We start from the raw sequence: 60,948 nt of genomic DNA, 5'->3' as shown, positions 1-60,948 counted from the left end.
ACCTTAGTGTTTAAAAGTTCGAGCAAGCCAATTTGGAGTTCAGTCAACATGACCTCTTGCCTTGGGAAAACACACTGGCAGGCCAGATCTGGGGATATCACATCCACTGAGGATGCAATTCCTCCTTGTGCAGAGCTTGTTAATCACATTATTGCTGCACTGACTGAGATTGCAATCCTGTTGCAGCAGAAGCCGAGCAAAGAACATGCAGAAAACCATTTTCTGCCCTAGAGAGCTACAGATTACAATAACATGGTTTGTAAATGGGTAAAACAAGCAAAGCAAGACTTGAAATGTGAACGAACAAGTAGAGAGAGAACCCCCCCTGCTCAGTGGCCTTGGGCCAGCCTGTGGTGTTCAAGTCATTGGTGCCCAACGCAAGCAGACCACCAGCGAGTCTTGACATCAAAAAAGTAGCCATCCAGCACAGATGCAAGAGCATCCACAAGGGCACGCAGCAGGCTGTTCCAAATGCCCAAGGCATGATCAGTCCTGGCACTGTGGACCACACCACAGCAGAACCTGTTTGGCTCGCTCTGGAGGTGGTGCAGGGCCCCAGAGCCAGGAAGTTGCTTGGCTGGTCTGGTGGTGATGTGGGAGTTCCTGAAACTGGCATGACTCTTCCCAAATTTTGTCTGCCACAGTGAACCGTCCGACTGCATGCTGTGGAGCACCAATCAAAGAGACCTCCCACGGTGTAGTCAGCAGCAGTGCTGGATAGCAGGCATATGGCATTAGCTGCTCATTGTTGGTAATTTGTTGGCTGCATCTTGATTTGTTCCATGTTAGGTGGAGGGTTCTTGTCTCCAACTGGTAAATCCACCGCTTAACCCATGAGCTATTCCAAACAGAGGATGTAAATGGGTGATCGAGCATGATTCCTAGATGTGCTGTGTGCCTGTCACTGACCGCTCCTAAGGATGTATGGCTCCAGCTGGATGTGGATGTGGTATAAGCACAAGCACACCAACAGAGCCTTTGCACTTGGTTTCAGGCTCCTTTCTTGCGCAGTCACCTCTAGCAGTCAGTCAGACAAGGTCTGTACTAATAAATTAACCAGTGCCTGGACTGCTGCTGGAGTATTGCACTGCAGCACTGGCCCAGTCCAACTGCATTTCAGAAGACAGCACGGGCCAGGGACTGTTCTTTATGGGCTGTCTGGATGTGACCATGCAGCTTTGGAGGGTAAGAATTTAATATGAAAACACTGGCCGTTCTGTGCCAGCTGTCTTCTTGATACAGAGGAAAATCTCAGGCACGTTTAATTTACTGGCATAGACTCAGCCACAGTACACGGGAGCCCCTTAGTCTTTTGGAAGCTGAGGTTCACTGAGGCCAAGCAGCTATTGTTATCATATACGGCTTGCCCAGAGAATGGAGTTCAGTAAGTCATTGGTGAATAGGTTAAATAAAGTAGATGCCGGCACTGAGTTTAGCAGAAGTCTATTATCTAGAATCTATTGGTGTTGATTTTCTGGCCTGAAGCCACCTGAAAACATCTATCTCGGGGCATTAGCTCAGTTACCATAACAACTCATCTAGGAACAACTCCTGACAGCTCAAAGAACAGACCAAGGTCCCACGTGGTATATAAGCCACTCTTAGGTCAAGATAAGCACGCTCAGGATCCTCCCTCTTCTGCAATCCAGCCTCAGTGTCCCTGATGAGTGCCAGTGCTTATACATGCTTTATTATGCTTGGGACCCTGTTTTATCCTTCAGAGGCTGTTCAGCCTAGTTTTCCAGAGGTCCACCCACTCAAGGGGCTACCTCCTGGCAGAATTACAAAACCATCCATCTTTGGGGAACCTGGCTAACTCCTTTATTGGCATTCCATTTACAGTCTCTAATTTTTGGCCTCATAAATGAAAACTATGACTGAGCTACTTGCATAAGGTCCAGTTTAGCTGATACTAAGAAACTACTGCCTACATTTGACTCCTGTGATGACGTAAGGATTGGTGTTTGACATAGACATGTGGTAGTGGCTCACTGCAGGCTTATATTACTCCACTATCCTGTCACCCTTTCTCACTCCCACTGGAATTGCCCCATAAGAAGCAGTAACGAAGCACAGCAGATGATGTTGACTCTCTAGAAAGAAAAACCAGAAAAATAATGGGATCTATGGTTTGACCCTGAAAGCTGACATTACAGCCCAGACATGAATTAAGTCCCTTACACTGGGTTTCAGTGTGATTTTGTGATGCCTGCTCCTTGTGCTGACCCTCCAACTCCTGGGGTTGCTCAGCAATTACTCCTCAGCATGGGCAGGAGACTTTTCGCTCCCATCCAACTACTACAGACTTGCCCTGTTAAGCTTAGGCCTAGCAGCAGGCTCCAAGGCATCTCACAGTAGGATAACGATCCTTTAAATAGCACTGGGAGTCTCTCTTCTCAGGGAGAACTAATTAAGTTCTTCAGTACATGCTTAGACATATGTTGACCTGGTATGGCCTTAACAGGCCTGCTTCCATCTACCGGATAAATAACACTGGCTTAAAAAATATTCTCCTAGAGATGTGTTACTTAGGCAACAGCCAGGTGGGAGACTGACTTCATCTCTGCAGCTGAAGGTAGTATTTCTGTGTATTAATCATGGGCCAAGCTCTCTGCTGGTGTAAACTCCTTGAAATCAGTTAAGTGATTTTTAAGTTCCGAAAGCACCAGTGCAGTTCTCTCTGCTGACCTCTTGCAGTGTACAGGCCAGAAAATCACATCCATATTTAGCTCAGTTACTTACTGTTAAGTCCAAGAAGCTCATTTAACAAAATCAGAGGGCTGCATCAGTGGAGAACATGGTCCATAGGTTCTGAATTCTTCCCCTGTGCAGTTGCATGGGATTGCAGGAGATGAAACTGAGCTAATATATCCCATGGGGAGTCTGTCTTGGCTCTAGGCAAAGAATTAATGAATGGAAAGCATATCCTAAAACTAGGTTCTTTTCTGGTGTGATATGACACAGCTTCCTGGACTTATTTGTAGCTGTGCTGATTTATACCAGGTGAGGATTTTGCCCAGTTGGGATAAAGACCCTCTCCTGTGTCCTGGTGTTTTATGGGGCAGATGTGCTACAGGGTGGGCTCACAGCAAATCCTTGGCTATTACAGTCCCCTGAAATTTCCAGTGAGGAAGCATGTGCTGGAACATGAATCCTGTTCTGGGTTCTGCAGAAAACCCAACCAGTGATTGATAATCAGCCTAAGTACACTTGCAGTGTCCTTTGCTAGGACCCAAGGGAAGACCCCATAAAGTCTAAACTTCTCTAAAGTCCTGATGAAATGTTTGCAGCACAGGCTCAGTTTCTTGTCTGCATAATTGCAAAGAGCAATTCACAGGAGTCAAAAGACCCAGCTTGGCTGGGTGGGGTGGCTGCCTGGTAAGGCGGCTGCCTACGGGCCATGAGTATTTTGGTTGCAGTCCAAGCCGTGATAATGAGCTCTCTAAGCAAATGCTAGCCCTGAAGAGGTACCCCTAGAAACTTGCAAGAGCTTCAGCCTCTGTTCTGGAGACTCCAGGGGGCAGCCCTAGATGATTTCTAAGGGTCTTCAGAGGAGTAACTGAGAAAGTAATCATACTTTTTGCTAAGTTTAAGTCTTCTATACAGGATCTGTACCCCCATCAGAAAATATTTATGGAGCTGTAACCCCAGAAAACCACTGTTTAGTGCTAATGCATGGGAGTGAGAGTGTTTATAGCAATTCAAGCTCTGTCTTACTGTAAACATCCTCAAAGTGCTCCTAAAGCTACAGGCTGCCCTTGTCCTAAGATGAAAAACGCATTTCCAGGAGCATGCACTAAAGAGGCAGAGCCTTGCTTATGGAAAAAGGCTTCCAGACAGTTGCAGATTATCTGAAGAAGGGTGAAAGCATCTTTTGCGGAAGGATAAACAGGTCTGAAATCCTGCAAGTGGCTTATCCTCAGCTATACAGCATGACTGAAAAAACAAAACAGAGGACCAGGTGTATATTCTCCCCATGTCAGGGTCAGTTGCCTCCCTGGTCAAATGCCATTTTTGATTGCATGTCTACAGTGCTCCAAGTATATGCCTCTTTCTTATTTAGGTAATGCCAAAGAGCACAGCCAAAGCCATGAGGGATGGGGAGTGTGACAAGGGCTGAAGGGAAGCAGATGGAAGAGAGCTTGGCTGTGGAAAGGCAGCCCAGCCACCAGTGTTTGGTAAGTCCCTCCCTGCATGCCAGCTCAAGGACTGTTCAGAAAGCAGCTCCTAGTGTTTTCAGCACAGTGCTCATGAATAATTAACCCAAACAAAACAACAAATAACGTTGCCTCATCAGCATGCCATGCGGTCTCAACTGCCAAAGGAGAAGTATGGGTAAGACTGATTCAGCTCCTGAGGGCAGCGAATCAGAGTGAAATGCCCATGAAAGGGTGACTTCTGCCTGGGTGATGAAGCAAGAAGGAGCTGAGGTCGACTTTGCTTAGGGCCCTAGATGGGGACATTGGACATTTGAGCCTCCTTCCAATTCTCACAGGATTCCTCAGTAAATCGGTGATCTTGGCCTACATTTAAGTCTGAGATAATTTATTCTTCCCTTTCTTCTACTCTTTGTCAATCCAGCTATAAGTGACCCCGGTTAGGGACTGTCTGGGCTTCTGAGCAGCTTCTATAAAATGGGGCCCTGATTTCTAAGTTGAAGGCTCTGTACAGCAAGGAAGCGGTAAGTGCACTATGGACAGTCCTGGAGCTTGACAGCCTTTATATATCCAAAGGACAGAGACTGGTTGGTCGCTGCTACAGCGACTATCTCACCTGACATTAGAGACCCACTGTTACATCAAAACTGCCTTATATTTGAGCCTGGGTTTATGATGCAATGAGCCTTCTTGTGTTGTTCTTTCACCTGTGTACCAGTACCCCCCCAGCTCCAATAACTTCTGAATCAGCTGTCCTGATTCAACCCAGCTCAATGGAAAGAAAAGGTCTTACAGACCCAAGATTCCTGCAGTTTTCATGAAAAAAAGCAGCTGGAAAGAAGGCAGACATTTCAAGTTAATATCCTACTGAAGGAAAGGTAATTACACCTCTTGCTCCCTACCTGTTTTAAGATGCAGTGGCCAGGTGACCAGCTGGCATTTAGATACCGGCAGGTCAATCAGCACTTGCCTAGCTTCAAGCCAGCTCCTGCACTTGCTGCCCCTTGCCTGTAAAGTGAGAAGCTGTTAGAAGAGATGAGGACTTTGCCGGGGAGGTCTGGAGGGGATAAGGGTGCCCTGGGGATATTACAGTGTGCTGGGAGCACCAAGAAAGGGAGAAAGAAAAAGCGGTTGTAATACACAAATCAGAAGGAGAATTGGTTTTGGCACTTTCCTGTTCACAGAACAACTTGATTTTTATGTTCAAACTTATTTTCAGGACAAAATGGATGTTTCTCTAACCATTACAGTACTTTTCCCAGAAAATCTCAGTGACTGGAAACTGTCTCACCAAACCTCCCAAACCTGCATTTTCTGTTTCTCAACTGAAAAACTCACCTTTCTGGACTTGTTTGGCAATGAGAAAACATTTGATTCTTTTTTTTCAGCAGAAGTGTTTGAAGAAATTCTATTGAAAATGGAGCTTCTTATTTTCCAGTTTTCCTTTTTTTTCCTCCTAGGAATAAAAATACTTCCCCAAGTGCTTCCTTGGACTTTGGACAGAAAAAAAGTCTAAGACAGACAAAGACGTGAACATAGTCACAGCTGAAGATCTTCCAGTCCAAGAAACTGAGACGGACAAAGAGTGGGATGGGATTAAGCGTGGGGAGAAGGAATGTGACTTTTCCCAAGGTCAACCAACCAGCCAGGCACACAGTGGAGAGTGTGCTGGTGCTGTTGGGTCAGCATTTCTGCCACTTGACCATGCGGCGCCTCTGCGTGTCTGTCTGTCCTGAAATAATGAGTTTCTTGGAGCAGAGCCAGTACTTCCCTGAGTGCTTGGAAAGTGCCTCGCACAGCCCTAGGTGCAGTCATAAATAATATTTTAAATGATAATAATAATATTCAAGTGGAGACATGCCACTGAAGATGGGACACACTCAGCAACAGAGTCCTAAATCTATGCCCCTCTTCTGGTAAAAGGTACAGTTTGGCTCACAAAGCCTGGGAGACCAGTATTTGCTTCTCTGGACCCGATAATCACAGTCTTTTGCTCTGCAGAAGGCAAAGTGACCTGAGTTGAATTAGGTCTAATATCTACTCTAACACCTCATGTCTGTAGCTGGCAGCTCTGGTCAGCTCTGGAAGGCTTTTTGCAGCTCAGGGGGATAGCTGGAAAGAGTAAATTAACTGTGATGGTGTGGGGAGCTGCCTGGACTAATGTTTTTTTCAGAGATAGGCTCTGATTGACACTTCAGATCTGCCTGACAATCTTTTATTCTAAGTGCAGTTGCTGCCCTTCTTCAGAGCAGGAAGAGCTGGTTTGGTTGCTGTCCTTCAAATGATGGATCTTATCACATGGGAAAAGGAAAACAAAACCCACCAAACCACCTGGAAACAGCCACAGGTACAGCATAAAAAGAGGTAAAACTAACTGGATCTATTTGAGGTATTTCTGTTTTTTCCCTCTATGCCATAATCCAATGCAAGATATGTGAGAATAGAGGCTATTCTCTGAGGAACAAGAGCTGACTGCTTGCTTGCTTTCTTTGACCGTTCATTATGTTGTTTTCCTTCAATAGATTTTTTTAATGCTTTGCATAGGACTGTGCAACCCTCCAGTGACAACAGCACTGGGAAGTCAGTGGGACAATCTCTTTTACTCACTTGTTTTACACTGCCTCTTCTACCACCTGTCCTCTCCACTCTGGTCTTACTCCTTAGTTTCAGGTATTCTTAATGCTTGCTAAATGCTGGGATCACTCTACTCAGCTGCTCTCAGAAGAGGTGACAGCCACTTTACCATGTAATTTAGACATTTGGGGTTTACCTGAGTCTGGCCAAGAAGAAGGTCGGGTCTCCCAATGGCCAGAGGCATGCTTCGAATCCTCTTCTGGATATGCACTTAGGTGGCAAAATAGGTCTCTTGCTTGAGATGTCCTGTCTCTCCTCACTCATATATATATAGGTCCATCAAAAGACAGACAGCCTCTTTAGACTGCAGAGTACAGGGCTATTGTTGTATGTCTAAATACCAGGAAAGATGCTGATAGTAAGAACTGCTCTGAAGTGGATGTTTCCCTTGCTCTCTGTGAACACAGGTGTGGACAAGACCAAGGACCAAAGCTGAAAGGTGTACCAGCTCCTGTCTGCGTGCCAGCCTGGGTATATTGCAAGACGGGTATGTCTACAGCCTTGCATGCTGCACCATGGATGGGATTTCTTCTTGTCAGGAGTGTTTGTCTTTGTGATCCTGCTATTGATGGGGCATCACAGCCTGATCACCAAAAGCACTGCTGTTTGCTGCTGATTCACCTCCACCTTGGAGCTGCAGTCAAGCCTTCCCAGCCAGTTCCTTCTCTTGAGCTTCGTGAGCAGACGACAAGCCCAGGCAGGCCATCTCCACAGCTGCTGCGCTGCAGCAAGGCAGCTCAGGCTGAGGCATGTTTCAGCAGCTCTTCTGTGCTTCTCCTGTACCCAAGTTGTGGATGCATCAAGTGTTTCAGTTTACAGGGCCATCAGCCTGGCAGCTTTCCTCAGCGCTAAATTTACTTTTTAAAGTTACATCAGTGTTGTACCCAAGGGAATGGAGGAACAGATGCAGCCTGTGAAGTCTGGCTTTAATTCACCTGCCTCATTTAATTTCCTGCCCTGCCTTCTAATCAATGACTCTACACTAGTGGCCCTGGGAATACAGAGGTTTTTCCATATACAGAATTCAACGCAGTGGTTGCGCTAGCTGAGCTCTCAGGGTCTCAAGGAGGCTGTGTCATGTCTCCTTTGAGGCTGCTTCATTATGGCTTTCTCTCCCTCAGAAGCACTTGCACACAGTCTCCAATCCATGGCAGCTGTACCACATTTCCTTACAGGGGCCCGTTGGCACAGGGCAGCTGTGCCACGGTAGCCTCTCTTAGTCTGGCCGGCTGTGTGGCATTCCCTCCTGGAAGTGTTCTCCTTCCAGGTGTTCCTGGTTTTCAGCCACATGGCTTTCTTTTCAGGGCCACATGTCTCCATGGCGGCTCTGCCATGCTACCTCAGACAGACTGCTGGGGCCAAATGTGTCTCATTACCTCTCAGGGGCTCCCAGCATCACTGCGGGACCAGTGGTGCTTCGCAGGGGCTCCTTTCCCAAGGCAGCTGTGCTGACGTTCCCTCGCAGGGCCTTCAGGCCAGGCCATCATGCCACACTGGTCCTGTGGTGTGTCCCTTCAGTGAAGACAGCAGCACCATGTCACCTCAAAGGTGCTTTCAAGACTACGTTGCCTCAGACACTCAGGGCTGTCAGAAAGCCTTGATGAAAGGGTTTCTGGCACTTTTGCTTTGGTTAAGCAGGCTCCCACCGTCCTACTTTTTTTTGAGCTCATGTTAATTCCAGACAGTGCTGCCCAGTTGCTTAATCAGCTGGTGTCAAAACCCCGGGGAGACAGGAAGGCTGTCTTTGGCTGGTAGCACCTATTTTGTGACACTGCTGCTTTACCTTGTGTATTATAATCTGTATCAGATTGCTCTTTGCCTGCTAAAATGGACAATTAGGATCCAGTTGTAATGCAAATTGCATGGTGGAATAAAAAACGTGGGGAACAAAATCACAAATAAGTATTTATGTCAGCCTTTGTTACCACATGATGGGTCCTGCTCAGTTACTGCTTGCTGTGAAGCATCAGACAGAAGAGAACCTGGTGTGCCTTTGTGTTTTATAGGCATGAGCTGCCGAGCTGCTCTGTGTAAGACTGCCTTTAGGCACTCGCATGCCCTGATAATGTGTATGTGTGCAAACCTAACAGACAGATTGCCGCCTACACTGGAAATTTGATGACTGCCTTGTTTTTTCAAGGCTCTGTTTTATATACTGCAGGCCAAACCTGTGGGGTAATTTCCAGTCTCTCTGCATAGGGCTGAGATGACGTGGTGAGAGAAGCATAGAGATGCTGAAATTTCAATCTGCCACATAATGTGCTCCTAATACTGATAGCCTTGCAAGTGTAGTGTTGTCATTGGTGTTCATTGTTGTTACTCTTGTCATTGTTGTCTTCCCATGTTTGGTGCTGAATTGTAAATTGAGAGAAATATTTAAATTTGTGAAGGAATCTAAAGTTACTGTGGAATTAAACACACAGGAGTTCTGCAAATGCAAATGGAAGAGGTATGTCTTCATTTAAAATGGCAAGTCATACCAATGTAAAATAATATGATGGTGATGGAGCTTTTTTTACTGCGTATCAGCTTTGCACTTCCCCAGGCCTTGGGTAACAAAGAATCAAACTGCATGTTTTCACAGCAAAACTTATCGTTGAGAACTGGGGTGGAATATCCATGTTTATAAAGTGTTACAGCTGGCAGTTAGGAGGCCAGTGTTTTAAGGGTTGGCTGAGCTTGTACAGTACCTTGTAAGATCCAGAGTCAGCAACGTCTGTTCATATCCCATCGCAATGGTGGCTTCTAGAAGACAGTAAGAAATAAGAGTGAGAAGTTGTGAAGCCAGATGGATGAGGTGAGTTCAAAGTCCTCCTAGAAGCTATGGCAACATAGCTTGTGTATCTACTCAGAAAAACCTTTGCAACTACCACACATGACTCTAAATAGCCTTATTTTCCTGCTAGCAGTGAAATAAGCAGCTTCAATGGGGAGGAGTAAATCCATTTGATTGCACATGTTGCTGTGAATAACCCTCTTATTACTTATTAGTAATAACCCAATCTATTCCTAGCAGCATGAACACCAAAACAGACAGCCTCATGTGCCAGAGAACCATTGTATTGCTCCTAATGTTTCCAGTTACAACTGAACAAGGCGAGTTGGAAGGGCCTCAAGGGAGGAAGCTCTGTAGGAAGGAAAAGGCAACATGGAGAACTTGGGTTTATACACAATGTATGTGACAAATGAAATGTATCAGGGCCAATGTATCTTTTGAGGAAGACTTCTGCCAGGCAGGGCTAAGCTCATTCTGTTCCTGACTTTCTTCTAAGCTAACGCATGGTATTCATATGTTAGGTCATGAGATGGTGCAAGTGTTGGCTTGTTAGATCATCTTCTGAAGGGAAGAGGGGCTTCTATACCTTTGGTGTGGGTGAAGCAGCAGCTGTCAAGCTTAGGGCTCCAGTCCAGAACTTAGATGAAAATTCTCCATTAAAATCGATGGCAAAGCACCTGATCACTTCACCATGGCAGGGGTGTTCTCACACGGCAACACCCTGGGAAATCCTCCCTTGGAATAGATCAGATTCTGCTCTCATTTATGCAATTATAAATCCAGCATAGCTCCATTTGAAACAATTGTTTTCATCCAATGCAAATGAGATCAAGATCTGGCCGAGGCTGGTTTTGTACACAATGGAAACTGCCTGAATTATGGAAAACAGGAAACAAATCTAATGTAAACGTGAATGGAAATATCATACTCTCTGTTACATCAGAATAAATTGGAAGCAAGTCTGTTGATTCTAATGGAATTCATCTGGATTTACACCAGACTGTGGCTCAGCATTTGTCAGCTGGCTGCACACCGACATCAAAACGCAAACCTCATCTGAATAGCTTTGAACAGTTTCTTCCTTTTCCTTTACATTTAAGCAATTGCCTCTGCATCCTGGTAGCTGATTAGCCTTTTCAAACAAATAAACCCCATCAAACAGACATCAACAAATGAGCCTTGCTCTCGCTAGCATTTTCAGAATCAAAATGATGAATATGAAGTACTAAGCCTGGTTTTGGAGTCACTTAAACTTGCTCCTGTTTCTCTGTGTTCACAACGTACAGCAGCAGGATTGAGCGCATGGGAGGACAGACCTTAGCAACAACTATTCTGATTTCCCTGATGTATGTCAAATTTGTTGCCTTCTCACCAGCAGTGGTCAGGGCCAGATATTTCCTAGGATGCACAGAAGACCTTTCAGTAGATAAGGAAAATACTGTCATACTTCCACTCTTGGTGTGTTCAGTCAGATGGTCAGAACGAAGCCATAACCCTTCCCAACGGATCTAATAGGAAACTGTGCCATGCTCTGTTCCTGCAGGCAGGTTTCTGAGCTGCTCTGTGCCATTGTGCAGCTGGCCAAGGGAGCCTGTTGCTCATGGGAAACTCTTCATGGGGAAAGTGAGAGGGTTAGTTAATGTCTGAGCAGCAAATTTGACTCCCTGGATGAAAGTCACTGGAAAAGTGCAATGTCTGAATAAGAGCACAGCCACATCAGCCCCTTCCCTTAAATCTCAGTTACCCCTGCTTCTTACATAATTCAGTTTTTAATCTGTTGTTCATGTTTCCCTTTGGATAATTAGCAAAATGCATCTTAATTAAAACAAAGAGGAGGAGGAGAAGACACAAACTAAACCCTTAAGTCAATGGGATTTGGGGGCAGGGGGGCAAAGCCATTATTCAAGTACAAATCTTGCTGGCAACCAGGCAAACATGGTAATAACATGTACGGAGAGCATTTCAAAGGTGAGAGTTTTCTCAAAGCTGGATAATTGTTTGTCTCTACTCCTTTCTTTCAAGGGACTCGCTAGAGTCTGACATCTGAATACCACAGAGCTTGGCCTGCAATCAGTCTCCTGGGGAGAAGAGCTAGGGGAGCAGTGTGGTCAGCAACCCTGGTTTCTATTTCTCTGCCACTGATTTTCTGTGGGATCCTCAGGAAGTTAATTGGGCAAGACTTTCACAAGTGGCCCCCGTCTATGGTTGCTTTAACTTGTAGATGTTCAGCCTGAGACATGCACAATCACCCTTTGCTGGATTATTAGCAACAAAGCATGCGCGGATCTCAACCAGCATCTGAATGTGCCAGCCACTACCCATCAGAGTCTTTATGTTCCCATCTGTAAACTGTTAAAATACTTTCCTGATTTTATAAAGCTATTAAAGTCTCTCTAATGAAACAGAAGCTTTCAAAGAGCTGTAATTATTATGGCCTATTCTTGCTTAGGCTTATTCCGGCAGGTCAGCTGTGCTTAATTTGTGAGAGCTTTCTCATCACTGGCACTGCAGACCCTATGTGGCATGCAACGTCTTGCTGTCTTGTTTCTGTTCTTTACAGCATCACCTGGAATAAATGCCTGCAGCCAGGATGCACTTGACAGTTGTGCTGTTGATACACAAACAAAAGCTCCGGCTTACTCATTGCTCACAGCCTCCGTAACTGTGTCTGCCATGTACCGCAGGCTTATTTCATCCATGTCAATGAATTTGGCATGGGTGAGCTTGGAAGCAAAGAGAAAGCAGAAATGAGAAGTAACTGGGTCCCAGCCCAACCCCAGCTCTCTGCAAGAATGCACTATATGCAGTCATGAGCAGCACTGGACTGCAAAGTATATGTAATCCTAGGGAACCAGCTAAAGTTAATTTGTCAAGCTCCTTGGAGAGTCTCAGCAGCATCACTGCTCTTTACTCACTGCCTGCAAATGATCCCAATGCACCCGAGAATAAAGCCTGTGTTGAGGTGGGTGTAACAGGGCCACCAAATACAGAGTCAAGAGAGAATCACAACTGCAGAGACATTTTCTGCTCTAGCAATACAAGAAGATGGGGGGCAGTTATTTGTTTTTAGAAGAATAAAATTCTTTAGGCAAGAGCCTTATCAGTGGGAATAATTGTCATTTACCATTCACACTATGCAGTGGGGCATCAGGCCCAAGCTTGTAGCTACAACCTTTAGCTATAACTGCTGTGGACTGGACTGTGCAGAGCTTTACTGAGCGAGTAGTCACACTGATTTCAGAACAGCTTTCCCCAGGGTTTGGCACTGCTTTATGTGAGTATAGATGTGAGACCCTACACTTGATTCTGATCTTCCAGAAAATTGAGCCATTTTCAGTGGATATATGTCTGACTTACTTGAATATGCATGTGACGTGGCTTCAAAAGCTGATACAACCTTGATAAGATTGTCATTAAGTTATTCTTCTAATTAAACCCTACCTATATTGGGCAGAATCCTATCCATTTCAGCTTGGAGACTCTTAGGAACACAGAGCTGGGTTTTATGTCAGAAATCAGGTTTGGCCATGATAGCAATAGAACGGGTTAGCCTATAAGCTCAAAGTAAATTTGCAAACTCCATCTGTTTAAAAAGAAATGCATTAATAGATTCTATGACTGATCTCCTGAAATGTCATTTGAATAGTTTTGACTGTGCATTTGTTTTATTTCTGGGAAATTTCAGAGTACAAAAAGACTTATTTTCCTTCTTCATTTGCCAAGAATCTCTTTGAAACTTGTTTGTAATACAGACCAAGACTTGGACCAGATCTTTAGCTCACATAAGCACGTGTATCTCTATTGACTCCTGTAAAGAGATGAAAATATATGTGAGCTGATGATCAGGGACAAGAAAATGAAAGCAAGAAACTACTAGGTATGAAGCTTTTTGACCAGGGAAGCAGTTACTCCAGGAAATGTATTATTTCCTAAAAGACTGATTCTTCCAAATTGACAGCCTTACCTGTTTGGGATATGAATGCCTAGGACATGTCTTACTGACCCAGTGCTGTCCTTCAATCAATCCCTTTTTATGCTAATAGTTTGAGGACTTTCCCACTGTCTACTCTGCCCCTCAGGGTATGTGCAGGTAATGCTGGATGGTTTGAGGTTAAAATATTTCATTGTGAAAAAAGGCACAACAGATTTTTAAAATATAAAGCCTTTGGCAATACTTCCTGATTGCAAACTGGAGAACGTGGTGGTATGGGAGAGGGTCTGGATTATTTTAGTGCTGCTAAAACCAAGTGCTTGAAAGCCAAATGCTGAGGATGCAACAGGTAACGTACCTGGATTGATGCATACAGAGATGCTTGCGTGAAAACAAAGAGACAGGGATATAATGTAGATGTGGGCTAGAGCTCTGAGCAAGCAGAAACACCCATAGACTAATGAGACATTAATATTAGGAACAAAAGAAGAAAAAAAGGAAGAATGTGGGGCATCCTTCCAGATCGCTGCATGTCGCGACGGAGGGAAGACACAGTCGCTCAATATGAGTGATCAGCAGACTTCGTTTATTGTACCTTACAGTCACCTTTTATGCCTTGTTATAATTAGCTCATACATATTACAAAAGTTAAGCTCATTATTGGTTAGTTGCCTAAATACCAAGCCCGCCCCTAGTTTCTCTTCTGTAGTTATCTGTTCCCACCTGCAACATTCTTTTTCCACCACAATCTTCCTGTTACTGTGTAACAAGAACAGCCAGGGATAGTGTATTTTTGCTTTACTTCAGATAAGCTGAGAGCGATGTGCATTTTTGTCCAGCCAGCTGGCTATGTCTATGTGAACTTTTTCAGCTAGCCAGTTATCCACAGCTGCAGCGTGGTAGAAAGGCCTGGATGCCTCAGTACCAAGTGCTCAGAGAGATGTTCAGAAAGGAGTCTGGACATAACGTTATGAGGCAAGACTGTATGACAATTAAGAGGGTAAAAAAAGCGACAATTCAGGGTTTAAGCCAGGGCTAGTTTAAGCTCTGGGTGCATGAGGCTAGACCTGCCCAGTTCTGGTTTCTTGTAACTTCCCCTGAAGCTTTTAGCACAGCAAAAGGATGCTGAAAGAGTCTCCTGCTGCTAAGCCTCCATCATCACTGGGGTGGTGACTTTTTTTGTAGTTTAATAGTAAGTTGTCAGTTTTAAAGTCTGTCAGTGCAGTGCCTTTCTCCCCATAGTGAGTAGCTTATTTCAGCAAGGAGTTATTCCTGGTATATATGAAAGAAAAAAGGGGTTCTTTTTTTCCTTTAAGGAGAGAAGAAATAGTCTTCCTGACAAAATCCCAGTGAAAGCATTGGGTTATCAAATGCTGGGAGAACTCCCTAAAAACATGAATTACAGTAATGCCAAAAGCAGCAAAAGCTATGCTGAGGTGTGACATAAGAAGGGAGTCTTTGGCGAGACACAGGGCCAGTCCACCAGTCCAGCAGGAATGTGTTCCAGCCACCAACGGCAGTTGCTTGAGGGAGGAAAACAAGACCGGGGATGCTTGGAGGTGTCTGTTCTCTCTTATTCCAGCGTCTGGAGGCTCACACTCTGCCCAGCACCTCTTCTGCTTTCTCTCGCTGTTGGCTGAATTTTGTTTCTATTTTCTTTCACACTGAACATGGGGAAAGGAGAGGAAGCAGGTCTACAAAACAGTTTCCAGTGTCCTTCCCTATCTGTCTGTCTGCTCCATACAAACAGTTGCTTTTCTTAGGGATGAAGGCAGAAGATAATTCCTTTAAGTGGCAATTAAGCTCCAGGTGGCTGCAGAAAGCTGCAGCTTTTGCCAGCTCCTGCAAAGACGCAGCTTGAGCCAAAGGTTTCCCTACTTCCCTAAACCAGGAGATTTTTCTCCTGTCTTTGTTTTGTGTGTGGCGGTGGTTACAGCCCTACTCCTCCACGGTAGCCCAAAGTGATTGCAGCAGCAGGGAAAATGTCAAACCAAGGATGCTCCATAAACTGGCTGTGCCCTTTTTCTGAGATGCACTAATTTCACAGAGTAGGGAATAGTTTCCTCGCAATCCTGACTTGAACTCACTGTGCCTCAACTGCAACACCTCTCTCTTGCAAGCACTGAACCCAGTTCAATCCCTTTTTACCCCTGCTGTGCTGGCAAATGTTGGAAAGAGACTTTTGATCATGTTGGATGGAATACTGTGGGCTGATGGAGCAATACACACACTCCAAGACTCAAAGTGAATCTCATCAGCAGACATGTGTGATCCTTTTGGCTCAGTAGTTAACGAGGTTAATGAGGACACCTGTATGAGCCATCTGATATGGAAGGGGATGTGTCTAGCCATAGTGACTGCTCAAGATGACACAGCATATCACTGGCAGAGCTGGGAGCAAGCAGAGCACAGCAGGGCAGGGCTTTATCTTCAGGTCTCCTCCAGGTCTGAAGTCATCCCATCCACCCTTTGGAGCAAGTGGATGGACAGAGCCATGAGCTTGAGGAGATGGCTCAAATTCAGCCTGGTGTTATGCCTGTGCGATGGAGTAATACAAGATGTCAACATACAGTCTGGATTGGACATGCCCTCTGCTATCAGTGAGGCTTGTGAACCTTAGGAGAGCTTCAAAGCCTACCTGTGCCTTCATTTGCAAATAAATGTGAGCCCCTAAACTCAGAGGATCTCCCTTTCCCAGACAGGTTTATTATCAATGGCATCAAACGGTGGGACGTTACCATTTCTACTTGGTTTTAATGATTTATCATCCCTGATTTATGCACCACTGGTGACAGCAATTTTCTCTGATTTGGACAGGTGGATGGAATTACGTGTCTCTCTGTTTGGTGTGCTAACAGAATCAGAATTAATATTTTGTCTTGCCTGGCTTATCTTAGCTAGACACTAGCTATTATTTCACCTACTCTGTTTCTCTTCCCCCTCCCTGCCACAACTAAAATAATTTGATTTTTGAGCTATACCTGAAGCAGGACTCACCTCAAATCAGATTTCAAATTCCTTGACCAGAGTCCGATCTCAATGCTATCAATCTCCACCATGTCCGAGCACCGTCAGTCATGTAATAGGATGGATCAAGCAGGGAGAACACATTTTGTGGGTCTCCACAGACACCTGCGCACAAACACACACATATTGGACTTTGTGTGCAAGCAGGCCAGCATGGGGCAGAGTAAGTGAGAAACTGCTTCCATCAGCCAACCTGGTGCGCGCTCCTGTGCCCCTTGCCATGGTCTCGGCCATGCAATCCCTCACACAGATCATGGCTATGGCTCTGCAAGTGTGAGTGCACACGCAGAGGAGCATTCCTGTGTGCTCCTACCCTAAGCGTGTCTGTGCACACCTCGCTCTGTGTGTGTGTATGCTGAGAGGCAAGTGGGTGAAAGCAAGTTGTTGATTACTCACAACATGCTTTTCCTCTGCCCTTTTTCTACTTTGTTCCCACTCGTGCTGAATTACAGTCACCATCACTGGTCTTTGCCTCCCAGTGTGGAATGCTGTGTTGTGTTAGATTCTACACATATTGCATTGTTTGCCTTCTTTTTTTCCCCCTTTCCCCTCCCTGCTCATGGTTGTTTATTTTCTCTTCATGTGTGGTGTTCAAAAGCCTGTTTGAACAGCAACTATCCAAGCTGAATGAAAAGGGATGTTGCTTTTGGAAGATCCAAGAGAAGCCTGAACAGAACTGATACAAAACTATGAATTAGCTTGAGCTTTTCCTCACCTCTTTTCTTTTTCTTTATTTTTCTCCTGCTTTTTTTCCCTCCCTGTCTGTTTTCCTAATCCTAATTAAAATGTGCTGGGCACAAAGCTGTAATGAAGGGCTGGACTCATCATTTTTGTTTATGGCAAAACCCAAGCAGAACAGAACTCTAAAAGGACTCTGGTTGAGTCCCATCTACCTTCATAAAGAGTGTAATAAATATCAGCCACATTGATTTTCCTTCCCCGTGAACCCTTTGCTATTTGTTCTGGTCTAAGTGCACTGTGTTTTCCACTGAGGTTTCTTTTGCTCTAACTGTTGTTGTTGTTAATCTGTGTTGAGTGTGTAATTGAGATCCTAAGAGGGAGGTTAAGAGAAACCCCCTCGGGAAGACATCTGACCTACATGAAGAAAAAAAAAAAAATAACCCAAGCCATTGAGGCCAACTGCTCCATTTACCTGGTGAAGCCATTTCCTTTATCAAGGGCTCTCATCCACCCTGGGCTTAGCTCTCTTTCTGTAATTAGTTCTATGTATATGTTTTTAACCTCTGCTTGATTTTCCCATTACCTGCAGTTGTCTGCTGAACTGGTGTTACAGTCAGGGACGTCACAGGCAGAGATAGGACGTGGCCCCTTTTCTCTTCCCATTTGCATGGTGTGATTTAACCTGGCTCAAGCGATACAGTACATGTTGGGGGGTGATGCAGAAAATGTCTCAAAGCACAGATGACAACTACTTCATTCCCCTTGGGCTTCCCAGGGAGTGAGGCACGGGTACAGGTGAAAGCCTCCTGAAAGACTGTCTGGGAAAGGCGTGTTCACCCAGCCTCAGACACTGCTCATCTGCTTTCTACCCACAGCTGGCCAGCTGATTGGGCAGCCTCTGTCCTGAGCACTTGAACTTCCCGTCTCCCTTGTTTAGTTGCTGCCGCAGGGACATATTACAAATACACGGAATCCATTATTGCCTGCTCACTGTACCAGTTCCCGAATCTCAGCAGATGAAGAGTTCTTAGTGTTTTCTTAATGTCTCTTTGTAGTTTATTAGAGGCCTAGGAGGCATGAGGGGGAAATGGGAATGTGACTCAGAAATCCCTGTTCTGAGTCACGTGCTTCCTTTGTAATCTCATTTGTAACTAGACTATTAAAAGTAAATTATCTGAGCCAAGTGGCAATGCTGAAGCATAAGGGCTGGGGGGAGGGAAGTAACACTTCCCTCTGGTGTCTTCAGATACAAGCAGCTTAGTTCAGCCAGTTTAATCTGCCCTTTTCCGCCCATACTGGGATTTTTCCCGTTACTACGGGAGGATTGTTGGCGCTGACACTTGTGGACATGGCTGGCTTGATTTTGTTTCCAGACCTGATCAAGAAGTGCCCCTCTTGGCTGCAGCATGGGGATGCCTCCATTCTCTTGACATGAAGCTGGGAAGAGGAGAGGGAGGTGCCAGCTTTGTTCTCCATGAAGAATCCATTGATGGAGAGGCCATGAATTGACAGCTCTGCTTGCTGTCATCTTTCCATGGTATTTCCATCACGCTTGTTTCCAGGGATGTCTAATAAACTGGAGCAAATTGGGATGAGGGATTATCAGGTGTTAAATAGTGCTACTGAGCTGAGCTTCCCTGATCTGTTCATTATGATGAATTTCTATTTTCTCCCAGGGACTGACTGCAATCCAAAGGCAGGGTGAGGAGGTGGCTGCTGGCATGTCGGTGCCTGTGTTAAGCCGTTAGGGCTCCTTCAGGTCCTGGCTTGTCTCTTGGTGAAGGTCAGGTCCTGCTTCTGTTGAAGCAATTTCGTATCTCCCAGTAGGGGCTGGATCAAGCCTTTAAGGAATCAGTTTCTGCTTCAGTTCATACAAGCGAACTCAACCTCTCAAAAATTCCCTTTTGATCCCTCCTATTCTGTTCATGAATTGCTGTGAGCATATCTATTGACTCTCCATGGAAAGTGGACATACCCATGTAAGAAGCCTTGCTGCTGAAGGTTTTATAGAAGTAATATTGACCTTCCCATTGACGCTGAAGAGAATAGGAAGTCCTGCTCCTCTGTAAAACTAAACTAAAATTGTATTTGACAAGTTCTATAAAATGCTTATAGATTTTTATTTTTTCCTACTTTGGCCAAAACATCTTTTTTCCCACAAAGGCTGGAGGCAGAATATTTACAAAGAAGTGGGGAAATGCTTTTTTGAAAAATATTTGTGCTGGCAAATCTTTGCAAATTTGTAAGCTCCCAGATGCATCTAAATAAATAATAGCAGAAATTTGGCTGCATTTGCAAAAAAGTACATTGGATTTATGGGCTCGTTTCAGGTACAATCAGGATCTAAGTTAGGCTTATGGAGTATTTACCAGCTTTATATAGTTTACAATGGAAGCAATACGTAAATCCAGGTCGCACCCACTCCAAAACCAGGTCAAAACCTATTTTTACTGGCAAGCTTCTGGCTGCTGCAGTCGTGCCCTGCTGCGGCCACAGGCTCACAGATCCTCCCAGAGATGTTGCAGATTTTCAGGTGGCGACATCAGTTCCTTCCCTGGGTGAAAAGGTGAGTCTCTGCACACTGGGGGAAAACAAACTGTTCAGGGTGAGGTTGGACCTGGAGGGATACTACCTCCCCAGAGGGATATTAGTTTGCCAAACTTCACATGGTGCTGGGCTAGACAAGGCTATGCTGGGCAGAGAAAGGTCTGTCCTGTTGCTCAGCTGGTGCATGGAGGGATCCCATGGCATCTTGTGCCTACTTTTAAAAGGTGCAGGAAAATGCCAGCTCTTCCTAAGAGCAGCTCAAATCTTCTGTTCTTGCTGCTCATTGTCTCCTGTGGCTCATACCCTGACAAAAGCTCATCACTTATCAACACCACCTGCCCTAAACCCCACAAACCATCGATCAAGCCTCTTCCCTCCCTAGAGTAGGAGTGTCTCCAGCAATCAGAGAATGTCTTAAAACAAGAACTGGATCTTTATTTGCTTTGTGGCTCTCAGCTTCACGTTTTCTAGGTTTTCTGCCACAGAGAGCATAGAAATGTTCCTCTCATTTTTAAAGAAAGCTGAGATAATCTGTGTCACAGGAGATGGAGCACTGCAAAAGGTTTCCAAAGAATTTGAAAACTACCATGTAGTACACTGTGGCCACAAGCAACCTGTTGTCCGAGATAGCCTAAACCAATGAATGATTACAATGTACCTAAATATACCTAAATATCCATTATTTAAAAACACATAAACTCTTTCCATGTGCAAGCTTCATAAAGTATACGTGATCCCTGCTTTCCTCCGAAACCTCTTTCTTTCCACTGAGTTTTATTTCCCTATCAGCTCTCTAAGACTTCTTTCTCTGTCTTTTCTCAGCCCCTGATGGCTTTGCTCAGTTCATCCTCTGTCATTTGTGTCTGGATCTGGAAATATTTCTCAGGACGTTTGACTCATCCATCATTTAGATAATCAGAAGGGGAAAAGAAAAAGTTTCCAGCTATGAACATCCATAAAGAGCACCAAGGAAAAAACCCTCACCTTGAACTTCCCTTCCTGCTTTTCTTTTCATTTAATTTGAGAATCTGACTTGACAGTCTTTGCTCTGGCAAAAGTCCCACTGAAGTTATTAAGGGCAAGAGCTTGTCAGGATTAAGAGGAAGGATTTGAAATATCTGTGAGTGATAGCAATATCCCCAGTTCTATTAGGCTGGATAAGTATTCGCAAAGGACATTAACCCTGGTGCCTTGAGCCAGCTGCGACTGCCCTGGGGGGAAAGGAGATGATGCTTCCAGTGCGGACATTGTTCCATAGCTGCCTGTAATAAGGTTTTGCATCCCTTCCCTTGCAGAGCTGAACTCAGACCACTTCCCCTTAAAGTACCCATTTGACTATCAGAAACAGGGTGCTGTTAGAAATGAATGGGCAGCGAGGAGCCTAAATGGGAATTAAGACTTAAAACTTGACATTGGTGCTGAGTCTGGGTATGCTGGTGTCCTTCAGAGATGACACAGCGGGTGCAGTCCAGTCAGGTGCTTACTGACTGCACTGCTGGATTTGGAAAGGCCACCTAAACTGCACTGCAACCAAGGGGTGCACATGTTTGGGAACTGGAGCTAGCAGAAGCACCACAGTCAGAGACAGCTGTCACCTGGAGGAATGTTTATCTGCCAGCAACTTAGCATCCCTTTTCTACTGATGTGAACTTCTACTACTCCTCTGCTCCCATTTCTCAGGGAGTGACTGTTACCACAGATCAAACATTCACTTGGCCCATTTAAAGGGCAAATACAACTCTGAGGGCAAAGGGACAAAGGTGAGTGGATCAGGAAAGGAGAAATCAGGATGGAGTCAGTTAAAAAAGCTTTTCTCACATCTTTTTTCGCTTTCTTGAGCCTGCAATACCAGACAGATTCAGGGATCGCACGTATTCCCAGCTGGGCACAGTGGAAGACAATTTACCTGCTTCAGAACAGGCAGGCAGCAACCTGTGCTTTGTGCAGTAAACTGGAGTGGTGCTCCTGCTCACGTTGCCTTCTCTGCTGTAATTCCTGCCCTGACACACATGGCACCTACGTGTGCACGTGATTTACTATCCCTCTTGTCAGGGGGAGATCACTTTAATGTGGATGTTAAAACCAAATAAACACCACTGAAACAAATTTAAAACAAAAATAGCGTTTCAGAGGCTGTGTTCCATTCCCGCCACCCACCACCATTTATAACTAATTGGGGCTTTGTTATATTCTCTCACCCAGTGACAGATAAATACTAAACTCCACTGGTTAACAATAATCACCCTAATTATGCCAAGATGACATTTACAATACAGGCAATTGCTAATCCATTACCTCACTCTGCTGAATACTAGAACACTCAAATTAAAAGTTATTCACCCACAAAGAACAATGTTTTAGTAGCTGACACAGCTTAGTAAAGGAATTGATTAAGGTAATTTGCAGTTTTCCCATAAATAAAACATTCTAGAGTTCCCCCGTCCTACCCCCCTTTCCCCCCAAACAATCTTTTGTGATAAATCTCTTTTTTTTTCTTCTCTTGTAGTGCGGTTAAAAGAATAATAATTGAAACTGTCAGAGTTATGTATTTAAATTCACTTACCTGAAAGACAACAGAGAGCTTCTCTTCCATCCCTTCAGGTTATTTTTGGAGAACTGGGGTGATACCTGTGGTTTGTGATGTGTAGGAGGTCGCTCCAGAAAAACCTTTGCCAATGTGGGGTTTCGGTGAAACCTAATGAAGGCTCTGAATGCATCAGGGAGTTGTGACCAGCGCAGAGATGTGCAGCGGTCAACAGCTCAGTGCGACAAACTGGATGAGACTGGCAGGACTCTTTGGCTCTCATCAGACAGATGCTGAGGAGGAACAAAAAAGGCTGTGAGTCTCCTTACACATGGGCTTCAACTCAAGCACAGGTGTAAATGCTGAGGCCTCCACTTATGTGATGTCCCAAACCAAATGCAAGCACGAACCTAAATGGAGCTGCCTGTTCATCCCAGCCTGTGGTGAGCAGCAGCGGTGTGGGGAAAAGGGAGGCACCTGGGGACCTTTTTCGTTCATTGACCTCTTCCTGACTCTTGTCCCAGCGTTAAGACACTCACAAAATGGGAAAATACCCCTCACTTTGATGACCCAGGAAGGGAGGGATTCCCACTGACAAATAGTAATGGAGGGAGGAAAGTGTTAAACAGACACAAAAAAATCAGACCTGGGGTTCATTGTACCCTTCATTGAGCAGCCCCTTGCACCTGGTGCTGGCACAGCTTCTGCCAGCAGCAGATACAGCTAGAGAATGGAGCAGGAAGGGATTTTGGGGGGTTGGGTTTTACTGTTATCACAGCAGCTACAGCCAAAGCTATTTGCAATAAAGCAGCGAGTTGCAGCAAGCCAAGAGCCCCTGCTAGCATGTACCCACTACGTGCTGGCCACTTGCAGCAGCAAAGCCAGCATCCCCCTGGGTGCCCGCGTCAGCCAAGCCACACGGCGAGCCCCGGACCTACATGGAGCAAGCAGCTTGCGGGGGAAGCTGGGTGCTGAGGGCAGCATCCGCCAGACTGATCACCGCTTGCTCAAGAGATAGCTAGAGGACTTGGAGCAGAGCTGCTATCCATCTGTGTCTCTTGCACAGACCCTCTCTTTCTGCCCAGGCATTTCATCCCAGCATAAAAAAGGATGCTAGCCATTTCTCTGGGATGGTAAAGCTTTGGCAGCTGGGCTGGAGCAGTAGCTCAGGGTGGAGAGCAGATGTCCAGAGACCTGGTCAAACAGCTCCCATGCACATGCAGCTGAGCTCTCCAGCACAGACACCCTGGGTCTCTCCTATCTCAGACATGTTAGATTTACTCTGTTTATGAAGGTTGTCATCATGGCAAACGATCTGTGACTCCACATTGCTCTGCCCCATCCATGCACACTATGGTGTATGTGACCATCTTTAAAAATCAGCATCTGGGGTATGAGGGCAAGCTCTCCCTTTGTTCTGTGCTACTCCATGGTGATCCTGCCCTGGCTGAAGGAAGGGAACATGCTGGAGAGGAAAAGCCCTAGTACTCTGCTTTTTGGACCAAAAGTGCTGGCAGTGTTTGGAAACAGCACTGGAGCAGCGCGCACACAGCCATGCACCCCACATGTTTTGCATACAGCCACTCTGGTTCAGCTCCTCCCTGCATGACGCTCTCTCAAGGTAGCTTGGATGCTTCTATCCCATGGAGACAGATCGCAGGAAGGCAGCTCTCATAAACAAAGACCTACAAGCCTTGCAATCACCACTAGTCCTTCTCACCCAGCTCAATTAAGAGACAATTTTTTCAGCTCACCCGCTCTGCTTTTATTTGCTCCTTCCTCATGCTTCTGGATGAGTTTTTCTTGACCTCCTTCTGTGGTGGAATGCTAATGGACCAGGCTCCACTTCAGCCCCAAGCTCCCAGCCCTGTGCAGACACCCAGGGAAGGAATGAGACAACTTCCAGAACTGCTCTGGGAAAGTGAGAGCCTTTTTCAAGAAAAGGTCTGACTGCAAAGGAAATCTGAGTGTGGAGAAGGTGTGCCATAAAAGACAAATCATTGAAATGCACACTGAACCTCATGTAGGGGTGCTTCTATTTGGAGATAAGTGGTGTTAATTTGGATGAACTTTATTCCTTCCCAAGGAGGGTAAACGAAGCCTGATTAAATTCACTTGAATTCTGAATAAGAGAGTCTGCCTGGGGAGTTAATGGCCAGTAACAGGCAGCAAACAAAGCTGGGTAATGCTTGTCGCAGCAGGGTTCAGACTTCAGCACATAACTTCTTATGATCTGAAAACTATATTTCATCTCAACGTATAAACTGACAAGCCCAATTTGTACAGATATATCAAGACAGTAATATATGCCACTCTTTACTTGTTCCTGTTCAAGGCCACACAGGGCCACGTAAATACACAAGTGTGGGGGTAATAACAGATCAGAGGAGAATAATTTCTAACCATGGCTTGGCAGGATGCAGTGACAACACTGCTTCAGCTTCACCCAGGTCTGGACCGTGTCATCCTGCAACCATCAAAATCACATCTTAAGTAAATGCAGAAGCTTGCTGAGCTCACTCATGCCAGTTGTGACTACAGTCCCAATTCTCACTGTAATTCCTCACCTATTTTCCTCTTTTTTTCCCAACTTGGTTTCCACTTATCTGGTTTTTCATTTTCCTCTCTGCCCCCTACCAAATTCCTGCCTGATTCAACCCAGTAACTCAACACCACTTCTCTTCTGATGGAAAGCTCAGGCAGCATTTCCATGGCCGTTCAGCTCTGCCCCCATCTCCCTGGCTGTGCATGATCCCCAGTTTAGACCATCACATCTGAACCCAGAGTCACGAATGCTTCAGCACTGGAGTGAACTGGAGCAGAGAGAGGCAATGCACCAGACAGAGAGGGTCAAAGCATTTGTCCTACAGTCCAGATGTATTTATAAGGAAAGGAGAAGGCTCTGCCAGCCTGGAATTCTTCCTTATTTTCTGATTGCAAGTCTGAATTTTGGTGGCGAGAAGCACCCGCAACTCTGTGTGTTTGACCCCCCCTTAGCCTCTGACTTAGCAATGCAGAAAATTCAAAGTCCCACCAAAACAGGAAAACTGTAATTGCATCTCCACTGACAGATGCTGGTTGTTGAACTGTGAGGAGCAACAGGGGATTTCTTGCTCTTTGTTCTTAAAGACACAGAAAGATGGAGCTCCCTCATTCCTCACCGACCGCAATTATTTTCTGTCTTTTCCATTTTGGCTGCGTATTTCTTCTCTGCCAAGCTTCCACTTTTATCAGACAGTGCCTGGTTCTTATACTGAGGGTGCACGGAAGTGATGGAAAACAAAGAAAGAATGAAAGAAAGAGGGAGGGGGAGAGGGAGGGAGGAAGGAGTAACATTAAAATCAACAGTTTCTCTTCCTCTCATTTTAGGTCAGAACAAGTCTTTTCAACTTTACGAAAGGCATATTGAAAAAAATCAGTAAATTCATGAACATGCAGTTATTACTTAGCAGACAAATTACATTTCTTCCGAAATGTTCCAAAATGCATTCATTTTCAGAGTACATTACTTTCATAATACTGTGTGGACCATTAAATGAGAATTTCCCTGACTTGGCTACAGAGCACATTTTTATATTTCATAGCCTGACACAGAGCCCAGGGTAACTAATGAAAATCTTTTCGAAAAGTGACAATCTTGTCTAGCAGCCTCGCCTGTTGAAGAGATTGCAACATAAAACAGATGAGTGCCCTGCTTGACAGCTAATTGTGTCAGGCTTAATTACAACAAGCAGAATTTAATCGGCTGTGCAGTGCAGTTTTTTAGGATGGGGGAACCATCTGGAATGTACCTTGCTCCTAGGCTGATGGAGGGGCGGGCATCGCTGGATTTCAAAGACAGAGGAGTAACTGTGTGTGGATTTAAATGCAGAAATAGTTCCTTCCTTAGTGTATTTCATTTGAACTGTTTGATGAATTTTAGAGATATTTATGCAAACCTGCACACTGTTGGCTTGTGAAGACAAGGTTTTGGAAACCTTCCCAGGCTCAATTTGATGAGCCTCGTTCCCCTCCGTGGCTCTGTGCTGTGGCCAGACCTTGACACAGAGCTGTCAGGTTTCACATATTGAGTCACTCTCTTGGTCCCTTGCCTCGCAAGCTCCACCGCAACACCCACCTCTCTCCCTGCCCCTGCAATCTTCCGGCCAGCTCGATCAGGTGTGGGCAGTCCCAGCGTCGGACAGAGCTAGAGCTCTGTCGTAGCCAAGGGAAAGTGCTGCAAAACCACGTTTCCCAGGGACAGCTTGGTGTCACTGGCCTGTCCTGCTTTGTAGCCTGGCACAAGGGTCCTGCACACCAGAATACCAGGAGCTGGGCAGCTCTGTTTATATTGGCATGAAAATATTTGAAAGGGAAGTACCCTAAGTCAGGGATCTTCAAGCTGTCAGGAGGAGGGGAGGGACAGGAGGGAAGAATCAGCCCTTTGCATTGCTATATATCCTCCTTTGAGGCTGAACATCCACACCCAGGGAATATAGGCTGGGGAATATGCCACCACTGACTCTGACGAGGCTGAAGCCATCGCCTGCTGAACTCTGGTAGAAAGAGGCTATTGATAACAGACCAGCTCCCCAAGAACAGCAGGCTAAAGCAGTCCTTCATTTTTTCCCCCATGAACAGATTTAATACACAGCAATTAAAATAGTCCTTTGTCATGTCAGAACAAGGAAACAAAACATGCATTTCAAAGACTTTGAAACAACAGCAACAAAAGACTCTTGCTAGCACAGGAATCCTTTGGTACCGCCTGCCTGGCAATAGCTACATGCCCACAGATGGTCCCTGCAGGCAGGAACAGAGCTGCTCCCGTCCCTGGAAGCCTGGCAGCCAGGGAGAGGGGCAAGCAGGGCCTGGCCCCAGACTGCCCTCACTCACACACAAAGCTATCAACGCCAGGGCACTGGGGATTTGCCCCAGTCAGGGCAATGAGGATTTGGCTACAGCTGCCCCAGTCTGTGGCCTGCCTGCATTGCCCAGGCAAAGAATTAATAACTGCAAACTTTCAGGACATAGTCAGTCTAAAAGACACCTCTGAGCTCCCTGCATCCGCAGTGTGCAGAGAGGTTCCTCACTTCAGAGGTGTTTTATCCAGCAGTCTTTGCTGCTGGGTAAGCAGCAGTACCTGTGAGGCTACTGAGCCCTCACTGTCTATCCACTGCTGTTTTCATCCACCAAGAGCTGGCTGAGCAAGGCCTCTCCAGAGGAAGCCACAGCAGGGAACTGTCAGGATCTAACACCTGCAGCACGGTCCCAGGCCTGCATGTTTAACCCACTGCCTTCCCCACCTCTCCGTGGCAGGGCACCACTTGATGGGACCTTCCTTTTGTGGCTGCTCATGCAGGGCTGGTTGCTGCTCCTGGCCTCAGGGCTCAAATTTGCTTCTCGACTTCAGCTGCCTGTTCTGCCTTGGCTCTGCTGTGAAGTTCCTTCACCTCATGCAGAGTTTTTCTTGGTGCAATTGACTTGAGACATCTTCCTCCTTTCTTCTGTTCTCCTGTCCATTTTACCCAGTCTTCTACAGTTTGATCTCAGAGAGGCTGCTGTGAGCTCCCTGCTGGGCTGACATTGCTCCCGCATGTCCCATCTCCTCTGGTGCTGATGGAGTCATGGATGACTGCAGTGTGGTGTCAGAGCAGTACTCATACCTGCCCCTCCCTGATGCTGCATTTTGGCCCAGCAGTGCGGTCAGGGTACGGTCCCTCTGCACCGAGCAGAAGGGAGACTCTGCGGCACCATGCACAGCATGGGATGTTTGGGAGCTGCAGGACAGTCCAGGTGAGTCCCCTTCATTTTCAGTGCTAAATCACTCAATGCCAAGCAGGTGGGTTGATGTACTAGGACAGGCCCACCTCCGTGGAAGCAGTGAAGCTTCTCTGGAGGGTGGATGTGAGCCATGGGACGGAGGAGCACTCATGCAGCCCCATTCAGGGTGAGGGCTGAGCCCAACCACTTTGTTCCGGTGGTGTGAGTGACCAACAAAAGCAAAGCCCAGGGCTTTGGGCTCAGCAGAGGTTCAACCACAGACTCATGGCAGATCCAGGTGGACTTCAGGCTGTTTTTTATGCCTGGGGTACTTGAAAGAGTCCTTAGGAAGGTGGACTCTTTCCTGCTGCAGAGCCTGGGAGGATCACAGTGGCTCCAGGCTCCTGTCATTTTCTCACACCCATCCCAGCAAGTCTGCATCCCCCCCCCACAGGCTGCTCTGGCTTTACTTGGAGAGAAACTAGCAACAGAATTTAGCCCAGGCGTTATGGTCCTTGGATAATTACACTGGATAATACACAGAACCAGAGCTGCTGTGCAGCCATTGCATCCCCCTCAAATGCTTCTCTGGGTCTGCTGAAGTGACTCCCAACTCTGCCCAATGCATGGTACTGGGAACTGAAACACATGGTGGGGTTTCTGTCTGCATCAACAGCTTTTACAGCCTGTGAACAGGCAACACAACCCACTGGTTACAGCAGGCTGGCAGCACCTGCAACACTTGGGTTCATTCCCAGACTTCTCATATGACCTTGGGCAAACTGCTTGACCTTTTATTTTTTTGCCCCTTTGTTCAAATGAGAGGAATGAGACCATCTGTAGAAAAAAGCTCTGAGATCTCTAGAGAAGCAGCTCCTGCATCCCACACTCACTGCAAAACCTTCCTTCTGTTTCTTCCCCTCTCTCCTCTGTAATTTTCAAGCCAATAATCATTAGCCATCCCCCAACCAGCTCTCCCAGCCCTGCCCCACCCCCCCATCCATCAGCAATTAGTCTCTATTATGCCCATTTTACAACTGCAAAAACCAAGAGGCAAGGTCAGCTGCTGGCAGACTAGAAGTCAGAGGCAGGGAGAGTACGAGAACAGCCCATTTTCCATACCAGCATCCCTGCTTTGACCACTGGACCTTGCTACACTCAGAAAACATATCAGGGAAAGCCAGACGACAAGCATTGTCCACAGTGCTAATCTTCAGAGGACCGCATTAGTGCAATTTGATGTCAAGACGCCTTATCTATCATGAAGCAAAGAGTAAGATTAAAGAACTGGAGTTACAAGTGCCTTTTTGTTTGCACTAACTGGCTGAGCGTCTGCCTGGAAAACAGAGGCTTTCAATCTAAATTGCTGTCACGTTTGCCATACAGGAGTAGATTGGTCTCAGCACCCTTATTAAAAATACTACTAGCATTCTACAGCGGCTGCTTGAAACTCTGCAGCTCTCAGTAGCAGGGTTGCAAAGCAGGTGCTGAATACCAGATACTGATCACTAATACCCTGGTGTAAATCTGAACCAGCTTCCCCAATGTCAGTTGCGTAACTCCTGGATTTACACCAGAACTCTACACTGGGGACCTGGTTGTGTTCCCCACCCTCTTTGCACCAACTTAGCTGCAGCATGTCCTCTGCTCTCCCAGGCTGGCAGAGCCTCTGTGGACCTGGATACAGCGGCACAGATTTGCACTGGATGCCACTGCCTCCAGTCTGTTACGCTAAAACTGATATACACACTGGTATAAAGGATAGTCAGAATACAGTCCTTTCAACTGTATCGTATCTCAGTGAGGTATTACTCCAAAGCATCCCTGAAATGACTGGGGAGAAGAAAGAAGGAAGGGGGAAAAAGACTAGGGAAAAAAAAAAAAAAAGAAATAGGACGGGCGGGAGAAATGCAAAAAAGAAAGGCAAGGAGGAGCACGGGGCAGAGTGTTATCAAAGGCTTTCGTTGTGTGCTTAATGATGCTTTAATCTCATAATGACATGGAGGCGCACAAACATGAATATGGAAGGCAGGTACAGCCAGGATCAAACACGCTTGGGTTTTTTGTGCTTTCACCTGAAATGCATCCAAAACACACTGTCAAATACTGTTTGCTACACTTGTCTCTTGCTGCCACTACTCTGCCTGGCAGCTACACTGACACTGCTCCAGCAACAGGGTGAGGGAGGGAAAAGGGACTGCAAACTTCCTTGGGGAAGAGGATAATTACTGTAACATAGATCAGTATCCTCCTGAGATGGCCTGGCTTTGCTACTAGCAACAACAGCCCCGCAGATGGCAGTGGCAAGTTAAAATCCAGCCAGCTCAGCTCTCCGCCTCCGATGGCAGCCTACATGTCTTAGTAGATACAGTTCCTCGAATATTGACAAAATCAACAACTTTTACCTGGCTCACGCTGGTTATCTTCTTGCTTCAAGGAAAGTACTTCCTTTCCATTTTCTTTTCTTCCTCAGGCTTGCTTTAGAGGCGAACTGAGGCTGTGAACAGAACTGCAGTGCTGGGAGGTCCATGGTGGTAGTGAATAGAGGGACACGGGGCTATGACAAGTAGAAACTTGGAGACATGAAGGCAATACTAGGGGACCAGGGAGGAGCACAGCGAGGTAGTGAGGAGAACAGACGGAGGAGGACGGAGCCTCACAGGGCAAGGGGAACATAACTTCTCCTTGGCACTCCTGCAAACTCTGGGGTAAGCCCCAGGCTCTCTGTGGCCCTGGGAGCAGTGTGGATGAGAGGCTACTGCTTATTATCATGTATTTATTTGCATGGCGCCATTAGAGCACAGGGGACTTTATCAGGGCAGGAAAATGGAGCCCTTGCCTTTAAGCACTTCGCAACTCAGCAAGGAGAGAGAAGATTAACATGAGCTGGTGCTTTGGAGGGTGGCAGGGAGACAAAGTGCAGGAGGGGGAGTAATATCATCAAGGCATGGAAACAGGAGGTGAGCACAGGGATCTTACAGGGGGCAGGAACTAAATATCCTGACTTTAAGTGTCCTTTCTCACCTGCTCTTCGCTCAAATTTCCAGCAGGAAAAAAAATAATTCTTGAGTCTAACTCCTTGAAGTTCAGTGGGAAGGGCAGAAATCTGCTTTCTTTTCCCTTTAACTGTAGCTCAGACCTCACCAAGACACCGAAGAGTGGTTTATGTTCTCCAGAGCTCTCAGTTAACACAGTAAAAAGATGGGAGTCTGGCACTGTGGACTTCCTTGCCCTATACCCTCCAGGACACATGGTAACACCAAGTAACGCAAGAGCTGAGTGTAGATTGCTGTCCTAAGTTTAAACTCTGCAGTGTGAATATGTATCTTGATGGAGGTATGCCACTGCACAGACCCAGGGTGAGCTTCAGGTTGCCACCAGCTCTTATGCCAGACTCCACAATGCAGAAAAGGCAACTCCTCTGCTGTGCTCTGAAGCTCCAGGGATGGGACAGCCAGCATGTCCTTTCTGACTTCACCTGTAGCCAAGGGCATATTTGATTTCCAGCTGCTTGCAAGAGTAGCATGGGCATTTGGAGTCTGATCCCTACGCTACCCTTCTGTGCTTTGTGTGTATTTGCCCACACTGGGTGTTACAGCTTCTTCTGTGGCTGCTTGGACAAGAATAACTTACTGGCTTCTTCACAAAGCCAATTAAGCAGGAGATGTAAACATATGCCTGACTTTAATCAGGTGAATTGCCTTGATGTCCTCATGGGCTCCCTGTGAAGGGGAGGTGGTGTCCAAGCGGGTATGTCTGGATTCCTCCTGTTCTCGTCTATAGTATAGGAACACTTGCTCTTGTCCTGCAGCTTGGCCATTCCGTCACCGAGCGGCTCTTTGACCTTCAGGTGTCCTCTGCATAGCAACATCCCAGGTTTAAAGGAGGTAGAAGATTAAATATGTAAAGCGGGAGCTGATTCGAGGCTGCCAGAGCTGGGAAGTGAGCAAGGAGATATTAACATTAATCCATCACCCATTGCTTTATTGTCAAAATTAAGCAAAATTGCTCCAGCAAGTCTTCTGCTATGGGAGGTCTGATGAAGTGCTGGGAAATCCTGACCACTGGTGATAGCCTGAGCACTCCAGGCTCCCAGCCTTGATGCAGTAGGTGAAGATGGCTCCTCTGAAAGACTCTTCTACTCCCTTGGTCTTTCCCCCTGCCCATACTTTTTTGTCATCTATTTCCCTCTCATCTTCTCCCTCTCGCTGATGAACGATGGATCTGTCGTCTTCACGTTTCCAGGGTAACGAAGAGAAGTTTCCCTCCAGCCCAGAGGTAGAGCAAAATCCATTCTGCTGGAAAATTCAAAGCGAGGATTAAAATTTATAAAACAGCACACGACCTAGTGCAGCATCTCCCGTTCCTGCCAATTCATCCAAATTGCCACGTAAAAGCATCAAAGCTGAGGCCACCTGCACGGGATTATCCAGTGGGTTCCTGGTGCCAGTGGAGAGCCAGTGCTTGCCTGCAGTAGATAAAGAGAGTTTTGTTTGTGGGGCTACTAGCCACCAGCGGGTCCCATGGTGTGCTCTAAATCTGTCTGCACTCCTTTGAGTAACAATGTTGGTGGATCCAGACATGGCCTGGAGAACAGGGAAGACAGGAGCTTTATTTTTAATGATGATTCTGGATCTCCCAGTTGGCCTGCTTGATCCTGTCCTGTCTAATCTGGCAGCAGACAAGAGGAGGGGCAGCAAAGAAGAATAAGCAAAACAAATTATGCCCAAGTAGGAGTTTAAGTATTCTTTAAGCAGGATGTGGTCTGGGTCAATCAGTTCCCCAGGAACACCATACAACAAAGCTAATGATCTCCTGAGGCACCAACTGGAGATACGATGGTCTGGAGCAACGACTTCTCAAGGCTTGAAGGGCAAAAATTGATGCACTTAATATTTTTGGCCAACAAACATATTTCTTCTTGAATGAAACCGCCGGGAATAAAGTACCTGAGTTCCTCTCTGGAACAGATTCCAAAGCATCCCAGTCTTTAAGCACCTAAATTTCTTGGGCGCTTCTGTTATGCCTCTCGCCAAACCATGCTCCCTGCCTGTGAAGGGTTTACATCCCAGTGATAAGACAAGAGCCAATAGTTTGATGCCAACAGATGGAAGCAATAAGCAAGTACAGTGACTGTAACAGAAATAATAAACAACCACACGTAGAACATTTTCTTCTACGCTAGCCAAGGGAAGTCCGTTAATTCTCATCTGGAAATCCCTGTAACATTTGCAGCGAGAATCTGCCATGGCTATCCACGCTGCTGCCCCACAACATGCATTTGCCTTGGTAATGTGGGCCATCACCCAGTGAATTCTGCTTTCTCCTACCAGCTCATTTCCACAATGTCCAGGGAAGCAGAATACACCGATTAGTAAGAGCTGAGCCAGATACGGGTGCAGGCTGGGTAGGATGGGGGAGAACGAGCCTTGCATCTTTCAGCTGTGTCTTTCTCACCCTGTGGACTGGGCTGGTGAAATGCAGGGGTGAGATGTCATATTTATAACACCAGGAGTTATGCATCGGGCGATCCCAAAACATAATTACTAATAAATGTTTAATTAATAGCTTATGAATGTGTTGATAAGTTCATTAAAATGATGCATGAGCACATGAATATTCCAAAGCAGGCAAGAGTCAGGGAAGTTACTGCTGGAAAGTGTGTTAACAAGGTGATTACACGGTTTACATGTGGAGCCTGCAAGCGCTCAACTCACTCCTGTTAGATGAATAGTTTAAGGCCCACTAGGACCAAACAATCTCACTGCAGCCTTCTCTTTGCAAATCTCTCACTTTTCTTCCTTAATATAAACAAATGGATGACATTTTCCAGTTAGCAGTAATATCCAGCAGTGTGGACCAAAGCAAATGAGTTAATTGCTCTAAGAAGCTGTAACTGCATTTCCATCCATTGGAATTATTGCTTCTGGAAAAGCAAACATTAAAAACCTCCAGGAACAATAAGCAAGATACCCAAAGGGTCAACTCCTCCAGCAACTGCTGGTGTGGAGCAGAAATATAAATAAAACCAAGCACTGAGTGATTTTGCCTGGGCTCTCTCCCTCTTCTTTAGCTCTAGAGAACTAAAGTTGATGAGCTCTGCAAGAATCCACCCATCACACCCAACTCTAGAAAAGAACTCGGACCAGAGCCCTTGCTAACCGCTAGCCCTTGCCTTCCTCCCCTTTTTCCATCTCTGTATAGACAGGCAGGCTGGGATGGAGGCAGAGTTCTGGACAAATTCAAATGCTGCCAGATTTTCAAGCCTAGAGGAAGAATGTTTTGGTTTTTGGCATTGTTGCACAAGCTGGTTTTGGCTGGGAGACTGAACAGGAAAGCCAGGGTAGCAAAAGAAGAGCTGCTCTATCTAATCTCATCTTCTTGAGCTAATAATCTCCCTAGCTGTTCCTGCTTTTAGATCTCTTCTATATTCTAACTAATCTAGTTTTACCAGTACCTCATCCATTCTGGATCCCTCCTCATCTGTTCTAATGATTTGTAATCCATATTGGATTCTGAGAACAAGTTTTAAAAGGCTCTTGTGAGGAGACTAAGCCTTGCTGTTAAGTTTCAGTCTGAGTTATGTGCCTAGATATGCATCAAAAACATTGCAGCTGCTCCTCAAGTGCTTGGGAAATTTCACTTTTTGTCTACTGCACGCTGAGACAGAGTCCATTCTAGCTAGATTTAGGTAACTTTTCATTCAGGTGTATCCTGGCAGCCTTGCTTAGACTGGCAGTAGCAGGGAATCAGGATACAGCAGCAGCATCAGTATAGGAGAGATGAAATAAATTATTTGTGGCATTTACAAAGACAAGACCATAGTTGGGACTTTTTGGTCCTTCCACAGTACAGATAAAAGAGGGAATTGCAAATATGCCTATCTTGCAGGTGCTAAAAATATCAAGCTGCCTAAGAGGCATTTCCAAACTTCCCATCAGTGAAAATGAATGGCCCTCAGCCCTCTCCTCATCACGTGCTGTTGACTATTGTGGGTACTTTACTCAGAGCTATCAAAAGTCACCATGGAGTGAAGAATAATAAAAATCACAGCTTGTTACCAAGACAGCTCCAAGTATTTAACAGCCTAATCTTGAATAATTCCACACCCATTACCCAGAACAGAAAGCCAGTGATGTTCTGCTCAAGCGAGCACCCAGTGACACCTGAACATGGTGTGAAGCCTCCTCTCACCCATGCAACAGGTGCGTGGTGTGCCCGCACCATCTGCTCAGTGCCAGACTCCCTTTCCACACAGCAAGGCAGGAGTACCCACACGCTGAGCATCCTCAGGGGATTCCACAGCTTTCAGCTGGGCTGGGAGCACAGCTTCCAGCTCCCAAACCACAGCCAGTCTCCCTTAATGTACCTGCTTTGTACCTCCATCCAAAGCTGGCTGTGATCACAACTCCCAGCACCTGAGTTAAGGGCCCTGCCCAGTAAAACACCCACACATCACCAATACATCCATCAGCTTAATTCTCACTTTTACTATGTACCACCTTTCAGGTGCTTTGAATGTGAAAAGCATCTAAGCAGTAAGTACCTCTCCTCCTAATACAGTACATCTCATGCTGCAAAGGATGCTTTGCCTCTTATTTTGTGCAGACGGGAAAAAAATCAGTCTCATTGTTAAATAAGTAAAACTAGCAACTTCGGAAAAACCTCTAATGAGGTCATAAGGGGTGAAATGCCACCACTGCAACTGGTGACCTTTTCTGATCTCCAAAACAACATTTGCTAGATATAGACATATACCACTGGTTGTTTATAAAGTGATTGAGGATTTTTGCTTACAGAGAGATCCTAGTTTCTGACTTTTGCTACTGCTCACAACCTTGTTCTAACAGTGACTCGCAGATAATGACTTGAAGCCTTGCAAGAGGTTTCACTGAAAGTTTGTGAGAAAGAAAATGTCTCTTCTGAAGCCAGAGAACAGGATAGGATGTTGGAAACATTTAATTTGCTAACAGCAGTCAGCAAGCAAGGAGGGTTTGCAGCTTGGTAAACAAGCATTAAAAAGCCCATGACTGCTGAGAAGCAGCTCCAGACAGTGAGGACCAAATGATCAGATGCCTCTGAGCAGACCGCACGGGGCCCAGCCCCAGCACACGTCCAGCCCCCCTGGGCACTGTAGCCCTAGACTGTGGCCTGTAGCGCTGAGAGATGGGCAGATACATAGGCCTTGGTGGCATCTCAGTGCCAGCCCTAATAACTACCAACAAACAAATAAACTCAGCTTGATAGGTCTGAACAGCACAGGCTGAGAACAGCTTTTAAGAGCTACTGCTCCTAAACTTGCATTCCTTCCCTGGGGACTGATCCTTCCTTTCAGTTGGCTTTCCCAGTCCAGAGCATCAGCTCCATGGGTTGCCCCACGTGGGTGACTACAATGATTTCATACCCGTCCCCTTGTGCATACACACACACGCTCATCTCAGCAGCTCTTTGCCTCTCACCTTGGGTCATGCTGTAAATGAGAAGGAGGTTAACCCACCAGCCACCAGTGAAATAGCAACATCTTCCTCCTTGACGTTCAGGTGACTGAAAAGCTCCTTATAGGGTCAAACACAGTAGCTTTTAAATAATGCATTGTGTTTGTTATTATGCTGGCATTTAAGTGCTGGCTGAGACAGAAAAAGCAACTGGGGTCCCAGTGCTCTGTGTTCCTTATACCGGGGCCACTGGAAACCCTTGGGGACACAACACTCGCAGTTACCTGTCCCACTGCTCACATGCTCCCTCTCCACATCCCACATGTACCTCAGTAGCTCATCACACCTCCCACACGTGTTCTGGCTCCCCACGCATGGTCACAGACATGCTTCCACCCTCACTTGCACATCCTATCCCTCTCCACACCCCCAAAACCTCTGCACCTTGTACCAACATACCCACTCGCTCAGACCTCATGTTGCTGGGCTGGGTGGATGCACGGATAACTACACATGGCCCTGAAATGTACCTTACCTCTGTCTGTCCTGGAACACTGGCTGCAAAATAGCAGGGACCTAATGGCTGTGATTACCAGGGTGTCTCTCATTGCCCTGGAGACGGGAAGGAAGAGGTGGGTTTATGCACCAAATCTGGGCTACGAGATAGGTCATTTCAGAGGAGCAGCCCAAAGCTGCCCCCAGAGCCTGCTGTGATAGACAGACCTCCCTTCCCACCCCATGCGCCATGACCATGTTCCCTACTAGCATGAGAGACATCATAGGGAGTTGTGCTCTAAGCCCTTCTCTGTCACTACTCTGTGAAAGAGACGAGAGGGGCAGCCGCCAGAATCTACCTTGCTGACTCTCAGCTGAACATTTTGGACAACCTGGTTTGAATTTTCAGGCTTGTGATGTGTTGCCAAGAGCTGTCACTTCTACTTGCATCAGTCATCTTGAGCAGTATGTTAGCAGGTGGTGTCACACCTCTGCCTGGGATCACTGAGCAGAGATGGGGAAAGGAGCTGGAAACACACGTGACCTTCAGCCAGCACCTCTCCCACCACTGTTTGTCACTGCAGAGCATTTTATTACTGAAGTCACCCTCTGCTGCCTTGTTTTAAAGCTACTGGCAAGTGAGGGTGAGTTGGGATGTAGTCAGTGTCTATCACCCTGGTCTGGAGCCAGCACACCTGGGGATGCTGTGTCAGGGCTGTGGCCTTCAGTGGCCCAGTTTCCCAGTGTTTTCTGAGGACCAGGGTCAAATGCCTTTGATGTTGCAGCAACACGTGTTTGTGGAGGGCCTAGGCTCTTTGAGAGCAGATGGATTTTCCCAAAGTTACATGGTGACAGCACAGGAGAGCCTAGACATTCTGGCTCCTGCTCTGCTCTGTCCATCATCAGCTCTCACTTCCCCCAGCTGGGACGGAACCACAGATGCCCCAGCTCCCTGTGCTTTCACTCACAGATGCTATCTCTAACCATCCCAACTGCAGGGTACACCCCCCCCATCTCTAGAAGAGAAACATTTTAATGTAGAGGTTTGAACATTGAAAACCACCCAGGCCCCAGCACTTAGGAGCTGATCAAAGTCTCTTTCCTTGCACCATACATTACCTCTCCCTGATCCCGCAGGGCACCACACAAAGCTGGGAAGAGAGAGGGAAAGGCAATGAGATGCTCAAGACTGCAGCACTCACCATGCTGCCCAGAGGTCCCCAGGCTCAGGTTGGTGTCAGTCAGTCATGGTTTTTGTCCTTTGAGGATAAGACCATCCACTCTATTTGTTCCTTGTGTTTACCAGCCCAGGAAGAGAAGCCTTCCCCTCCACCCCCCAACTTAAACCCTTCCACCCTTGAGATCACACACAGCTTTTTCAGCCCTGTTTGCATAGACCAAACCCTGTACTGAAGTGCAGCATCAACCGAAGGACTAAACAGCACAACTCAGGGTAGCAGGGAGAAAAGCAAGCTGCCGAAGAACAAGGGGAGAAAACGGGAAGACTGATTTTTCACTGTCCCAACACAACTGGACTGAAAGCACGGCGTGTGGATGTGAGAGCACTGGGGAAATCTGTAACGCAGACAGCCGAACTGCCTCACAGTGCTGCTCCAGTCTCCCTTTACAACAACAAGAAACGCAAGTGATCCTGTGCAACATGCCTGATGTGCCGCTGGAATTAGAGTGTGTGACAATAAAAGGAGGCTGATTTTTGAGGAAACTGCTGGTCTGCAGCACACACCTTTGCTGCAATATCACCCTTAATGTGCTTGCTGAGGCTTTGTCATATACAAAGGGTAACCATGCAAAAATCAGTGGATCTGCTCCAGATTTACACCATGACAGGAATTTTGGCCCAGAACGTTTCTGTGAGGGTTTTCTTTTTTTCTTTTTTTTTTTTTTTTTTTTTCCCCAAAAGCAATTAATTAGTCTTGGTTTAGAGCAACTTCCCTTCCAGCAAAAATCAGGCCTCACTGCAACAGCAGCCCTAATTGCCACGTCAGATATTTCATAGTCCCATTCATTCCCCAGCACCATCAGCTATTGTTATAAATTAAAAAATCCTGGACACATTCCATATTTAAGAATGAAAGCACAGAAAGCGGGAGTGTAATGGAGCCTTAAAGAGACAGGAGATCTGAGGGCTCCTGACAAGACCCCGGGACTCTGACCTCCTTGCCTGCTTTCCGAAAACAACAAAATGTGGGTCTGGAGGTATTTCTAAATGCAGCTGCCTAAAAACACATCCATTCAGAATTACAGGGTATTTTTAGACTCTAAAAGAGAACAGATATAAATATATCTTCATTCCTGCTGTAATCCAATTGGTTCAATCAGTTACATCACCGATAGATTTGATCCACGCTATACAAAGATCGCTTTTATTACAGAGTGAGCATGCAAAGCATACATGTATGCGTGTGTGGGCCTGGAGATATATATATACATTTTTATATATTTGTGCATTATATATATATATATTTATATAGAGGCATAGACTCATATACCCCTCCCTTTTGTATTTTAAAAAATCCTGCCTGAATCATTTTCACAAATAAGACAAACCCCATATTTTGCTGGCAAAATGATTACAGCTGTCAGATCTGATGGATGCAGCGTCTGCAATGAATTATTCATGGAGGCTAATTATAAGCTGGCAGATTTCTGGCATTGTGGCACAAATGGGCTGGAGATCCTGGTTATTTGTAACTGATCTGCTCCTCCCAAGCTCCTGAGGCACCAGAGCAGAGGGACAAAAGGGTACCATGTACTGTGGCACAAACTGATTCACGCCAGATGAAATGAGTTAGGTGGGGACTCAGCCCTGCTCCTAGGAAGTTTTGCATGGTACAGCATGACCCTGAAAGTGACCCCAAAAGCCCCCAAAGGTTGTGTGCTCCACACTGTCATCCCAGTCTCTAAGGGCCTGATAAGGGTAATTGTTACATGAAACAGCTATGTGGGGTCTGCTTGCTGCTCCACAAGGTCTACTACTACATATCCAACAGTGGGAAACAGTAGATATCCAAGGAAAACGTAAAACTCGGGACAGTGGTTCAAAGCCAGAGCCTGGGCTACCTCTGCTAATCAGCACTGCTTCCTGCATCCCTCATGCCTTTCCTTTTTATGATTCCCAATCACAAGGAATAACGTGAGTCCTCCTTTCCCCTCTGCTGACTACAACGGAGCCTTTGCAGCTGGTAATGAAGAGTCTGCAGCAGACAGCAGTGAAGACTGGATTTTTCAGATGGGCAGCAGATAAGCTTGGAGGGTACAAGAGGCCCTGACCCAGCCCTCACTAATCCACTGCTACCTGGAAAGGTTCTGAGGCACATGCTGAGCCTCTGCCAAAGCCCACAGGCACGCACCGAAGCATGCCTGTAAGCCCTGTGCTGAATCACAGTCCTGATGAGTGAAGGTGAGGAAGAAGAGGGCTACAGGGAAGGGCAATGCAGTGACCAGTTGCACTGGCCTGACTAGGAAGCAGAGGCACTACACCAGTCCAGACTGAGCAGCACAGCTGGACTGGATGTGGGAGATGCAGTGTTACCTGCTATTGGTTTTCCAGACAGCATTTCAGGTGTCCTTCCTTCCCGTTCCTCCTCAGCACTTGAATTAAAGCCCACTGTGAGAGTCTGTAGCTCTGGCTTAAAGCTACTTGCTTTCTTTGAGGCTTTGGGGACCTTCCAGGACTTTTATTCACCCATCACTCACTGGCTGGAGAATAAAGCGTTGCAGGCACAACCAAAGGTCAAAAGAAGTTCTGAAGTTCCCTGTTCAAAGTCTCTTCCTCAGCAAGAGTTAATACAGCATCAAACTCCACCACCAAGCATGATGCCTCTCCAAGGCTCTGTTTCTATGGCTGGAGCTCATCTCTGAGCAAACCAGAGGCCAAAACTCCCAGGCTTTGACTGGAGTTTTCAGACAAACCGTCAAGCTCTGCCCTACACCACAGAAACCTGGACTAAGGACGGCAGATAGTGAAGATGTGATGATTAGAAAATCCATGACCACAAATTCTGCATCTGGGAGAAACATCCAAGGCAAATTTCTTTAAGTTTCTCCAATCCATTAATCTTCTACCGAGTAATATAAGACTTAATGCTGTTAGCACTGGACACCTAAAGGGGAAGGTTCAAGGCTTATTGGTTCAAGTAGCCCAAGTAGTTTCCAACTTCAGTGGATTTTTCATTACAGCCCAACAGAGCCAGTTACTAATGATAAAACCAGCACACACCTAAAAGGAAATGAAACCCCTGTTTGAGCCCCTGCCTAACCCTGGCTCCCCTGATAGCCCCAATTCACACTAAAATCAAAACTCCCCATGGTGATTATCAGCATCTGAAATATCACTTTGATTTCTCACCAGCCTGTGGGGTCACACACACCTATTCTGGCTGTGTACGCAGCCGCTGGACTGGTGCACCAAGAGCAGATCCCAAAACCCCAAGTGTGCAGAGAACACCTGAGGCAGAGCAAAAGATCTCATCACATGTCCATCCATGTCCCAGCTCCCTTCAAAATAAAAGGGCAGGTTATGAGCAAGAGAATGAATGTCCCTAATAAGGCCAGGCCTGGTAAATAACATTATGCCCACATTTGCTGTGAAACCATTCATATTCTTCCAAGCAGAAAGGTAACAGGAATTGTGCAGCAATAACAGGTCATCAGCTGTTGGGAGCTTTCAAAGTTTGTCTCTTCTCTCAATGCATGCTATAAAAATTACCCCCCAGAGTCTTTTCTTTCTCTTTCCTTTTCTTCTTGACATACCGTAGACATAAACTCTCTCCCTGCAAGGAAATTTCTTCTTCCATGAGTTCCAAGCTCAGTGACATTCTTCATGGTGCCCTGGAGCACAGGGTCTCTCTGTGCGTCTGTCTCTTTGGTGTGAACTTAAAGATCAAGAGTCATTCATTTACAAAAATAGCGAGGAAACATTTTCTCCTTCTTGCCTGAGTCTCTTCCCAAGTCTAAAGAAGGGGGAGCTACTCAGATTAAGAGGGAAGCAAGCAGCATGCACACTCAGGCGGTGGGTATAGTATGCACGCCAAGATAATTGCAATGCAGAAAAGACAGACATGGCTGATGATGTGCATAAATCCCTCTTGTCTATAAGCTGCCTTCCCCACCCTATGTTTCCTCTGCAGTTTTGATGTTTAATTTCAACCTTTGGGTTCTATTAAAATATTAATGCTAACATTTTATTATAATTTTATATTCCATGTTTAATATTTTAATACGATCAAAAGCCCAAATGAAATCTTTCAACATTGTCGGGTGAAACGATTATGCGCAATTGAAACAAAACAATCCACTGGAGCCAGGAGGATGTTTTCTTGGAATTTTCTTTCCCTGAGTATTTACCAAATGTAATTCTTTCGTTCTGACGGAAGGACAGCCCCCCCCCCCTTCCAAAATATTAGGAATTCAATTGAATTGTGCATTCAAGTGCCTCCAACTGAACTGAACATCCCTAATGGGTCTCAAGATTCACCTACTTGCTATAAGATGTGATGTACTTCGGAGGTCTGAAAGGAATGGGGATGTCCCATTAAGATACTAAGAAGACGTGAGACACAAGGAGGCCCAGCCCCACTGCCTCCTGCCATCCCAGCAGGATGCCTCCCCAAAGGGCCCTGGTGACACAGAAAAGACAGCCACATTGCTCTGCTGTGACAGTGAAGGTCACTAGGTGAGCCCCTATGTAAAGGTAGACCACAGCTACTCTGTGCTGATCCTCCTCCGGTCCTAACACTTCCAAGATCCCCACTGGGTGCCATGTACCTGTGACACCCCCTCTGTTTTATAGCATGAGAAAGCTGCTAACACTTCCAAACAATTTTTCAATTTAAGGCAGATTAAGAGCAAAATTCTAGTGGGACTAATAGTGTGTAATCTTCTTTACATTTCTCCTCTTGCTTTATGAAGAACAGTTCACTGCAATGGCGTATTTCACACTCCAATGCTGATATTTCAATTTCCTGCTTAAGTTACAATAAAAACTGCCCACACTGCTGATGCTCCCAAGAAGAATAATTTATGTTGATTGACGGTCTTTAATTCCCTTTGGATGCAGCTAATGATTAAGAGATGCCAAAAAATTTAAAAGCACGTCCTACCTGTGGACTCCTCTAAGCTCCTTTGGAAGGCTCTGAAAAGCTTCCAATTTCAAGCACAAAACACTGCTACTGATCTTTAAAAGCACCCTCCTTGTCTTCCCTCTCTTCCTCCCCTACTTCTTCCCCACCCCAGAGGAGGACAGAATTAAATTACTGAGCTCAATCAAAGCCTAGGGAAATGAGCTCACGGCAGAAGAGCGATGCTGGGAGGACACTCACCTTCCTGCAGTTCATGGCAGGGCAGCTGACTGCAGGATGCCCTGCCTGTGTTCCCAAATAGGTCTTTAGGACAACTGACAGCTTGATGAAGCTGAAGAGTCCATGATTGGTGTTTGTATTGATTTTGGGGACCCCTGGGACAGATTTCAAGACCCTGATGGGGAACTGCATCCTCATGTAGATCAGGACCTACTGGACAACAAGTTAGGTATCAGCAGAAGGGAGCAGAAGCACCAAACCTTTGGCATTGGCAGTTCTGCAAAGACATGCCCTGGAGTCATCCCCCATGCACCCAATTCTGCCAGGCAACTTCAGCTACTGCTGCAGAATCAGGCATCCAGGTGTGAAACCAGGCTACAAACCTGCTCCAAGAACGGTCCCTGCACTGACACTCTCAAGCCAACTTTGCTGGCATCCTTATGTTAACCAGACATGAGAAAACATGCCCTTTGCCCCCTCCCGGCACCCATACACACACCTTCCCCAGCATGCACAGACCAGCACCCCATCTGCCCCTCATGCACCTTTGCCTCTGCCATGAAGAAATAGTTTATATTGCATCCTTTTGCCAAGACCGTCAATGTTTTCCTTGTATTCAGCAAAGCAGCTGTCTTCCTATCTTCTGTGGACAGAAACTGTCTCTCTGTAAGGAGGATTTGCCTGTATGGCAAGGATTTACTCTTTATTCCAAACTAAATTCACATCCACAGGCTGCTAATCCATCATATCTACAGCAGACTAATCCACCCAGCACAACCACATGAGGGGATTTCCCTGTGTGGACAAAATCTCATAGGCAGTTTGCTGGCTCGTAAGTGAAGAGGAAAAGGGAATTAGTTCCTGGAGCTCCCCAAATTTTGGCAGATTTCCCTAGGAGATGCAACAGGGCTGCTGAAACTCAGAGGGTTAAAAAGCAACCCCATTCAAGGGAAGACTGAACATCGTTTCAAAATGCTGAGAAATCTTCTCATCAAAATAATGTCAGAGCCTGTCATGGCAGAGGGAAAACAAACGTGCGATACATGATGGTTCTGCATGAAATATAAAACACTGTTTAGTTAAAACAAAACTCTTTCAAAAAGCATCTGAATGGGGAAGAAGGAGGGGGAGAGAGTTAAAGGCAGAAAGTACTCCACTCTCTAAACTTCAAACGGAGAAACCTGTTGAGGCGTGCACAGCCCTGTCTCCCTTCCCAGCCTGCGCTGCACGACACCCACAGTGCAGCGAGTGGTAATTACTGTCAGTCAGGGAGATGGGAGCCCCTTTGCCCAGGGCTCACCGCCCTCCTGCTCGCTTCCAAGCCCCCCCCTTCCTCTGCCGTAGCAGCCATTGGATGGTAACAGTGGAGGGGAGAAGCTTTTTAAAACCAGCCAGAAGAAGAAAGCAAGAAGAGATGGTGCTGAATGGAACTGTGGTGAACGCTTGCCATGAGGTGTTGGATCCCTGCGAGTATAATTCCTGCCCCAGGGTATTTCACTCTTTCCCATGGGCCTTGTTTCCCACACCAGGAAGCAAAATGCTTTTTACAGGGATGCACTGACATTGCTGCAGAAAGCCAGGGTTTGGAACACAGATTTCAGCATGCCAATGCACTGCCCTACCCACAACCCAACACTGCTCTGGCCATGCTTCCTGTTCTCCAGAAAACCTTTGGTAGACTTGGCTCTCAAGCCCAAGAGAATTTGACAGAAGGGATGCGGGCAATGGAATTGCATGCAACAGAAAGGCTCCTACAAGCTTTGGAGCTTTGTTGTCAACTACTGTAGCCTGCTTCTGCAAAGGAGAGCAGGACTCTCATGTGTGCCTCTTACCCCATCTGTACATAGTCAAATCCATGCAATCTCCCTCTTCCCTGCCCATCTATGAAATAGATCCTTTAAACATGCAATAGTTACTAATAACTGCCAAAAAGGACACCAACTGGGAAGACAATGACAGAAACCATGACTAAGGAAAGAAAAAGGATCCACTGAAAATTGTGGAAGATCAGCATACCTACAGAAAGAGACTTCCACAGATATGTCTTTAATCTTTCCTACTTCCAGCCCCTAATAGCAGAACCTGATTCGAAGACTTGGTGATTGATTTCCAGCCCAGACGCAAAGCGACAGGCTCATTTTCAAGTATTGCACAGCTATAATTCCATGTTTTATTTGTTATTATTTTAACCTGCTGATGGAGTGGGGCTGTATTCAAGGTAGCGGGTAACAACTCTGGCTTGAGGCATTATTTAGAGTTAGGTGTTTAAAGCAAGAGCCTCGTGCCTCTTGATATTTATGAAGAAGATGTACCTGTAGCTGCAGTGCTCGTATCTTATTGGTTTGTTGTTCTAACAAAGGATCAGGAAATTGGATGCTGTTTCTAGCAAGTGATATCATCTCAGCGGTTAAGGGAAGGCCACGGGTATTTACATGTTTCTCCAGCAAAGCAATATTAGAGTTGTCTCCAGTTCAAGGTAAATGAGTCACCTTGGAAAGCGCTTTGTGTCTGCAAACAGGGAAAGGCCCCGCTCCATAAACGTACAGGACAGAACAGACTCTCCAATAGGGCTGACCAGCACCCTTGAGATTGTGGGGCCCAACCCTGCTGCCCATCACTGAAGCTTGTCTTCTGATTTGCAGGAAGTGTTTCACATTTTTTGCCTTAATTTCCTCTCTTCTACTTTTAAGATCAAATTAAGAAAACTGGCCTTGGAGAACAGTGCACAGCATTTTGCTCACGCAGAGTAAGGTTCTTAGAAGAAAAACCTTCCAGACAGATTCAGTGAGAGCCCTCATCCCACTGGAGACCAGTATGAAAAATCCTGCTGTGGCTGACAGGGTTTTTGTGGGATTAGGGCATGTTTATGTAGCCAGAGCAGAGAATCGTGCTGGGTGCCCCCCTCTTCTAGGCCAGAAAAGTACCTTAGCCCCAACCTGGCAGCTCTGAAGCTATGCCTGACTTGTTTTAAACCTCAGCTAGCTTCCCTTGCCTTGCACACGGCTGCACAAAGGAGATGGTGCACAACTTGCTGCACTCTATGAACTTCCTTGTGAGCTCCTATATCACTCTGGCAGCTTGGAAAAGTTCATTCAGCTTGAGAAACTAAGCTTGCTGCAGCAGCAGAAGCCAAGAAGAGACTACTTGCTCAAGTTATGAAGTTTAACCTCTGCCGTGGTTCTCTGTAGCTGAGAGCAGTGGCGTTTGTGCTCACAACAGAAAACAAGCTGTAAGCGGTGATTTCTGGATGCTGCCCTGATATCCCTGAGACAGGCGCAGAACAGAATTTCTTCACACAGACCAACAGTTTATGCTGAGGTGCTGAATGTCTCTATGAAGTCTTCGGCATTCTTATTCCAGTTTCCCATTAGCTGTGTAGAAGACTAAATACCGTCTACTCACAAAAAGCTACGAGCTCTGCAGGGCTCTGCAGCAAGAACCAACAGACTTCAGCCCAGTGGATTAACTGAAGGCAATTTGAAGGTGATCCAGTGTTATCTGTTTCTTGAAGATCTCTCATTTTCTAGGCTTTCTCCCTAAGCCCTGGTCAGCAATAGCCTGGCGCGCCAGGAGCCCACACTGAATGCAATATGAAGATCCTGAGCCCCGTCCTCATGCCAGCTGGTGACTCAATGGATGTGCAAAGCACAGGACCACAGCCCTGGTCATGTGCTGGGCACCCCAAGCGCTGGCGTGATTCACAGCACACACATCAAAAGACATGCAACTACTCCGCAACCTGCCAGTTTGCCAATCCAAGAATGAAAGGGGAAGAATTAAATATATATCCTACCCAAGCTGCTACCAGTTCTATTTTGCCAGTGTGTTATTCATAAAAACAATCTCTGGTGCCAGCTCTGCTTCCCAGCCAGGGCTGCAAACTAATGAAATTGCCTTTTACACTGATCGTGTGAACAAGCCTCCTCTGACTGCAGGAGTGGGCCATACTCTTCACTGTCATCCTTCTGGGGGTGGTGGTAGCCAGGTCCTTATGGACTTGACAGCAAATGGGATGCTGGATTGAGGGCAGAGCTAAAATTGCTGGAGCAGCTCTGAATCCTTTCTAAAGAGCAGACTGCAACAACGAGGTTCCTGAGGGAGTCAGCATCTCCCTTGATATCCTCCAGCCATTCAGGGGGCCTGGAGGGGCGGAAGGGTTGGGGAGAAGCAGAGAGTTAGCTAAGGGCTTAGAAGAGGAGTTCTTAGAAATAAGACAGCCATCTTTGGAGAACAATGACCCCTGCCACTGCTCAAAGGCATTCAGATCTGTTTTATTCTCAGCGGGTTTTCTCAAACTCTCAGCCCCGCTGCCTTCTCAGCAGCACCACCCGGTGCATTCCAAGACATCGGTGCATTCCGAGACATCGTAAGTTAACATGAGCATTAACAAGTGAGTGGGTGTAGGCTGATGCTCTACTACCCCCTGTGATATCCCTTCATATTAGCACATACAGTGGAGTGCTCCAGAAGGAATGTGGAATCAGATTTAACAAACCCAAGAGTTCACAGCAGTCACTCCCTATACCTAGTAACCTCCCTCCCTGCTAACAGCAGGCAGAGATTTAACAGAGAGGAGGGAGGAAGGTGTCTGGGCCACCTGGGGCTCTCCTGGTGCATTATTGATGCTACAAGGTTTAGAAGTGGCTGCACAGCTGCCTGCCTGCAGGGTGGCTGCAGCTGGCCCTGCTTACAGAGCCTATGTGCCACCTACTCAGCCTGCTGAACAACCCTTCTATGTGTTAGCCCTAACCCTAATACATCATGGCTGTCCCAAGCCCAGAGACCGGGCAGGTACCTACAAGAAGCAGAAATTTTCCTGAAACAGAGAGGAAAATCCTCCCACGGCACAATCATGAGAGCTGAGGCACTTCAGTGCTATGGCAGATTACGATCCACAAATATGCTGCTTAAAAATGATGTGCTAAGGCTAATTTTGAAGCACTGTGTCCTTCAGCGGATCAAAACTGCAACCTGCTTGTGCTTCAGTTTCCCACTGTAGAGAAAGGAAATGATAGCCCTTAGCACTGGGAGGATAAGTATGTTAAACCTGAGAGGTATTCCATCTACCACAGTGATGGGACTAACAGAGAGGCAGAACAGCAGAAGGGAACCAGGGATGGATGCTGATGTGACTGAGATGCAGATATCATCAGTCAGGCACTGCATCTTACCCCCAGCCTGACGATCTCAGAGCCACACAAAATTAAACTTGATGCAGAGCTGCACAGCACATCCAGCTTGCTTCTTCCACTCAGCCTCCTTTTCTGTTTGCAAAGCTGCTCTCAGCCTTTTTTTCCACCAAATGTGGCCCTCTTGTGTTCACAAGAGAAATATGGAGAAACCAGTAACAACTGCTCTTGAATACAAGAGGATTATTAGAAAAGTGGCTTTTCCACACCCTGAACTCCATTCACATGGCTCAGGGAGCCACAAGCAGCATAGTACAGGCAACAGCCCCAAATCCCACAAGAAGAGGCTGAACATAACTCAAACATCACAAAGATTTCTGCCTTCCCTCCCACCCCCACCTCCCTCTGGTTTGGAAACAAAGACTCCTTAGAGGTTTGCAGATCTAAACATGCAGTGCTTGGAAGAAATAAAACCCAAGTGCTATTATCTGAAGGGTGGAGAGGAAGACCAGCAGTAAAGAATACAGATCAGTCTGGTGTCACTCTGCGACTGTGTGTATACACATGTGTATGTATGGCCACATGCACACAGAGGGAGTCTGCAACACGGCTCAGATGTACAGAAACAAAATGAGCAGTCATTTATATTAGGGTTTCCATAGAGACCAAGTTTTGAAAGAATTAAGGTGGAACGATTATGTATGTTCCAAAGGGCTTGAGATAAAAATAACCTTGCTAAGCTTCGCATAGACTAATTAGACTATGATCCTTGACTTCAAGCTCTCCTTGGTGATACAGTCAACCTGGGCTTGCCTGCATGTTACCAGTCCCTGCTAGTATGCAAGGGAGAACGAAGCACCTGAAACAACAGCAGTGATCAAGAGTCCTGATGCCCATGTCCCTGGAAGGCTGTTATGCTCTTCAAAGGCTGGTCACCTGCTACCACTCTGCCATAATAATATGTGCCCCAGCTCTTCTGCTGTCACCAACACCCAGGCAAAACATTCTGGGTCACAACAGTGGGCTTCTGCTGTGGTATTGCAAAAGTAAAGAAGAAGTAGAAAAGGAGGAGTCCAGTGATAAGCACTGGTAGATTTCCACCAGCCATGGTAAGGAAAGATTGACCCAGAGGTAATCCAATTCACCGAAACCACCCAAAAGCATCTCCTTGATGGCAGCCCATTCTCTCTAGAATCAGCCAAAGCTGGCTGACCTCCCATGATTTTCAGGAGCTCCAGGGAGCACCAGGGAATTGTCACATACTGGGCAGGGGGGAGGGATGGTGGGGAAATGGTTAGTTGGCTCCTTACTAGCCTCTATGAGAAATGCTCTGACATTGATCTGGCACTGCTTGCATACCCAGGTACAAACAAGAAAACGGAACACAACAAAAGGGAAGACCCTAAGACAATGAAAGAACAGGAGGATCTCTGACAGCCTCTCCCACCCTGTGATATGATACAATTGCTCAGTCTTGGCCAAAGCTTTAATCCTTTAGAGACTGGGTGGTAAAAAAAAGTGCAGTTTGGGTGGCAGGTCAGCAAAAACTGCTCATGCACTTAGGTCAAAATGGCAGCATGGGAAAATTCCTCTTTTGAAGAAGCCAGAACAAAATCTTCTCAGTGCTTCACTTTGGAAAAAGAGGTATTTTGTTCAGAACCGCAATAACAGGGTAAATGCATCCAAGAAAGCAACAGAAAGTTTTGCTTTGGTGTGGAACAAATACAACTCTTTGAGGCCAATTACTTCTACTTCTACTTTGGCAAGAGATAATGGAAAAAACCCTCTGTTCAGGTGGCCTCCCCCCAAATACATCACTCTTCAGTTTCCTCCAGTTAAAGCCATGAAACAAATTAGAAGTTTCTCACTCAGCTGCAGTCCTTAGCCAGAAGAGCAATTTCCGTGCTGCCCTCAGCCCAGCTGTCTCACAGTCTGGCTATCTAACAAGCCACAGTGACTCCCAATATATTTTTCCTAAAGCAAATTCCTAATGATAGTTATGAAAACCTCCTTATGGTTTCCCAGCTGATGCAAAAGTAACATACAGTAACAGGCCATGATTCACACATGGATGTTTCTAAAAGCAGCCTCTGATTTTTGGGGCTGTGTGTGGGTCCCTTCCAAATCACCCCAGATTGGGCTTTAGGGACTAGGCGTGCAACACTCACCACGAAATCCCCTGCTTCACACCTGACCACTGCTTTAACATGCTCACCAAGCAAGTGCTGACACCTTCTGTGTCACCAGTTCTGCCTCGTTTACTTTTTGATGGCTCTCGCCCAAAGACTGAGGGGGAAAAGAAGATATCCCCTTTCCTCTTCAGCTTCTGGATCCTGACGGACAGTGGCAAGTGATAGTAAAGCTGAAGGGCTCCAGATCCGCACCCCCCCACCCCCCCCCCACCCCGAGATATTTTAAGAAAGGGGAAAAACAAATGTAGAACAGTTTTGATTCACAGGACTGCTCCTCCAGGAGCTTTTCAGGCAGGATGGAGAAGTTTACCTCTGCATCCCACCGTAAAGGCTCAGGAAGTGAAATTATTAGAGGAACATTTTCCCCCTTGCACAGAATAATCCCCCGCAACCTCACGTCTCTGTCTGAAAGATTGCAGCATTCTTCTTCATAAATGTCTTTAATACAGAGGCCAGCTACTGTTCTTGGCAATGGTAATGTAAGTCTGGTGTAGCACCATTGATTGCCGTGAGTGACTCGTGCCTTCCTTGGGTGCAAATGATAAGAGACTCAAGCATGTATTTCTACTTCCCATGGTATTCCCCTACAAAAGATCAATCCTGCCTGAGTAAAACAGAGAGCTGCAAGGGCTTGAATTTAATTCAGACAGACAGAATGCTCTTCTCTGCAAACAACGCCAGGACTCTGGCATCTGTAAAGGTTCCATGTGACGCAGTAAACCTGAGTCAGGCCCACAAAGACACGATCGATGAGGGCAGAAATTGGGAGGCAGGACATGTCTGGCAGACAACACAGGCCTAGAGTGTCCTGTGGTGTGCTCGTGTCAGCAGAAGGTAGAGGGGATGTGATGTGGTTTGACATGAACAGCAGCAGTACAACTTTCCTCCTTCCAAAACAGCAAGTTTCCAACTCATCACCTGTCCTCAATACAGCCAAATGAACTGCCAAATAGTTTTATTTTCATCCTGGCCTCCTATCAAACCACGTTTAGCTGATCAGTGTGTGCATACACATGCATGTGCATTTATATCCTTTCCTTTTTCCTTATCCCCTTGTAATTTTGAACTCACTGGCCAATCCAACTCTAATCTGACAGAGGTCTCAAAGAAGCTAAATCCCAAGAGATACAGCAAAAATACATATTTGATCAGGCTTGGCAGACACTGTAATTAAAAGAAAATCTGAACTGTCAGCTCAACCTTTACTACACACTAGAGACGCCACCCAGCAGGGACTGATCCAGAGAGCGCCTTGCAAGCGAGCTTCCCCTGAGCTACATGCAGGCAAGACTCTTCCAGCTCTACTTCAGATTCCCCTCCCGAGCTGCCTGTCCCCCAGCACCCTACTGTCTCCAGAGCTGGCTTCAGTTCCATCAGAACTTCCAGGGTCAACTGCTCATTGGGTGAGCTCATTATGGCCCCACTGGTCTCAGAAACATATCTTTAACCTTGGGAAAACTACAGCAAAAGCCAGTGTCTCTTTCAAAGATCCAGTGACACCTAACACAAATATGCCCATTTACTGACGTACCTGAATTTGGTTTAACTTGTACCAATAAACAAGCCCTAGGTCATAAGTCTGCAGTAAAATTAGGACTGAGTATCCAGCTGCTCTCTCCTAAATGCACACCTCAGCCTCACCTTAGCATCCCCTTTTCACCTCCCTACAGTGCCTCTGATCTGTGTGCAAAGGCAGCCCTGCCGTGCAAGGCACTATACAAATACAACCATTGCAGACTGCCTCGACTTGCTCACCATCAGCTCAGACAACAACTTCAGCAAGAATTTGCCTGAGTCTCCCCACTATGCCAGGACTTGGCCTTTTCTCAGCAATCATCTCCTGCAAGGGGAAAAGCAGCTTGGTGTTCAGCTGTCAATACATGTGAAGAAGCCTTGACCCCCTCTTCTTCCCTCCCATTCCACGAAGATTAGCATCAGCTGCTGCAGGTGTTGCCAGGGCTCCTCAGGGAAGAGTACAACAAAAATCCTCTGTTGAAGGTCACCAGCCGCAAAGTACCATGTGAAAGAGTAGGCAGAGCACACCAAAGATTAATGGCATTTCAAGATCTGTCTGTGCTTGGGAGGGTCTGTGGAGAGAGTCAATAAAGACTAATATGATTTTACATACAAATTAATAATTTCAATGAATTAAATGCCCCGAACAAGCCTGTGCGTGGCCATACTCCTGTCCTGAGGAGCAGGGGGAGGTATTTGCAGAGAGCAGAATTAAAGAAATCACGTTTTACGCAGGCTGAGCCTGTGGGTTTTTCCAGTCCTTTGCTCAGGCAATAATGCCAGTGTCAAGAGCATGACTGGGCCAGTGCGGCCCCTGGGTGCAGTGCAAGGCTGGGTAGCCCAGGCTCTGACACTGGAGTGGCCACTGTGTGGCCTTGAAGAATTTATACCTCCTCTCAATGCCCCTTTTAAAACAAGGATACCGACACTGTCTTCCTTTGTAAAATGCCCCCAGAGCTTGCAAAGAGCACTGCATCACAGAGAGTTATTGCTCCACCTAATTCTTTCCCCTGCCCTCCTCAAGGTAATATCTAAGCATCTCCTAGACCTGCACAAAGCTATATGACTCATGTCTGTCATATGCAACTCCTCCGTGATACCCAAAGGGAAAATTAGGTATGTGGTGGCATGTTTTGATTTGGCAGGGTTGTTTCATGTCTGGGCTCTGTTTCTGGATGAAGGGCTCCCTGTGTGTGTTGCTTTTTTTAACCACCTACAGTGCTCTGCATCTATGTGAGAGAAGTGAGGGTGATGAGCTGCTTGGAAACCAGGCAATAGGCAGCCATTTCACAGTTTGGGGTCATTGAGACCTGACATTTAGGGGCAAAATATGGTTGGAAGAAGTAGTTTCACTGACTCCAGTGGCACCAGGCTAGGGAAAGCTGGGTTAGGGCTAGGCCTTGGTCCACTGAAATCCTCCTGGACTCTTATTTCCACCTTATGTCTTAACTCCTGACCCCCTCCTGAGATTCAGGAGAGAGAGGGAAGTAACAGGCATTGAAAGCTCTGCTTTTGTTTGCTCCCACTCCCAACTGAGGCACTGACCTCCTCCCTTGTGGATGGGAACAAGCCCATGCCACTGGCCACACTGTTCCTCCAGCACCCAAAGGAAGCGGTCCTGGCAGCACTGCCCTGTGATCCTCTGCCAGGTGAGAGCAGGCAGAATGTAGCCATGTAACCGCCTCCTGCTGAAGGCTTTGTCTTTAATGCACCAGGCTGGAGAGCACATGCGATTCCTCCTGGTCACACAGCAGGAGGAGCCTTGCTGACCATCAGGAACTTTTATCTCTTTAAGCCTCCAAGGCAGGAGAAGGTGGGATGGTCTTCCCCCCTCACAACCACATGCAGCTGCTTTCTTCCAGAACCAGCTGTGTAAGGATACTCAGATGTGGATCCACAAGCTATAGCTGGTGTCTGAAGCATGGTCAGTCCAGTGCCTCCTGTGCTTTCTGTTAGTAGATGTGCAGGAGGAAAGAGGAACACAGGATACTTTCCTCGAAAAATGCCTGGGACTTTCAAACCGTTTTCCCAAAGAAATAAATTTTTCCTTTTCTTTTTCGAAAGCACTTTTGCAAAAAGTGCCATCAAAGGAAAAGTCTTCCATTTCAGGAACATTTGATTTTAGGACCTTTCTGAAAGCCCCAAACAAAAGTTGAATGCTCTGGACACAACTTTTCAATGCTTTGAAATGAAAATTTCCCTCAGCCTTCATTCTCCCTCTCATAAAATATCTATTTCATGGCCCATTTGGAAAATACTACCTTCTTGGTTTTTTCCTTCAGATTCAGAACAAACCCCACATTTCTACAACTTCAGTATTCCCCCTCCTCAGCACAGGCTGTGCTGAGATCTCCTTGTTTTCCTGCGAGACACCTACTCAGCCAGCTTCAGGCATGGACGGAGCCTGCAGTGCAACAGTTAACATGGTAATACTCCAAGGATTTTGTTTAGAGTTTTATAGCATTACATACCAGCCTTATTGGATTTAAATGGCTTAAATTAACTGGGTTATTTAATGGATTGTCCAGATTAGGGAGGAATCTGCAAAGGCTGTTACTTCAAGAAGAGCAGCTGCATTGGAAGAAAAGATCTCCAAGTAACGTTAATATCCTGGAGGCTCACAAGTCCTGACAGGCCACTCCTGTCCTTTATTGACATTCTCTCATACGCATTTAGCCAGGTTTGTGTTTAGTTTAATAATCTCCTGAAAGTTTAATTGTTGCTTTATTCATCCATGACCTTTCCTTCTCATCTGGAGACATATTATTGCTAATCTACAAATTTCAAGAACCAGATTTATTTGCAAAACCAATTATTCTGCTATGCAAATCTCCTCTCTTCCTGCAGCCTGCTTGAACAGGGCTTTTTTACAGCTGCCATAATATATAGACACTATTCAAATATTTAAATGTAAAATTTATCTATATTTCTTTTCAAGCATGCCTAGGTTCTATGTGGTACAAAGTTAATTAAAATCTTTAGAATCAAAAGCAGGTTTCCTGACCTTGATCCAGACCTGAGACTTTAACCTCCAAAGTCCTCACTTAACCACAGGGGAACTGGGACTACCAGCAAAACGGAAATCACTTCACTGTTGGTAAACTTCTAATGGAGAACGACATCCTCTCCATTAGTGTCAGACATGACAACACCAGTTCAGTCCCAGATACAGACACAGGTTTCCCGAGCTGTTTGCAGATGACTGACCTGAAGTTACTGCAGAAAAATGCTCTCAACAAGAGTCTTTGCTACATATCTTTACCCCAAAACATTCTGGGTGGCACTGCGCCCCTGTCTTCCCAGAGTGATGCCTCCCCTCAGCCTTAGGTTTTATAATCCTGCTGGCACAGGATGTGAGACAGAACACTTCATCTGAATGTGGGGCTGCTCCAAGCCTCCACAGATCCAGGGACTCGAGCCCTCTTCCTAAATAATCAGGGACCACCATACTTAACATTAACTTTAGCTGCCTCCCTGCCTCAATTTCCCCACCTGCGACAACAGGAACACTACCAGTTTGTGTACGCTCAGGTCTTGAAGTGGTGAAGTGCCACCTACTGTAACCCTCCTGCCCAAAAGCACAGCTACTGTCCTATGACTATGGAGCATCATCACCACAATTACAGGCAACCGAGAAACCAACATTTTATACTAAGACTTATGTCAGTGCACAGCATTATCAGGGAAGCTTGCACAATTAAACCATAATTCAGTGGATGGATATTAAGTACTTCGCAGATGAACAAATTAAGAAAGCATTAGCCACAGGATTCGAGGGAGAGGCAAGGTGGGTGCCAGCCAGCGAACGGAGATATTCTACTTGTGCTCCCGGCACTGTGCCTGCTCACCCAGCAGCCCCCCGGCCCCTCTGCAGCTCCCCTCAAGGCTACAGGGGGTTGGGGCTCCCCCAGCACCAAGGTCCCCAGGGCAGCTGGAGCCTATGGCTCAGCTGTCTCCAGGTGCCTACAGAGAAGCCAGGATCCACTAGTCCTCTCTTGGATAATTCTGAAAACATGGAGAAGGAAGCAGAAACTAAGGGGGGGGAGGAGATTTTGAGTCAGAGGCACTGTAGATAGATAATGCAGGATTACGTTTACTGAGGAAGGGGGTCTTTATGCTTGCTCCAACATGAGAAATGTTTGCAGGCTTAGGCTTAGAAAAAAACCACCAAAGCAGCATGAGCTACAGATGGATCCCATGGGGACAGAAAAGTACCCTAGACTGCTAGGAGATGCCATGGTTCACTCGGCTACACACCCACTTGGACCTGACTGTGAAACAAGCACTCCTGGTTGTTTTGCTTCAAGTTGGTAAGACAGAAATAGTTCCATATCTCGCCAATAAATGAGCACCATCAAACTGAAGGACGAGAAACAACAGTAGTCTTTCAATGAAACAAAATTACTTGCACACACACGAAAGACTGAAAATACATGTTGTTGAAACACCTATCTCCTGTACTGCGTACTGAAGTAGAGGAGGGAAGGAAGGAAGGAGGGAGGGAAGGAATATGGTGATAGTTTGTTTCCTTGAGATGTAATGGAGTGAGAGCTCTGCTTTACAGACATGCAGCTGCAGATGACTCTTACACACTTGTATCTGGAGCAGTCCCTTTTCCCTGGATACCTGCAGAGCTCAGAAATGGGAACTGGTCGCCTCCTGGCAGCCAAAGCCAGTGAAGTCAACCATGCCATTGGCTTCAGTAAGCTCTGGCTCAAGCTTTATATATTTCAGTTATGAGTGGCTTTAAGCAGTTTTCCACAGTCTGCAGATTGTTTCTCTTGCTCAAATAATTTAGCTTTAACCTGAGGCTGTGGGCTCAGTCCTTGCTGTCAAAACCCAGTGTGTAGCTTTGCATGAGCTCCTGAGGGTATGGGGGAATACAGCATGTATCTCTCCAACTCCTTCAAAGTCTAGCAGAGCTGCTTTATATTTGTAGAAATCAACATAAATAAAAATAAATCTGACAGGCTTTAGTCTATGTTTCTCCACTATATCCTTGTCCACGCTGGATTTACCCGAGTTGGTTTGTATCTAACAGCTTTGATGGGCACATGTTTACAGCAAGGCAGACCCCAATAAATACTAGCAGGGATAAGGGCTCACTCACAAATACATCCAAGCAAAGCAACCTGTAACATGCAGCCTGTGGGCATGGGTGAAAGTATGGACCCACCAGAAATCCCTGGCTGGGTGTCCCAGTCAGCCCCCAGCTCATTTCTGTGGCTGCCTGCCAGGGTGCACACACAATCTACTTGGGGTATTTCAATCCCATGTGCACAGCAAACCAGGCTGCTTTAATTACCGCTACAAATGTTATGATGCAAATTGCTTTGTTTTCACTGCTATTTTAGCTGGAGTTAGAAACTACTTCTTGTTCTCCTTAGTAAAGGCAAATAAAATTCAAACCCCTGTAATAGTGTCCAATTACATTTGGAGCTGGAAACCTTAAAGGGGAGAAAAGAGGCCACATTCCCCTGCTGCTGCATGTACCGTGTGGTGGGCATAAATGAAATGTGAATTACACCACTTTTACCAGCGTAAATGATTACAGGACAGCTGCAATCCAAGGTGAAGCTGACCCCTTTAGTAAGTTTATTTTAAGCTCAGAGACCATTAAATATGACAGAAACATGAAAGAAGCTTCCTCTCAGTGACATCTGGATGAAAATGTGACTGATTTTCTGGTGCCCTGCAGCTGGATTCTGGCACCTGTACTGGGCTGGCCACAGGCGCTCTGTGCTGGAATAAATGTCTCCATGAAGGGCATGACAGTGCTTGCAACAACTGGCCACCGTCAGTTTGCCAGAGTTGTTTGATATTCTTAGCTTTTCATCATAAACTGACTCTCATCTTGTCTTACAAAGCTGCTAGTGAGGCAGAACTCCACTGAAACCCAACATCTAACCTAAGTGCATGTCTAATGCATTAACACCAAACCCACTGAAAAGCAGCAGGTAGCATTGCTCTGGTCTGATGTGTATTCTGCCGAGCTCAAGGCAATAAGAGAACTGGGCTGTGGTTTTGCTCGATGAAACCTTCAGTGGCAGTTTCAGCTGACTGCGTCACCACTGTACTCTTCGGTCCTGTCCTCATGCTATCCTGGACAGCCCCTGCACTGTGCTGACATAACCAGGTGCATGGACAAGCTGAGAAATAGACTGGGAAGTGGGTCAGCTTAAAAAAGTAAGTGAACTCTCTTTTGCTGGGTTGTTGTTCAGCCAGATCTGTTCCACAATCCACTTCACACACACAGCCATGTCAGTACAGTGTGCAATGTCTGCCCCTGGGGATGAGATGGATACTTAAGAAGCAGGTACACCCTAAGTCTGTTCCTGTCATCATGGACTTTTTTGCATGATGCCACATGCTCCAGACTCATCTTTCCAAAATAGCTGTCAGCCTTATTGCTTCCCAAAGCTGCAACGAGCAACAGCAGCCTTTTAACTGACATTGTGCCCAGCTCCCCTGCCAAAATCTTGAGACACAAGATCCTTTATCTCCAAATTACACTGATCTTTTCCACTTCTCCTTCAAATAAGATGAATCTTATAATTTGTCACATAGCTGGTGGTTTCCAAATGTCTTTAGCCAACAGAGGCTGGGGCAGGGGGGTGGGGGGGATGCTATTCTTCAGGTCAATTTGTGAATTGTTTGGCTTGCCAGTCAAGCAAGTTTCACTCACTTGGAGACAGTACATCTGAGCTATAAAACCTTAACCTCAAAACATAACTCACCGAAGTTAGTGAGCAGCCTGTCATCACTGAGAGCAACGATCCTTAACCCCTTATCTAGCTCTGGGGAATCATTATCTGCAGTTGTTAATTTAAGCTTGTTTTAAGTAATAAAAACCTAGTTCTGCTAAAAAAGTGTCGCTAATTCTATTACTGCTTCATTATTCAGTTTTATAGTAAGAGTTATTGTTTTTATTGATTTCTGATAAAATTGCTGTTCAAATAAATACTGTACATGCTAGCCAATTAACATAACTGGCCAACTTTCCAAGCATTTTCACTCGCCAGGCAAGGGCTGCAGAATCCTCTTAAAACAATTGAAGCAGAGTTTAACCTGCTCCTGTTGAGCTGTGCACATATGAACTGTCATCCTGGCCATGGCAGAGGGTACCAGACAGGGAATGCCAGGCTATATGGGACACAGGTATGACTCTAGGATGGAATGTGGTATTGCCCTCACCTCAACTGTAGTAGTCTTCCTCCTTTAAGCATGGTCTCTCTCAAGCATCAACCTTCAAATTCACTTTGTTATGCACCAATCTATGTACATTTACGTACAAAATAAAAACTATCAGATCCAATGGTACAGGGCCTAGCAGGTTTCAACTCCTATTCAGGCATTCACTTCCCACTGAAATGCAGTCAAGGTTTGGGGGCAGGTCCTCACACCAAGTAATATTAGCCAGGAAGGGGCTCCAGAAGTGCGACTCAACTTGTAGGTAAGAGTGATATTCCCTTGCAGCTGTGGGCTCCAGCAGGATGAGAACAGTCAGGCTGAAGGCTGGACATCAGTCAATAGTATTCAGAGTGGGAAAAGTCCCAGAGAACAACAAAAGCAAGCTGAACAGGTTGGGAATATAATCATCCACAAACTTCTAAGGCTAGCACAATGACCACAAAAGCCTCAAGCAATCCATCTGTCAGCTGGGAAGATGTAATTCAGACAGTGAATGGAGCCACACTAGTGGACAGCTCTATGGGTACCAATTTACTTGAAGAACAAAGAGAGTTTAATCAGTCAGGGTTCAAAAGGCATGCAACATGTCAGAGGAGAGCAAAACTGATTGTACACTCATCACAGGTGAACTAAAAGATCAGAGAAGACAAAACAATTACAAGCAGATAATGAAATGGATAGTCAGTAGCACCATCAGAGCCTCTATGGGTGTAAATCCAAGCTAACTGTGTTTGCAACAGCAAGGACTGCAGGAGGAAGGAGAATGAGGGGCTTTCAAGTGGGCAGCAGGACCAGCCTCCATCTCCCCACGCGCTGCAGTCCCCAGTCCACTCAGAGAGGAGACAGCCCAGATCTTAACACTCCCCTGAAGACTGTGTGGTTTGGGGGCCAGTGCCTCTCCAACACCTCTCCTTTGTGGCTTGTGCCACAACCACCAAAACGTGGAGGAAACATTGAACCCATTTCCAATACCTCAATTCAAAATCACCATCACCAGCAGTTTTAGGATGGCTGCTCCTGCCCTTCCTGCTCTGCTAGGGACCTGACAGTTGCTTTGTGGCTATATGAACCATTGCTCACCAAAACATCAGCTCTGAAGAAATAACTGCTCCAGGGAGCCCTGAGACACAGTCACAGGGAGAGGCAGATTAGAGGAATCAGTCTCATTTTCCACCAGAACAGCTGGGAACGTGAATGCACTGTGGGTGACTGTCTTGGCTGAGACAGGTTACCAGCAGCTGATCGAAAGGAATGTCTCAAACCATTCAGTCCCCATGCCCAACTACTCCGCGTGCTGAGACACAGACATCCAGCAGGATGTTTGCTCTGCCCTTCCAGCACTTTGTGGTGTAAGGAAAAAGGGAGGTGGCTTTTCCATCCCCTGCCTTTTACCAGGGGCTGACTATGCCAATTCCTCCATGCAAGGAGGGTGGTCTCCAACCCCATGTGGTACTTGGGATCCTGGAGCCAGAGGCTGCATGCGCTGTGCAAAGCCCCAGGTGGTCCAGGCTAGGCAGAAGCGCATCAACTGCACACACTCACACCAAGTGCAAGACTCTCCATGGCTCTCCACAGGGTTGCAGAGAACCAAGCATTAACTCCCCCGCTGCTGCTTTGCTGCACCCCAACACAAACAGGAGGACGTCAGTGGC

At 46.3% G+C, this 60,948-nt stretch overlaps 1 long non-coding RNA gene across 2 annotated transcripts; it reads right to left on the bottom strand.

Moving 5' to 3' along the window:
- Positions 1-9,307: 9,307 nt before the first annotated feature.
- On the bottom strand, positions 9,308-35,628 carry LOC119147431. 2 transcript variants are annotated; one of them, XR_005104028.1, is made up of 5 exons: positions 24,032-35,628; positions 22,317-22,570; positions 16,496-16,630; positions 10,154-10,438; positions 9,308-9,536 (listed from the first exon to the last, which is right to left on the bottom strand). It is a non-coding gene; the product is annotated as an uncharacterized LOC119147431 (long non-coding RNA). The 2 variants fall into 2 exon arrangements; XR_005104027.1 differs by having other exon boundaries at positions 22,317-35,628.
- Positions 35,629-60,948: the final 25,320 nt, after the last annotated feature.

This window comes from Falco rusticolus, chromosome 4, assembly GCF_015220075.1.
Source record: "Falco rusticolus isolate bFalRus1 chromosome 4, bFalRus1.pri, whole genome shotgun sequence".
Taxonomy (NCBI): Eukaryota; Metazoa; Chordata; class Aves; order Falconiformes; family Falconidae; genus Falco; species Falco rusticolus.
Note: the sequence above shows the minus strand (reverse complement) of the source record. Positions and strands in the feature narration are given on the sequence as shown.